At 40.7% G+C, this 65,180-nt stretch overlaps 2 protein-coding genes across 3 annotated transcripts; both read left to right on the top strand.

Annotated features, from left to right (window-relative positions):
• Positions 1-21,178: 21,178 nt before the first annotated feature.
• LOC111693827 lies at positions 21,179-21,759 on the top strand. The gene is made up of 2 exons (XM_023459635.1): positions 21,179-21,267; positions 21,350-21,759. Exon 2 carries the CDS (start codon positions 21,350-21,352, stop codon positions 21,665-21,667), a length of 318 nt encoding a protein of 105 aa, XP_023315403.1. The 5' UTR covers positions 21,179-21,267; the 3' UTR covers positions 21,668-21,759.
• Positions 21,760-27,106: 5,347 nt separating this feature from the next.
• On the top strand, positions 27,107-28,320 carry LOC106652392 (trypsin-1-like). 2 transcript variants are annotated; one of them, XM_023459632.1, is made up of 6 exons: positions 27,107-27,239; positions 27,317-27,417; positions 27,506-27,656; positions 27,740-27,856; positions 27,925-28,077; positions 28,159-28,320. In XM_023459632.1, the coding sequence occupies exons 1-6, from the start codon at positions 27,123-27,125 to the stop codon at positions 28,309-28,311; spliced, it is 792 nt and encodes a 263-aa protein (XP_023315400.1). In that variant the 5' UTR covers positions 27,107-27,122; the 3' UTR covers positions 28,312-28,320. The 2 variants fall into 2 exon arrangements, with proteins under 2 accessions (XP_023315400.1, XP_014226806.1); XM_014371320.2 differs by having other exon boundaries at positions 27,503-27,656.
• The last annotated feature ends 36,860 nt before the right edge of the window (positions 28,321-65,180 follow it).

Raw genomic sequence — 65,180 nt, 5'->3', positions numbered from 1 at the left:
CATTATCAGTGAAAGACTTGCTTTGCTTTGCGCGCGCCTCCGCACGCGAGCACTTCATGCCTAAAATTGCGGCACGCCAAGATTTTTCTCTTAACGAGTGGAGGCTTGTGTAGTGCTGTGCAGCCCATGAGTGTAGCGAGCGAAAAAACCGCAGTACGTAGAGATATCTCTCGTCATTAGCGCCTACACATAGAGTCTCTCCTCGGTGGTATATATACGTTATAGCTGTTGCTCGAGCGCGAGTAGAGTACGACTTTTGAGTGAGAGAGAGAAAAAGAGCCGGACCCACGAAAATAATGCAGTACGCTAGCGAGTACGCGAGGGCCAAGAAAGAGAGAGATTTTCGGAGCTCCAGTTATGTACACGGCGGAATGTATAATTACCTGCCGCTGCTACACCACTACCCAGCAGCGAGCAAAGAGAGAAAAGAGGAGCTCATAAAAACGCAGTCTCCGACGTGTATATTCTTGCGCCGTTGCCTGTATATTGTCAGTGTGTGTTGTGCATGTTTGTATACTTCGCCCACTACTTTCTTTTTCCGCGTAGGTCGTCGCTCCCCGAGCAGCAGCCTGGCTGGCGTTAGTTAAGGCAAAAGCAGCGCATCATCATCATCATCGTCGTCGTCGTCCAAGTCCAAGTCCAAGTCGTTGCAGCAAGCAGCGAAAAAACACATAACCGCAGGTTCCCATCGATCTTCGACGAACGTATATTATTTGGACTGTAGACTCAGCAGATCTCTCTCTACTCTCGGGTCGCGTTTTATGTCTTTTTCAGCCGAAAGCTGCACAAGTGCGCGCAAGTATATTATATATAATATATATAGAGTGCCGATGATGCTGTGTGTGTGTGTGCGTGGATAACGAGACTCCAGCAGCTGTGGGTGGATGCGCCAGCAGAGCCATAAGTACACTGCGCAAAAGTCCTCGCCCTCGTGCCCCCCTCGCCTCATATTGATGGGAACGTTTTCCGTTCTTGCGTCGTCGTCGTCTTCGTACTCGCACTCGTACTCGTTACCTTTTTTTCTTCGTTCTGCTTCTGATGACGCGCGCTGCAACGAGCAAACTCTCCGTGTAATATAGTACGGAGCGAGTCGGTTTTTTTTCTTCTTCTTTTCTTGGGCAAGGAGATACGGTTGTGCAACGTTATATTCCGGCAGTTGCGGCGCGCGGCACCTCGTTACAGGCGCGCGTAATAAGCTTTTATACCGCGCGCGCGCCAGTCTCGGGGTACCGCTACAGCACCCACGATTCCGGTGAGCGTTAAAGCAACGATTTGTTGATTTTCGCCCTCGAAACTCTCACTGCAGGTGCATAAAGGACAAGGACACGACGTTATATTGTACCGAATTTCGAAAATATAAGATCGACCGAATGGAGAGCTCCCTTAAAGCTAATACGAAGAAATCAATAAGACCGACGATTTAACGAAGGCGAGTCGAAGCCAGCACAGGTGTAACGATTTTAACGGCTGATTGGCCCGTATTGCGCTTGATTAGCGATATATGCGTGCCCATGTAATATTGTACACGTGCATTTAGGGATACATGCATAATTCAGACGTACGGCGCGTAATACGTATAGGTGCTGCTGCTGCTGGTCGGCATGCGTATTTAGATCGGCCGCCGAGTCGGAGAGAGACAGAGGCAAAACGCGAATTTAGATAATGCATATCTACATATAATATCGCGCATACCTACAGCTAGCTGTAACCCCCGCATATATACTAACGTAACGCATCCAAATGGAGTGAAACGATCTCTCCAGTACGTAACTGCTATATATACCAGCAGCGCCGCCGCTCCATACCATCTGTCATTTCGGATTGTTAACTCGGTTAACTCACGCATATCAAATCGCGGGGGCTAGTCCGCTGCAGCGGCTTATGTATATCTATCTATCTCCGAGGCTGCTACCGCTACCGCTACTGCTACTGCTGCTGCTTCACCGCCACCACCGCGGCAGAGATATGTATAATAGCTCCGCGAGAAATGGACATAGTGTTAACGCTAATGCGATTTGGATAGCTCGACAGAGTCCTGTGGGACTTTTCGGTGGCGGCTGTGTGTGTGTGCGTGTACGTATGTAACGCATGCGTAAATGCATTACATAAGCTGTGATGCGGTACTACAGGGCCTCTGCGAGCGCACTATATAATATAACGTAGCTAGACTCCCTAATTTGAATGTCACGAGGAGGGAGTGATATGCATATGTAAATATTGCCACATTTGAACTGCGACAAATGGCCCTAAAAATCACGCTACGGCATCTACCCTGCCCGAGATTGTTGTGGGAAAAAATTACGCTCGATTTTGTGGTCTTTTTTGTTCTCCGCCATCGATAAATATATGATTCTGTATGAGTCTTCACATGTAAGTAAATTTTTCAAAGTTGTGTATCGAATAAATGGTTATCATTATGCGAGTGGTCGTGACAAAAAGACTCGGAGCTTCTGTGGTGCTTTTATTAATCAAACCAAACAAGCTTTCCACGTGGAAGTTGCGGTATTTACTCTAGCGATACGAAAAGCAGCGACAAGTGAAGTTCCGACAATGAGATATTCTTTTCACGTCGTGCGATCTTCTTCTTTTTTGTCTACATATACGTGTATTATAATCCCGAACGCGGTCGAGCACGTGTGTATTAGCGCGTCTCGGATGATCCAGTTAACAGGATCAGAGAGCTCATGAGGATAGAAAGAGAGAGCTCGGTCCTGGCTCGAGACCCTAACGCAACTCCCCAGTGGCTGTGAAGAATTTTCGACCGTACACAGTACCGCGTCGTGTGTATACGTATGTATTCTGCCGAACTACACGAAAATGCCTAGGCATCTCACCAACACACGTATACATACATAATACATTCTATTTATTCGACTCGGTCTAATGAACCACACCGCAAGTGCGTTGTGGACGCTTATGGTATATTGTGAGCTGTGCGAAAATTTGGATTTTGACGTAATCGATAAACTTGTGCGTCGCTCCCCCTGCAACCCTTTACTTCGAGTAAAATGGATTTTCCTTCCTCATTCGATTAGACGACTTTATACAATCAGGAAAATTCGATTGATATGTATTGACGATACTTGTTATTTTTCTGTTTAATTAATGACGTAACTATGTTTCCTTTCGAAATTTTGAGATCTTGCATCTTTTCGTCATTTATGATAAAATTACGCAAGTATAATTCTATGCACTACGTACACTGTCAAATAAATTTGTTAAACAAGTTGTATAGAGTATATTTGCAGCAAATTACCCAAAAATTCAGATGAGCTTAAAATAAACAATGTAATTCATTTTTTTCCAAAACTTTATTTTTAATCTTGAATGTTCTTTGTGAATAAAGCGATATAACATAAACATTAAAGAAACTCATGATATCATTGGAAATAAAAATTTATATCATAAGATAATATCAATTATAAATCAAAATATTAGATTACTTTTTTGAGCACATACATTAAGTAGGGGGTAGGGTCTTGCCTGAATTTTCAAAAAAATTTTTTTTTCAACATAGAGTAAATCAAATTAATCTATAAATCATACATATAATTAATAGTTTTTTAAAGAATATTCAGCCCAAAATAAGGAAAACTAAGCTAGCTACAGCAAATTTTCACACGCAATGATAAAAAAATCTGGTGGACACGGTCACTCGAAATCTATTAGACCGATCCACTTCATATTTTATACACTATTTAAATAGATAATATAGAGGTAATGACGTCAAGATTATTTAACTTTTTGTATTTTTAAATGCTTTTTACCAACGTAGGTATCAGATGACTTTTTGCCTTCATCTTTTCAAAAAAGTCATCTTTTTTACTACAAAATGATGCCCAAAAATTCAAAAATCATTTTTAAAAAAATATCTCGACGTCATTACTTCATATTTTATGTACTTAAATAGTGGGTTAAATTATCCGCTGAGTCTCATGGGGAAATTGAAATTTCCCAAAAAATTCACAAAAATTTAAATATAATTAAAGTCAGCCACTACCACTAGATGGCGAATACGTTTATCAGTAAATCTGCAAGTGGCAAAGTTTAAATAATTGTATAAGTCATTGATATTTCTAAACATGAACTAGATTGAAAATATCGAGCATTATTATACCAGAACTTTAGCAAGTCACGATATCGTACATCAAGCGTAAGTTTAAGAATATTTTATTTGATTATATTTACTCGATCAAACACATCAATAATTAGATTGATCGCGATACATTTCATTGGATATTTAATCAGATTTTAATTTTAATCCACCTCAATCCATTGCTTCTGATTCATAATCCTTCGATTTTAAAAGATCAATGTTGGTTTCATCATTTACTATTCGTTATTTAATATAGATTCCAATGCAGTGACGTAAGACATAGATAATCGAATAATCTTAAAATCAAGAAAAACATAAAATGTATGGATGCTTGAAAGCACGTTATATTTAAAATCATAACTACCATTCCAGTTGTTTCGAAATTCAGGTATCCGCTAGTACCTATTTCGATACAAGAACCTTTAGATGCTCTTATCATCATCAGTTGCAACATTTTCCTAGTCTTTATCGAGTATTTGTACCATTCAGTATAGTAACTGCATCGGAAAATGAAAATGAGCATAAAGTAGCGAAACAACCGAGGTTATTCTTACCTTTCGTCACAAAGATCCTCGCTTACATTAAATACTTTTTGAGAGGGATAGCTTACCACAAAAATACATTCCATGCTCAAAAAGTAAACAGAACCCATTTTAATCGCAAAATTCACATCCCCTTGAAGCTCGACTACCATCTGCAATTAATTACATGGAACTATTTTTTCCTCGTGTTAAATTCAATACATATTAGTTATAACGTACCAAACAACCAGAAATACTCAAGCCGATAATTAGACACAATACTCCATTGAAAATTAATGGTCTGGCTAAATAGTTCACTGTTTCGACAAAACTAGAAGCGAAGTATTATTAAAATAAACAAAATAATACCTGATCAATTTTTAAACTCAACTGAAGACAATATTGGTGCTGTTTAACAATCTCGCAGACATAATCGTAAACTATATCTTGTTCTTCTTTTTTCAAACAATTTTTAGTTCGAGAGTATTCTGAAACTTCCTCTAATTTTAATCTAAATTATAAAATAACAGCAAATTACTGTATCGGTATCAAAATCTTTGAATTTGATGATATATTAATATAAAATTACCCCAAAAATTTGAATTTTCCTATTGCAAAATAAAGAAAAGTAGCATACACGCTTCCAATACACGAGGAAAATATTAATAATACAAAAATTAATATTAATAAAAGAGAAAAATAAACGAAAAAGTAATCATCTTCATTGAAGAATAGTTCAATATGAATAGAAAGTTTTTTTTTATGTGTATGATTTCCTGGTAAAATAATATTTGCCGTAATAGGCCATAGTACTGGAAGTACAATAACGTACAAAAAATAAGATCCACTAAAAAAACCTACAAAATGAAGTAGATTATGTATATTTCATTACATCTTTTTTTAAAATTATACCTGCTAGTATGAGAGAAATTTTATTAGCTATATGCATATAATTTTTTAAAAACTTTTTTTCTTCAGAACTGATTTGCATCCAGTTTATTGCCGAAATATCCAACAAATGTTTTAACTTTGTTTTCAAACAATTTTGAATTAATTCAAATGTATAACTATAACATTAATATCAAAAATCTGGAGGTTTTATTACCAATGAAGAGCCTCGTTTATCAAACATAGTCCAATAACTGGAATGTATAACGAAAGCCGCTGCGTACGATTGAAGGCATAGTTCTACTGACGTATTAATGTTTAATGTCTTAGCATAATGATTTTTTACAAAATAAATCATCTGCAAGTAGTAACATTTTAAGTGAAAAAAATTTTATTTGAAATGAGACAAAAATACTTTCATGAGTTTATAAACAAAAAATGTATAATACCGTAGATATACAAAATAGAATATTCAGCAATCCTATAACTATATTTTTCGATCCAGTCGAGTAAGGCCACATAAATGATGATTTTAGCAAAAATGACACCAAAGGATACATTTGAGCAGCATTTTCTTCAATATGTAATATCTCTGAATCTAATAATCGATTAGGTACTTCCTCAGTTACGTTCAACCTGCATTCTGATGATGAGAATTTCGTCATGTTTTCGACTGAATAAAAACTCATTTACTACACAATTTTTAACGAATTATTGTGCTGAACGAAACTGCTAGAGCACCACTTTTCACTTCAACTATATGTGTGATATTTTAAGACTAAAAACTAGTTTTGAAACAGTGAAAAAAATACCAGTAACAATAATGAATACTTTTTTACAACTATTCAAAGACAGTCCAGAATTTCTTGATCACTTATTTAGGTAGAATACATTAGAATAAGAACAATGAAAACTCATCATTTTTATTCTACCAAAAAAAAACAACAGTTATGTACTACATGACATTCCAAGAGTTATTATATTGATCGTTTGTTATAATTAATTAAATAAGAAAACAAGTAAAATATTAAAATAGTTCATTACATAAAGTCTGAAAAATAAAAAGAACAATGTGTGTGTTACTTCAACAATGGCTTTACTTAAGGGGATACACCTGTGCTTATGCCTATAAATGAAAAACATGAAAATTAAGGATTACTATTAAAATTTTTCGTTTTTGATGTTAAAATATGTTTTTGTAGGTTCTTTTACAACAAAAAATATGTCTCTAGTTCCTCGTATTATTTAAAATCATCCAGAATCCATGTTTATTAACTTGTGATCTTTAAGTCATTGACCGCATGATTTTGAATGCAATTTTTCACCAATCCTAATCCTTGGGGTCTCAAAATTTTGTAATAAAATTCTTTATAGCACTGCGTGGCATAAGTTCACATCTATGGCACGCTTTTCGGTGGCATAAGTCGCACATTCTGGCACCGCTGCGTTCGCATCACACTCGCATACGCTCGTGCGCTAACCTCACTTCGCGTTACCAGAAAGTGCGACTCATGGCTCGGAAAAGGGGGCATAAATGTGAACTTTGCACAGTACTATAAAATGTTGTTCGATACTCGGGCCATAGGGGACACTTTTCGGCCCAGCTATTAGGACCCTCGCTGCGCTCGGGCCCTAAACTACGCCGTGCCAAAAAGTGTTACTTATGGCACTTGTATCGAAAATTACTATTTCCACTTAAGTGAAACAGAATTGAAAGAAAAAGCTCGGAAAAATTTTTTCATACAAAAGTACAAAAAAAAGGACAAAAATAGCTATTTTAATAACGCTTATTGCTATATTTGGAGATTAGTAGATTGAGGGCTAACAGGGGGCTTAATTATTTTTCATTTTTTAATAACAGTACTAGGCTGTAAAAATGAAAAAAAATGTTTTTTTCAAGAACACACATGATAACCCTTTTCAAAACCCTATTTGAAAGTATTTTGTCCAGTTAGATACTGAGAAACAATTGAGTACAATAATAATGAGGGTATTGGTCCTCAACGCAAGCTATACGCATATCTAAGCTACCTGTCGTAGAAATCCAAGAGCAAGCATTAATCGATGGTACCCCAATTGATTTCATTTTGTTCGATAGTCAATTGGCTATGGTCGCAACCAAAAGTTAGCCATAAGATAAACTGTAGCTACTTGTACATATAGCAAAGTGAAATTAATTTATGGAAAATAATAAAAAATGAATACTAAATTTTAGAAATTTGTACACACAAGTATTTGAATCCAAAAACATAATACCAAAATAAAATATTTTATCTTTAAGAATACGTGGGGTAAAAATTTTCGATTAAATACGAAGCACGTGATATTTCACGCTCTTGCGTTGGTGAATTTGATTCGCGATATTATAATACGCGGCGGTCGCACCACTGCCCCCATCCTCGTCGTCCTCATCATCGTCACGTCTCGTGAGGTGTCAGTGACAGGTAGAGAGAGAGAGAGAAAGCCAAGCCGAGGGAACACTTTGCAGCAGTGCAGAGGCTAATTCAAAGTTTTTAATCTAGCTGGAATAGACGTCGAGATAATAAACGGTATCTCTCTCGACTGAAGCGCAAGATAGAAGGAGAGAGAGAGAGAACGAAGAACAAGTACAAGTGAGAGAGAACGAGAACAGGTAAGGTACTGTGGCTGGGTATATTCTAGGGCCACGGGAATGATCTTGCTTTGTGGTGCAGCGGTGCGCATGATTGCCGAACTTCGGCTTGTTCTCTCTTGAGCTGATGCTGCTGCCGCTGCTACCGGTATTTCAGATGTACGCGCCGCCGAGCTCTCAGCGGACAAGAGGTCCTATGAACTATGTTACTATACGATGTGTATTATATATATAAGGCAGAGGCGTGCGCTCGGCCTCGCTTCAGCGGACAAAGCCAAATTCGTCTGCATTCAACAGCGCACCCGCAAAGAGCAGCAGCGATCCTGACGCGCTCTTCTATCTCTGTATGTGTGCGTATCCTGCTGGCCTGTACTGCTGCTGCTGCTACTGCTCTTTCCCCAAGCTCGTCATCATTATCATCGTGCCGTTGCTCAAACATCGTACGTAACTTATATGTACTACGATCTTGAGCAGCGACCAACTTCCTCGTTTCCTCCAGTTCGGTGGCTATAGTGTAACGGGTGTAGGTGCGCTGAGCTTCTTTTGCGTTTCGTTTGATGAAATTACATCGGTTATTCACTTTCGAGGCCACGATCGCGTGAGAGATTACAAAAAAAGGGCTGGAGTAGATGTTTATTTATTCTCTTCTTATCGACAAAATTGCAAAACATCAATTAACACTTTCGGATAATACCCGGTATAATTCACGGACTTTTTATCTTATTTCAAAGTTTAACGTGCTTTCAGCATGCAAGGAATGTACATATAAAATCGACAGATGGCTTAGGGATTCTTTTTTCATTTTTTTTTCTTACTATTTTTCTGCTCCTCGTTCTCTCTGTCTCTCTCTCTCTAAAACCTAGCGCATGGGTACACGGAGCTTGTAGGCAACTCTCTCGACGATTTTTAGCCCGCGGCTGAAGCTGGCGCTCGCGCGCGCCGATGGAAAAGTTGCAACCCTGAGTGCTTCACCTTGTTTTTCGGTAGCGTACATGTTTCCCAGGGAAAATTAAAAGAAAAGAAAAAAGTCCATCATACATCGGAGGAAGAAAGAGCAGCAGCATCAGCAGCTACTCACCCGCGCACTTTCCTCTATACACGAGCTGTATATACCAGAGCTGTTTAGGAGCGCGAGCAAACCAAGTATATAGTGCTTCGACGTGAAAAGTACGTAGCAGCTCTCGAGTCTGTCCTATATAAGTTCAAACTGGCGAATTCGAGCACGTTGTAAATTGATTTTTTTTCAAATAAAATTATTCAACGCGAATATCATTGTCACGCGTGATAGCGATTTTATCTACGAAAGAAGATAGATTTCAGCAAGTTTTACCGGGAATAATCGAGTTTTCGCGGACAATAATTATCAAAGAATAACATTATTTCTCATTATCTCTTGCGTTCCTTGGAAAAATCTTGCGAGAAAACGATGAAAATTCACTTTCATCGTCGCAGATTTTTGTACCTTGTTTTATTTATCGTGGGCAAAAAAAGGGCTTTGTAGCGGAATATAGTTAGCTCGAATATCAAAGTTAATTGCATACATAATTGAATCTCTTATACTGGCCAAGTTAAATGTTCAAGAAGAAAAGAGAAAGACTTATTGTTGAATATATAACATAGAGAAAAGTAAGTTGCGAGAAAGAGAGAGAGAGAGAGAGAGAGAGAGAGAGCCGAGATAGAAAGAGAGAAAAAATAGCTTCATACATTCATCTTAGCACTAATTAAAGTAAGTTTTACCGCGGGGAAAAACTCATTTCTTTCTCTATGGCAAGCATTTTTCTTACGCTGTTTCTGCCTTCTCCCGCGCTGCCTGCACCGTTTCCCTTTCCCTCTTTCTCTGAATAGAAAAATAAAAGGGACCCGAGCTGTGGCGTAGTGGAGCGCGCGCGCGGTGGAGTTGGAGAAAGAAGCCAAGGAGAGAGTAAGAGAGAGAGAGAGAGAAAAGTACAAGGCCGGATAACCAGCTTTGAAGTAAGCTCGCCAATTTAGACGCTAAAGCAAACTGTTTTTCCGTTTTCTTCGCAGAAAGCGCACGGCGCCGCTCACAGGTCCAAGTTACAATTACTTTGCAAGATAAAGTTTGCCTTCGTTAGGCGGCTCGCTGCCTTGCTCGCGAAGCTCGACTAGCTCTCTCTCTCTCTCTTTCTCTTCTGCTCGTTCTCTCTTCAACGCTGTATATGCGCCTCTAATGTTCTATATGTATATGTGTATACAATGTATTTCAGCACACGGGGGTGCGTGGATTTTTTTTCTCTGCGCACGCGGTATGCTATACGTGTGCCGAAGAATAGCGATGTTTTCGACGTGAAACTACTTTAGACAAGATGATAAGTTGCGAAAAACTGCGTAGACGAATGTAACATCGTCTTATGTACTGGCAAGGTAGAAGCTTTACCATGCTCGAAAAAGTTTTACTCGTCGACACGAAAAATTTATCACTCGAGCTTGAATTAATTGGTAAATATTATGAAATTGGATATTGATATGATTTTTTTTACTCGAGACATGCTGCATAATTATGTGAGAGAACTTTGAAAATGGAATCAAATTTTATAAATGCAGAGAAATTTTTGATTTTTAAAAAAATTTCGCTCAAAAATGTGTACAAATCTATAGCATATTTCCTCGTGTAATATAACTTGTGCATAATAATACAGGCGAGTCTCGCATATCAAACTTACTGGCGGCTCAAGAAGCCAGATCAGGTCTCATGTAAGATCGCATAAATTTTAGAGCTGCTAATTTGAGCACTTATAAGATATGCATTCGAACGTGTAGTATACTGTTTGCTGTAGTATACTTGCGTTGCTGCTGCACACACACACACACACACTTACACACTCGTGCTTACGCATATGCACAAGTAGTGGCTAGAATAAGAGAGAGAGTCGATAGATGTATGTACATACGTGTGTAGGTGCTGTAACCAGAGAGTAGAGACCAAACGCCATGTGGCATGCAAGCCAAACCGCTAATTTCAATACTCCATTGTTATGATTTATTACAACGTCGCGCATACACTTTCACCCTATATAATAGTGCTACTGCTGCCTCCGGCTTCTTAACTTGTAGCTGATACTGCGGAAGAGAGAGAGAGAGAGAGAGAATGAGGTGCGCACGTACTTTTGAAAAAATAAAAATGTAAGATCGTTGCGATAAGAGATATAGGTTTCATTTGAAAACTCACGCTGTGACAAAAGCAATCTCTGCATTAATTCGATCGTATACAAATCACTCGCTGACACTAACGTGAAGGTATTCGTCATTCTCAATCGTATTTCTTTCACCGCTTTACCACGTAAAATTGTGTCTAAATACATTTTTCCTGGGCCGAGAATCGTGCCTCAAAGCCTTTTAACACCTCGAAGCGTAAAATCATCATAATTGTCGAGCGCGTGATCGGTATACAGGCCCCGGAAACGAGCTCGGCTAACCCCGCAAAAAACCACGTTCCTTACGTATGTGTATGTGTATGCGCAAGCCTCCCACCGGACGCGCGGCAAAATGCAGCACGCCGAGAGATACCACCCGTAGTTTTCAATTGCAAAGTCAGTTAGTTAGGGCAGACAACAACACATATTATTATCGGCAAGTCGCCCAGATAATATAAATGTAAGGGTTAAAGGCACGCGCCTTCGATTTCTCGCTATACGAACGTTTGCAGTTGTGTGCAGACGTGTGTGGTATACACGAATATATCTGGGTTTATTGCGTGTACGTACAGAATCCCAAGTTTCGTGGCTTTCGGGGTGGCTCGTCAATTTGCGTGCCGAGCATGTATAAACACAGAAATAGAGAGAGAGAGAGAGAAAGAGAGAGAGAGAGAGAGAGAGAGAGAGAGAGAGAGAGAGAGAGAGAGAGACTATACAGATAGAGGCGTGTATGTGTGCGATGGTAGCCACTTGGCACGTCCTCGATGGTACCTCGCAATGCTCTCGAAATCGGTCCCCACGCTCCAATTATCAAACGAGGCGGTGGCGGCGGCGAGCGCAATTCTTTCTCGAAGCTACTACGCGGGGGGTCGATTCGCGATCGTTATACATACGTATATATAATACCTATATAGGTGCAGTGCGATGCTGCTCGCACAGCCCCTATTGTTCTCTCTACGCTTTCTCTCCACGGTGCTGATTGCGTACATACACACACACACACACATACACACAGACATGTGCGCGGCGCATATTGTTCTCGCTGCCGTGGTGGTTGCAGCGGTGGACGACGGCTTCTTCATCTTCTCGCATGCGCGTATAGGCCTGACGCTTTATTGTCAGCCTTATCCGCAAAACACGAGATTATGTTCTTATTTTAGCCGAGACTCGAAGCCAAGATTGATGATGCATGTATTATATACGCCGAGGAGCTCGGTATTGCTTTTTGCTCTCGATTGATTCTCAAAGCTTATGCAGCGCGCATAGCCATAAATAATATTATATGCCTACTGACTTGTAATCATCTCTCTATTTGAATCTTATTTTTTTTTACACAGATTCATTATGGAGTACGGGTTCGTGAGTATCCAAAAAAACTCCACTAGATCGAATGCAGTGCTTGAATTTTCAAACCCGAGTATCGTTTGGGTATTTTATTATTTCCGAATTTCATAGCTTTGTTTCTTATTGCCTAATGCAATTAAACATTTTCAAGTGAAATAGTACTTTATACACTACCAGGGCAAGATTTTTGCAATGAGCTGGATGACACTGGATACGATAAATTTTATAAATGGGTTTAAAGCAAGTATTTACATTTTTTAAGTAGCAATGAAAAATGATCCTACCGTGAATTCGAAAATGTTTAAATATTTGAAAAAAGTACTTCCCCTGTTAAGAAACTGCCCTATAAACCGATCGTCTAGCCAAAGTAGTAAAGCGCAACTGCCGTTTCATTGCATATTTTTCGATTTGTAATTTACACCCACCCACACATTTCGTGAGGTGTCGTTGCGTATCATTTGCTCAGCCGACCCCGCACGCGGCTGCAAGTAACCACACATATGGTTTTCAGCGTCGAGCAACGAGTAATTTCTCGGGCGGTCGTGATTGTGCATATGTCGTGTGGCCACCGAAGCTTGCTAAAAAACATCGATCCCTCGGTACTTGGCGCGGCTAATGATACAGTTATTATACGCTGCTGGGTTATTTACTTTTTTTTCCTTTAGGTACCCTCCTTTTTTGCATCTGTCAACTTGTGCGAGGCGCGCGTGTATTCATATTTTTCGAGGTTCGTCGTGTGTGCGCTGAAAAATCTGCCGGGGCACAAGCAGAGCAGTAGCAGCAGCGTCACAAGCGTCGGCGGTGGTGGTGTCGTCGTAGCTTCACTGCTGATATTTCATTTTTTATTTTCCTCAATATCGAAATATAAAATTGATCTCCGCACCCGTAGATACGGTAAACAAGCGCGCATAGCAATCTTTTTTCACAGAATAAACTGCGAGCTTGCATTTTTATTTCCATCCTAGAGATTGTTCGCCTTTTTGCGACGGTAGCCCCACTGCAATGGAATCGTTACACAGAAAAATATCGTTTTTTCATAGGATATACGCACACAACACGAGATCTGTTTCATTTTTTACCTTCTCTCTCGCCCCTGCGCGATACGCGTATACATATATTCGTCAGGAAGCGAGTTTTTCATGCATACACGGGTGGGCTATATATATTTGGCAGCGAGTGCATGACGAACGCGAGTTGATACGATATTTTTCGATTGCGTTTGCGAGAGAGGCAGCGAGAGTTAGCAAGCGTGTATCCATGTATGTGTGTGATGCGTTCGCGTATACGTGTGTACGCGCTTATACTCGCGGGATGACGCGTACGGAAATATCGCTCTTTCTCTCACTCGCGCGCCGAGTCGAGTAAATTTTCAATCAGCCGAGGAATTTTCTGAAAAGCTAGTGTATATCGCTTCTGCCGTTGCAGGTATTATATGAGTCATTTCACGTCAAGTCTCCTAGCGCGGCGCCCGCGCGGCATTATTAATCGAAATTGCTCAATTTGTAACTCGCCAGAAAAGCACCTAAATGCACCCAGGAAAAATATGTGCCATATGATTTTGATAGGAAATTTCCTCAGCTTTCCGATGATGGGGTCAGATTTTCTAAAGTTTTCCATTTTTCCCGGAAAAACTTGACATAAACTTTCAAACTCAAATATCTCAAAAACGGCATTTTTAAGATTTTTTTAAATAGTGCCAATCGAAAGCTGAGGAAATTTCCTATCGATATGCAAGTTTTCAGAGAGTACTTTTGATAATTACTCAATGAAATACAGCGAGGAACGTGTAAAAACGTGACATTTCGGCCCGTGCGGCAGCTGTTCTCGCGCGCAGTACCCCGCGCGGCGCAAAATCTCACGTTTTTACATGTTCGTCGCTGTATTTCATTGAGTAATTATCAAAAGTACTCTCTGAAAACTTGCATATCGATAGGAAATTTCCTCAGCTTTCGATTGGCACTATTTAAAAAAATCTTAAAAATGCCGTTTTTGAGATATTTGAGTTTGAAAGTTTATGTCAAGTTTTTCCGGGGAAAATGGAAAATTTTGGAAAATTTGACCTCATCATCGGAAAGCTGAGGAAATTTCCTATCAAAATCATATGGCACATATTTTTTCTGGGTGCATTTAGGTGCTTTTCTGGCGAGTTACAAATTGAGCAATTTTGATTAATAATGCCGCGTGGGCGCCGCGCTAGGAGACTTGACGTGAAATGACTCATATGTACACGAGCTCGTACGTCAAACGACATACACTCATACACGAGCACGCGTGCGCATGATCCAGGTACTGTATCATCTACTCCCCCACGCACACACATACATCCATGAATCTAAACGAAATCTTCCATCTGCCATGGTCAGCTGTCCTGCGCGCGTCAAAGTATCCATACCTCGTACGGCATAGTGTACACGTACGACGCGTCGAAACGTTTGACGTTTTTTCCATATCAAAAACATATCTAGTGGTGTACGGTGGAAAAAAATTTGCTAACTGAAATACGTTTATACGCGTATCCCACGTAGTCGTGTGCATCGTTCCAATTGCGACAAAAAAAAACGTAACAGCAAAAAAAAGGACGTCACCGGCGTGACATTTTTGGTAGCTTTATGGGTGATACGTCTCAAAGCTCGTGCGCGCGCGCTCGTAGGCGCTGCTGCTGGCCGGTATACGCTCAAGGATAGGCAAATAATTCAATTTGCCGAATGCGAATAAAAAATCACTTTTGCACGGATCGAAACAGTTTTTCTGACGCATAGATCAATCAGAAATAGAAAATCGTAGCGAGATTTCTTGTAATTGAAAAATTTGTTAGACAAAGGTCTATCGCGATGGATTGAGTAAAAGGTATAAATGCTAAAAATCAAAATATCACGTCGAAAGCTTGTGAGAGCTTGCAATAAAAAAATATTCGTCATTCTTGTAGTCGAGCTAGTTAACGTCATTTTTTTTAAGATTATTCCTATTCTTCCAAAATATTCCCTCTCTAACGTTCTCGATCTGTATTCATGTACTTACAGGGCAGTATTTTTGTTTAGCCCGAAGGCTTCGGGTGGCATATTACACGGCCTCGTGGCATAAAGATCCTTTGACAAAATTGTCTCTTGGGAAATGCTTTGTAAGAATAACGGACACAGTATACGTATATGCAATGACGAAATTTCGTTAGAATTTACGCATATGGATCCCGTAAGAAAAAATGTCCTCCACGCGCGATTTTCTTTTTTATGGGCTGTTTTATTTGAATGACTAAGGGATCAATATAAGCTTAGCGTTCATTTGGTGTAAACTCCGATATATAATCAATTTGAAACTCAACTTTTAGTGTTTAAAAAGTATCATATAAAAAGTACAAAACTCAAAGTAAGTATACAAGGTGTAAAAGTTGATATTAATTTTATTTGCACGATACTCGAGCTCATCCTTATAAGCCGAGCACATAATGTCCGATTAAGATGCACGCGGACACGCGAGTGCAGCGCATCAGCTCCCGCGGATGTGTCAGCGTGCATAATTTAAAGAATCTTAGAGGCAAAGGCTCGGTTGGTGGCACGACGTGCGGAGAATCGGCGTACGCGCCACCTGTGGCTCGCGAGACTCGTCGGCTGGCTCGCATAGCTCGCGCGACGTGTGCAACCTGCAGCGCGAGCCTCGTAATATACAGTGTGCAAGCTCCTTATACTCGCGCTTATATAGGACTCGGCTCGCTGCGTGCGTCCTTCTTAGCGTGAGTGGCCTTTTTCAATTTAACTTGTTTATAAATACCCTCGGTGCTTCTTTCAATTCAGGAGTCCGAGGCAAGTTCAACGCTCTCGACACCTGCTGTTGTTGCGATAAATCATCGACTAAAACTCCTGCTGTATGCCATTCATTCGCAATGAAAATTCAAGTATCTTGCGTCTCTTAATAAAGATATTTTTATAAAACTGTGTAAAAATACTCATTAACATAAACTATACACTAATAAGTACTTAAGTTGTATATATACTTATAAGAATTTGTTTCGCCACTTGCGATTTTACTATACTCCATCTGTTGATGGAATCAAAAAGCTAATAATCAGAATGTAATAATTTTGCTTATGATACCAATAGCTTGTTATTGTACAATACGAATTTTGAATTTTTAATGCTCAACACTCCTGTAGTAGCTTTTTTTTTATTTATATGAGCCCAAATTTAAATACCAACTCTAAGTCAGCAAGTATCAGTAGTCAGAAATTCAATGATACATTAGCCCTTTTGGTTGTCAACTTGAAAGGATAATGTTTTTTATAGTATGACTAAACTTTTGCATGCAGAATTTTTCTTCACTTCTGTAATTATTTACTTACTACAATTCAGTTATTAACAATGCAAATTATTAACTTTTATTTAAGCATAAGCTATTCTTCTTTAAAATTATACTTTCACTTTTAAATCAAACAAATATTTTAAACATTGAAGTATTTGTTATTTATGTAAGTGCAAGTGATAATATGAAATTAGATTCGAGCGTGTATGAGCTTAGTCTATCATACAAGTACCAATTATCAACTTAAAACCTACTATACTTGTTCTGTAATGGAAGGTAATTACTATATTACTGTATCAAATTCTAACTAGAAAGGTGACAAGTAAGAATACTTCCAAGTATTCGCTGACGTAAAATTATAAGTAAAATGGAAATAAACAATAAAAAATGATTAGTTTAATCGATCAGCATATTTTCATGTCATGATAGAGGTAGACGTTTTTATTAAAAATTGTCCAAACTTCCTCTTTTATTCCCTGATCGTTAGCGCATGAATAGTTACGTGATTTCGGATAAACATGTGTGTGATCCGAGCAAACCAACATAATATGAAATGTTATTTAAAAATATTTTAATGGGCGCATAACACTGCGCATGAATGTGTGTTTTTATGCAAAGTATCGAGCATACATAATTGCATACTCTTGAAATTTACCTGCTTTCTTACACATAGTGTTCAGGCGACATTGGTATGTAAGTATTTATTTGCATGTATGCACGTTGTTTCAAATGTGTGAGTAAGCGTGTATCTGCAAGAACTATATATACGCTCACATATAGACGATCGCACGCGCGACCAGATTCGTAAGCCTGAAGAGAGGAGAGAGCTGTAAACCCCGCCTTAGGCTGTTTTCTCTCTTTCTCTACTCCAAATCCCCTCCTCTAAAATACGTACACACATATATATATATACTACATACGTAGACACGGGAGTATATATACACGCAGAAAGAAAGAAAGAATATGTACATACCTTCTCTGCATTTACCCCACCTTCTCCTTTTATCTCTTTCATTTTTCCATCGTTGACGCTGCTATATATATACTACTGTATGTGTGTATGCCATCTACTATCCACTCTATCTTTTCTCTTTGTCGCTTTACTACATAGAATATGCATGTATTTCTTGTTATTCATTCTCATGTCCCTCTTTTACTTTTCTAATCTTTCTCTATTTCTCTCTTACACATACTCGGTATACATAGTGCACATTGCACTGATCAGGAATTTCGAATTTCACGGTTTATACCAGTTTTGAATTCATCTCTATCGACGAAGTTGAGTTCTCGAGGAAAAGTATGCTTTTGTGCTTCTTTTTTTCAAAATACATGCCGAAGATATTACCGATTGATGTTATCATAACTTTCACTGTGCTGATAGCCTTTCGACACTCACCCTTTTGAAATTTTTAGAGTATACAAATTAGATGTTCGAACTTTTTTTATAAGAGTGCCCACTGTTTTCATTTCCGGACCAAGCACACAGAAGCTATAGGCGAAATTTCATTTGCTGCGAGAGTGAGAACGATGCATATTTGGTGACTGTGATGGCGTGACTTAACGTATTGGAAATGTTTAAAAAAAAGGCTATCTATGCGTATGGGGCAAGCCCCAGAGAAAGAAAGGAAAAAAGAGATCGTCTCAGCATCGTCATCAGCATCACCCACTGCGGTTCCCTGCGTTGATCTGTGGGTGCGAGTGCTGGTTGTTCACGCGTTGATTCGCTGCCTGCGGCTCTACTCACGTCTCTCTTGTCTCCCTTCGGAAAAAGCTTCAAACTTTTGGCTCGATTTAGTACGGTTCCTATGTATATTTTTTTTCTTTTTACACTAATGTATATATTTAAGACAATATTTACACAAATATGATTATGTTTCATTTAAACATGTAAGGGATAAAATAGGAGAAAAAACACTATTTTTAGGATGCGAAGAATAATTTTTATGACACCTACGATCTCGATTCTGGTAATTTAAAAAATATATTTTCCACTTCGTGTGTTAATAATGAATATTGTTGCAAATACGTTATTCATATCTAATTATTTCATCACCTACAATTTTTCAATCCAATTTTCAATTGTATTTGCTCACGTGACAATTTATCGACAGAAGAAAAGACGACGCATATGCGCAATCAATATCTAAGATGATTATGCATGATAAAATTTTAATTTTCCTGATTGTTGATATACGAAATCATTCTGATTCACGGAATTGAATATAAATAGCTTGTGAAAAAATACAACATTTTGAACATGATTTCATGTACTACGGACCACCGTTAAGTAAGAATAAAAAATGCAGGTGTTTGGTAACTGTACATCCTAGTATTTTTTAGCTTTAAGCTATTTTATTTAAATACGTACTTTTAATGTAGAAAAAAATATTATATTATTTTTTATTTTTATACGATAAGCTAAAAATTGTATCTAATAAATTACTTTGAAAGTGTTCAATTGTTTTGATTTTTAACACAATATTTAGATGATTACAGATAAGAACTCTTTAAAAATGTTTCATATCAAAATCAATAATTAATTAATTTTATTATATGAATTAGAAATAAATTTTTTCACATATTGATTCCTAATCAATGAGTGTCTATCATCAAAGCTTGCTAAACGTTTTTCAAAGCCAAATGCGTACTCTCATATTTCGATAAAATCTGTCATATCAAAAATATTTATATTTATATCTGAGTGTTGATTGATAAGGATATTCATTCATTCTCCATTTATTTATGGACATTTATAAAATGTATAGTTAAAAAACGTTCATTCAATGAATTCAATAAAATACATGATTTGATGAGCGTACTGAATTAGAGAAAAATCAGTACAATATTTTCCCGGAAAATCAGTTGAGTGCACATATAATAAAATCACATATCGGCCTGTGAAATGGCCTCGCGAATATATATGAACAAATATTTCTCTCGACGATCCAACCAAGCATCTAAATACGTTATTCATAGATGATCGGTGCATAGATAAATATTCTCTCTCCTCTCACTGGCAGCGCAGCAGCAGCAGCAGCAGCACTATATGGACCCTCTCTAGCTGCTACCAGCGCTGCCGCTGCCAGGGCTATTTTGTGTTTATGCACAATGTGCATTGCAGCACGTATACTCGCAAGATCGAATATGCAGTCGGTGTGCGAGATGCACTTGCATGAATGTGCGTGTGTGTGTGTGTGTGTGTGTGTGCGCGTGTATGTGATACCGACTCGCCACAAATTAAACTTACGCTGCATATATATGTAGCGGTGGTGCAGCATTCGTTGCCTCGGGCCGAATACCGACTAATGAGAGACTCTCTCTCTCGTCCGCTCTCTTGAGCTAGCTCATACCGAGTTGAGGGTTGCCGAGAGGGTGGATGCTACGTACATGCACATGCGAAAAGTAAAAGAGAGAGAGAGAGAGAAAGAGAAAGAAAACGACGCGATAGTTACGAACGCCTTAGTAGTATTGTGCTTCATTTCGCTCAAGACACGCTAACTTCTTTTCTGTCGTACGACGACACGTTAAGTACGTCTGCATTCAACGATTTCGCACTGCAGTCAAATAATTTTACTCGACTATTAAACTGTTAGCTGTTTCCGGTTAAATCGTCTATTATTATAAATATATTATATGACTTATATTTGCAGATCTATCGATGAACATACAAAAGGATGACTCTACAAATCTGAAAAAACTCATGATGGAACACTTCAACGAGGCAAAAAATCTTGAATTTTTTCAGATTATTCGGATCACTGCAGCTTTCTAAAAAAATTATTAGATTTTAAAATAATTTTATTTCCGGCTAAGCGATTCGAAATTTCAGATTGGAATAGTTTTGACCTTTTTTATATAAAAAGAAATGTACTTAATATTTTCAGAATACGGTTTTTATGTTTTAATGTATATTCTTTAAGAATACATAGTTTATTTTAATTTCATTTTGTGATCTATCATAATATGACCGAAATATATATTTGTAAAATATTCAAATATTCATCAGAATTCTTTAAAAAAAATAGTAATAATTTTTTTCCATAACTCCAAATTTTAACAATTTTTCATAAGGAAAAAAACGAATCAAAAATATTTCTTCAACTAATAAAATGCACATTATACTATTTTCATATTAATGGATTTCAATAAAAATTTCGTTAAGAACCATGTCGTGAGTGAATAATGAAATTTTACAATCGGACGTGGTTCACGTACAATGTTTTATTAAAAACTAGTCGACTCTTAGCTATATTTAGGGAAAATCCAGCATTCACTCAACGTTTCAGCTGCCGTTGAATACATCGTTTGGAAGCTCGTTGCAGATAAACTTGGGCAGCTAGATATCCCCCTAGACTAACCAAAGTAATTAATCCTCATCAGTGTCAATATAATAATTAGCGGAGGAAGAAAAGGTATAAATGATCAAACGGTCGTTACATTTCAGATGAGATTTTGGACTTTACTAGCGATACTGTGCATCGCGTTTATCGTGAGCGCAAACGCCTTGAGGTCTACGAGAAGGCGTCCCACTAGAACTCCAACTCGTCCCAGCAACCGACATCCAGTAGACCTGCCGCCATCCTACAATTCCGTCATCAACGAAAAACCGCCGCCGTACGAGCATCCACCGTCATACGAGCAATGCTATCCCAAGAAGTGTAAGAGCTGCGGCCTCAACCGCAACGTATGCGGTCATCCCCAATCGCGTCTTAGCAAAATTTGCATAGGTATTCTTGAATGTTGCTGCAAACTTTTGGATTGAGCGGAAAAGAGGCCAGTAACTCAGTTTAAAAGCTGCATCGTCACCTTTACCATACCGGCTTTTCCAGTTAATAAATAATTATGGTAACTTAATTGGCTTGCCTGTTTTTTTATTTATTGGTTCATTCCCAAAGTTGATGACAATATTGTCAAATTACGATCGTCATGAAGATGCTTGAATTTACTTACTCACCAATACATAATATTGTGTCAACAAACAAAGAAATCACATTTCTAAGCATCGTTCCTATCAATACTTTTTTTATACAATAACCTTGCATTGCATAAATGAAGGCTAGGATTACGATGAATATTAGTGGTTCGATCAAGTATTTATATGCTAAACTTACCTACTTCTTTTAAGGGAATTATAATTTTAGTTCTGCACCATCTAGCGTCAACGCGACTATCTTCAATATATCAATGTATACAATCATATTCGATTTTTTAATTGTTTTTTGTAGGTATGGTTTATTAGGATTATAATAAATAGTTCGATCTATTAATTATTTTGATTGCAGCAATATTCGTAAAATTATTGCGTTAAAAATTTTCAGGTTAGATCAAAGAATAAATGATATTTCTTCTTCGTAAACAATTTTATTCTGGCATTTTTTGTAAGGAATTTTTTATTGGCCGAAAAAAATTTGAGCTATAAATAATACGAAATCACCTCAAATCAGATGGTCAATATGATTTTGTCAAATTTTACCAAAATTACTATTGTATCGAATAAAAATTGTTCTATATTGTAGTAAGTGAAAAAATATTCTTAAAATCGAATTTCATTTTAATATCTTTCAACCTCTAATAGAACCTAGTAGTACTTAAGAAATTCACTTTATCTTTCTTATAATATGTTTTTTTATCCGACGTATTATAAAATAATATACCTGTGCAACGCAGTCAAGAAAATACGCACGCATATATAGCAGTAATTTCCTATAATAAGGCTACAGTAATATCTTAACATGAATATATTACAGATATTTTAAGCACGGCACATTCAATACGTAAATGTAAACCTCGCACTTGAAAAAAACTGCAATCGATGAGACGACATCGCGTAAATCTTGAATTTTGAAAAAATACCATAAGTCAAACGTGCACGTAGGACATATATTGCGATTTTTAGTAAGCCTCGGGCAATCGAAATAATTAAACAAGCCTTAAGACAAATCTTTCACCACGAATTAAGAGTTTCAAAGCCAATCAGCTTTTTTTCATTAGTGGACATTTTTTTGACTTAAGTATGAGTGAAAGTAAAACTACGTGTTGCATTTACGCCAGTTAATCGTTTTTGCGAATTATCTGCGATAATTTTAATGAGCTTGAGTCATTTGAAGCTTATCACTGAATCGATATTGGATTCGTCATCGAAACGTTTTTCAATCACAAAATCAATGCACTTTTAAAGATAAAAAAGTATCATAGCGTATTCTCAAACTCAGTTGTATCACGTTTAATCTCGACTATTTCAAAATGATTCGGTTTAAAGTTCCGGGTTAGATACCCGAGCTCATCCTTTTTATAATACTTGAATGGAATAATAAATTGATTAAATAGTATTTTCAATCATAAAAAGTCCTAATGAGCCTTAGAATTAATAATAAGAATAGAATATTTAATCTTATAATTATGACATTAATAATTGACACCTAGTCGCGTCGAATCAATATTAATTTTCTTTAAAATTTAATTCCAACATATTTTTCACGGATCTGCTCACTTGCTCTTTCGATTAAACTTTGATTTTCAATTTGAATTAGGTATTATTACTTTTAAAATCCAATTTAAAAAGTAGATACGCGAGGACTAAAAACTAATGACAATAATATTTTTATAATACAAAAAGGCAAACATATAAAATTTTTTATATGACTTTTATCCAAAATTAAACATTATTTATTAAACTAACATATATTTTTCTTGAAATTTTTGTACTGAGAAAAGAAACCTGTTAATAATACTTATTTTAGTAAAATTGAATACATAATGTAGTGAGTGATAAACCTTGAATTTGCTACCAATTTCTGTTAAAAAATTTTTATCAAAAAATTAAGCAGATGCAGCATGGACTTTCACCGAACTTGATTAACTAGAAAAATTTACTCTGTGAGTTTCAGTTTCTTTGCGTACACTCTATTGGAAACTAAACGATACTGCAGCACCTCTATATTCCCAATGTATTTTCTTAAAAGAACTTTGGTAGATGAGTGAATTGGCATTTTACTAATCTGCCTAGGTTCTTACGGACAAGCACACAAGCATAGAGGCGCTGCGATAGCATTTAGATATCTATAGTTTCCCCTGATACTTTGGTGTTTAACTAGTCCATTAGATTCTAATCTTAACGCAGTCAAGAAATAGGCAGGTGCTAGGATTTTAGTATTTTTGGGCCGAGATGCGTTCACTGATAATGATTTTTATAACAACAAACGTGTGATAAATGCGGAAGGAGATTTGTACATGGTCGAGTTTACCGGTATATATGGACCAAACTTCATTTTTTCACGTTTGGAATCGATAATGACATCTAGTGGTTAAATCCGAAGCTCGCCGCCTAATGAATTTTTTTAATAAAACTGAAACTCAAGAGGAAACTTCCTATTAATTTGTGTGACCTTTAAGAAGTAATAATACTTTTTTATTGTAAGAACTCTTCTGCATGATATGCCTCATGCAAAAATAAAGCTCGCTCAAAGTATCACAAAAGCTCCTCGAGCTTAATTTGTCCCTATGCCTCTTTCTCTGTTCTCTATTAATTGTCCAATGGTAATTTTAATGAATTTCGAAAGCTGAAATCTCGACCACAGTGTAATTCTGAAGCACAGCTACATACATGACGGGCGCGGGCACACGCGAGACGTATTCGCTCAATTAACAAGCAATCTAACTAAAAGCCAAAGTGCGCGTAGGAATATGCGCCAGGGCTCGGAGCCCGAGACACATATTCTCGGGAAATTTCCTAAAGACAATCGAAGCATCGTCTTACAGGTCATGTGATGCTTCGTCTAGGCAGCGGGTAGCACTGCATACGTACTCATACGATATACACACACTTGCATATTGAAGGAAAGAGAGAGAGAGACAAGAAGCCGGAAGCTATAATCCATTTTGTTAAGATAGAACACGTCGCTCGCTAACTCGTACCATGCATAATGCAATTAAACTGCCACGCCATTACACTCTGATGTGCACGTTCTCTCTCTCTCACTTGCCAAGGTTCCAAGAAGAGAGAGAGAGAGAGTTGCAATAGTGCAGAGGCTGTAAGTTTGGAATTACTAGTTTAATTGCACGGGCCCACGAGCAAGATATCCCCTGAGCGTCTCCTCCTCATCTCGGCACTCACTCGAGTGCAATCTCTCGGCGCGCTCAGGCCGCAGCAGCAGCAGCATGCGTATGTGTATACGTATAACATCTATACATAGGCACATACGTGCGCAGTCTAGCCGTAGGTATAGCATGTATGTGTGTTTATTCGACCGGTAACTCGACTGTACTATAACGCCGCATGCACGTATGCCCTGCGCAGCTCGACATGCTCGAGCTTCTCCAGCTCTCGCCGACGAGCCAATCCAGGCTCCGCTTCTCGCCGTTGACTGTCTTATCCTAATTACCTAATTATCTTAGAAGATGACCTAACTTGGCGACGAATAGCGAGCATGCACGTGTACGCGTTGGCTCGTATATGCGCAGTGGCTTACGTTGTAGTATATATCGACTCGTCTTGCCCCGTGATATCAAGTTTCTGAGATGTACAATACGTGTATTTCTCTTGCGCTACACATTGGATGCAAACTTTTCAGCTACCGTAGTTAATACCAAGCGACACATTGGATAAAGTGAAAAACAAAATAAATAAAATAGGCCTGGAAAGCATGTGAAAAAATGTACTTGATTTTTCGATGGGCTTTATTGGCTGCAGATAAATATAGCAACTCGCGATGAAGCCTTCGGCCAATTTTTGTCGATCGATTGGTTACGTTTGCTTGCATTACACGTATCCTCTTGAAAGATCCCTATACTACAGCATACATACATTTTCAGGTAAAAAAAGAAGAAGACACAGAAGATGGAGCAGAAAAGACGAAGAAGAGAATCCAATATTGTCCTACAGACAACTTAATCTAACGCGATCGGTGCATTCCATTGACAGCGAGCACTAAGCGCGTTCATTGTCCAGGCGATCGATCCGTCTATAATATGGATCACCTCTCGTTCTCTCCGAGAATCGGGATGTGTACGTCCAAGGACCGCAAATCCTTTCATTCTATCAAAAAGTCTCCCACGTGTATTGCCCCGAAAAAAAAACTACACACGCACATACGCGCTTACATACAGCCAAAGGGAAAAATCGTCAATGCACAATCGCTGCTGTATCAATTAATGCTTGGAAAAATATCCTGCCGCACATACATAGAGTCCTGCGGGCATCGCTTGGGTAAGGGCTACAGATACGCTCACGTGCGTTGTTTCGTTCAAGAGGCCGCGCACGCTGTCTGTATTTCTGCTGCCTGTTGACTTAAGCGCGTGGCGAATCCATCTCTCAAAACATCTTTTACCGCAGGATTACGCGCGCCAGGGCTGCTGCTGCTGCTGCTGATGCACATTTTGGAGACCACCGCGCGCTATACCGCGCGAGGCAGCAGCGCAGGACAGCCCAAAAAAGAAGAGCTCGAGAGAGGGAATTGTTCACGCTGCACGCTCAGTTAGTTACGCACCGTGGGTAGGCTGGCTCGCTATACCACGCACGTCCCGCATACATCTAGACATTTTTTTTGTGTTCACTACGCGCAAGCACAATGTCTATCTTAATAATAGATAATAGATACTGCACGTACTATACTCACCGTACAGATTTCAGAGCGAAAGTTGCAGCGAGTACGTCTTACGATGCTACAATTGATTAATCTCTGCCAGCAAATTTTGCCTCTCTATTTTTGTAAGCAATGATTTGCATAAAATGTTGTCCATTTTTAAACTCGTCGATGATACGTAAAAGGGTCACAGCTTGATGATAACACTGATTTATTTATACACAATCAATTTCAACAATTGTGCCACATTTCAATTATTACTTTTTACGTAACTGTTTAGAATTGTTTGATTTACAATATTTCGATAATGAAATTTATTTTTGGAAGACTGCTTACGAAAAGTAATTCGAACGTGTTTTATGATTCCAAAGGCGCCAAATATTGCAGAATAATGTTTTCATTTTGCTTGCATTGTTTTGGGTGACGAGATAAACAAGCATCAATCAAATTGATAATAGTGATTCTCGAGATCCTTAATCTTTCATCGTTTGTATCGAATATGCGTCCGGTTGTACATCACTATCTAATCTCGAGCTCGATCGAAATGTGGCTTTTGCATTGGAACTAAATAAATACTACTTCGAGACGACGAGCCTACCGAGCAGCCAGTTTGCAAAAGAGTTTCGTCGCGTAAATATGAAGTGGCTTCTCGTGTGCGCTTTGTGTCTGTTGACCGTTTCGCAGGTCAGAAGTTTTTATGTAACCAGAGTCGTCAACGGGACCGATGCGAAGCTCGGCGAAATTCCATTCCAGGTAAGAAACACACTAACGCGAGATCCATGAAAATATCATTTCGGTCGTAAAATTGCAATAATTTTTTTTCATAAAAGGTGTCGTTGAGGGACTTGAGTTCGGGTCAATCGAGGCATTTTTGTGGTGGATCAGTTTTGAATGAAAATTATGTGGTCACAGCAGCACATTGCGTCTATGGGTAGGCGGCTTGAACGAAAGTTTTAACTACCAATTTTCATTATTACATTATCTTTTTCATTGAGCTTGTATATAATACATTTCAGTAGACAAGACGAAGAAGATTCAAAAAAGATGAGAGTAGAGGTTGGAAGTATTTATTTGGATAAACCTTACCAAACGCACAAAGTTCAGAAAGTTATAGTTCATAAAGGATTTAATCCCTCTAAAAGTCTGAAAAATGACGTTGCACTAATTAAGGTTAGTGACGAGATCAAATATGATTTAAAAAATTTTTGATTGTTTTTTTCTCAATAATATACACGAACTAATTGACCATACAGGTAACAGAGCCTTTCGTGTTCTCTGATCGCGTGCAACCCGTGCCCTTACCTGAACTGCATACGAAAATTCTGGCCAACTCAAAAGCAACCGTATCAGGATGGGGAGGACGCGGAGGCGTAAGTATTGCCTAAATATTTTAACTACGATTGATATAAAATCGTAAGCGATACTCTTTCTACCAAAGGAAATTCAAGGCCTTCCGAATACACTACAAAAAGCCACTATTCGCATCGCCGACCAAGAGTACTGTAAAAAAGTAATGATACAAGAGAACGAGGAAATATTCCCGACCCAGATCTGTGCCAACGATCCTACCATGAGGAAAGGACAGTGCAACGTGAGTAATTTATTCGAGAGATTTTTTTCGCAAAAGTCTTCAAAAAACCATGTGTTATAATTTGCGCAACGATTTGCACAGGGTGACTCCGGCGGTCCACTCATGGTCAGTGGAAAACTAACCGGTATCGTGTCCTGGTCCGTCAAAGATCCCTACTGCGCCAGCACCATCTATCCGGGAGTTTACACTCGCGTTCCCGAGTTCGTCGACTGGATTTTGGAACACGCGAAATAAGTTGGATATAGCAAAAAAAATAATTTATAATCACGTATCATAATTTTAAAATTAAATGTAAACCTATTTTTCTTAAATTTTGCGAGTCTTAATTTTTCACTTTTTTTTATCCAAAATAAATTTGAAAAAAATGTGCTCGTGGTCTCAAATCACTTTGGTGTCATAAAAAAGCCACGACATTGGAAATAAATAACATCATTGACGGCGGAGTTTGGAGATTTAGGGTGACATTAATTACAGCATACATCAGCTGAAAATCGGATACAAGTCACGGGGATTCTCTCTCGGCGAGGCGAGGCGGTAACCAACGCAACTGCGACAAGCTGCGAGCACGCAAAAAGAGGGGCATTGTGATACCCTCGCGGGCATCTTCGTGTGCCGAGACTATACAGGTACCGGGCTCTTATACACGCGCAATAGAGCTATATGCTCGGCAGTGTTCATCCGTATAACTGAGAGTAAGAGAGAGAGAGAGAGAGAGAGAGAGACTGGAATTTGCGATCTCTCAGTCCGATAAGAGCTGCGAAAACGTGAAGAGCAAAGTAGCCCTTCCTTCCCTCCTCTCTCTCTCTCTCTCTCTCTCCCTCTCAACATCTAAATTTTTTATGCGCGATCAAGTTTTGAAGCGCATAATTTTATCACTTTCCTTCAAAACGAATCAGATTAAAGAGAGAATGTTTAAATCAAGTCCGAGCATGGCGTGCATTTCGCCGTTTTGACGTTCGGGGTCAGAAGCTTTGTTATACAAAGTACTTAACAATGCTCATAGAGCTAGAGATATGAAAGCCCACGTAACGGTTGTGTGTGTTTGTTGTGTGATGAATTGTGCTAAAAATTGCACGACTCGATCGAGCGCCAAGGCGTTCGACGATGAGAAACGATAACAAACACATCTCATCGAGATTAGCTTCGTGAGAAATGTGTCTGTGCAATGCATGTGTACTCTGTGTGTAGTACCGGACCATCTCAGAATCATTATAATCGCATTCATCGCTACTTACACGATGCTTTTTCACGTCCGAGCATTTAGTATAACGAGACGATGGTCCGTGCTGGCTATCGCTGCTGCCGTTTTTCTCTCGCTACACTTGGATCGCTGGCAAATCCGATCCGATGATTCCGCATCACGTAAGGCGTGGCGCGCAGACCGCAAACTTTATGTTATGGACTTTCTATAACTGCCCTGCGTCTATATATTGCGAGAGCGAGAGAAAGACTTAGAGAACGTGAATGAGGATGCTTTGACCTCGGCTCGTAGCTTATGAGCTCAATATTTCACGCATCGAGAGCCTCGCGCTTAATTCGATAGAAAAATATTGCCGCAGCTCTCCGTGTAGTGTCAGATTTTCTTGAGATTGTTTGCTCGCAATTTTATTTCCTTCGCTACGCACTTGACGGTAGCCGAATCATCAGATATATTTTTTATAAGAAATCTGAGAATTTTTTCCTCAAATATATGGGAAGAGCGATCGATGATTTTTGTTGAGAATCAACTATGTTGATTTCGTTTTTTTTTTAATCTATGACTTGAATTGATCTTTGATATTTTTATCGTTACTATAGTAACTTTCAGGCGCGCTTAGCGCGCGTACATTTTTCAGTCAGTTTCGAAAAAGTTGCTATTTTGACCGTAGATGTCACATTATTATGTTCCGACTGGAGTCACAAGTCCGTCGACCAATTAGAAGCCGAATAGATTGGCTTCACTTTTAGGGTCATCATTATTTTAAGAGAGGATACTTTTAATTGTTGCGAATTTTTATTTGAAAAACGAAAAAAATGTAAAGAAACAAAACAAATTAAAAATAAAAAGAGTAGAGAGATAAAGAGAAAAATTTTTGAATTGTGAAAATAGGTTTTTCAGAATAAGGTAGGACGACTAATTTTAACTCGTCGAATTGATTCTAGTACAAACCAAGATTCGCAAAGGAAAGCCTTTTTTGTGAATTTTAGGTTTTTTACTTTATTTTTCTATAGATTCGATTTAACTTTTTGAGGGGTGAAAGCGAGGATCCAAGAAGTATGAAAAATTTACAGCCCCTGAGACGTCGGCCAGCCTCGCTAAAAAATAGATTTATTAATTCATCAATAGATGTCGCATTCGAAACGCGTGGTTCAATTAGTGAAGGTGTATTATGAAGAAAGCTGTAATCGTGTATCAGCTGTAGTTAGTAGTTCTATTAAGTGTTCGGGTTTATTTTCAACAGTAGTTTAGAACTTTGAAAACTGAAACGCTATTTCGAAAATACAAGTAAATTTGAGAAAATCAAGCATACAAACATTCTGTAATTTTACTCTTGAAATAAGTATTAATTCAAGTTGAGGCTGTTATGCGTATTAGAAAGACCAATAAACGAATTAAACAAAAACTAATAAAAACAATCGGAGATTATTTATTTAAGCTATCTGTTTTAGGATCCCAAGTGAAAGTGTGACGGAATATAGTTATGCGTGGTCTCATTTTGTTTGAAAATCATATTATCAGGTAAACGGTTGATGTTTCTTTTAATTTTGGTAATTTTCTTATCTATAAAATTTATTTGCTTCTATAAAGTGAGTACAAGATATAAAATCTTCAGTGGCAGTGATCAAGTAGTATTATCGAAAAATACTTGCAATTACACACGGAAGCTGGAAAATGCGTGATACAGAACTCAAAACAATCGATTGCTCGCGATATCATGAACTTTCTAGTTGGTTAATCGCGGAAGCCATAGAGCATGGCGCTCGCCGAAAGTCGAGCACGTAGTTGCACAAAAATAACTGGTAATCGAATGAAAATGTTAAATTTGTGCAAAAAATTCAAGCCTTTGGCAATATAATGCTGTGAGCTTCTCTGAGTTTCATACTTGACACTACGCGAGCTCGATTGAGGAGAAAGAAGCGAAGGGGTTCGCCGAGTGAGAGAGAGAGAGAGAGCAGAAAGTCACCCTCGTCGCGTCCGGCAAAATGCACGGAGGGGTTTGTGGGATAGTAGGGGTAGACGGGTCGGTGGTGGGAGTCGATCAAAGGAAGCCGAGGGTGGTAGGAAGCGAGGCTCGTCGCAGGGCGGAAAGGGGAATCAAGGGGTGTAGTATAGAAGCAGCAGCAGCAGCAGCGCGAGGCAGTCAGGGTGGCGGCTGGTAAGGGAGCATCGATTGCCGGCTGCGCGTGCGCCCTCGAGGGGTGTCGTGGGTCGCCGCCGCCGCGCGCGGAGCAGAGCAGAGTATAGTGGCGTTCGTAGGGGGCCGGTCGCGCGTCAGAGGAGGCGGTCCGCTGCCGGCAAGAGCGAGATAGCTAGCCTCGATGCTTCAGGGGGGAGTAGTCCCTTTCTCTCTCTTACTCACTCGCTGGTGCGCGCGCGCGCGCGCCGTCCGACGCTGATCGTCTCTAGCCCCGAGCGTCAGTGTGACGTTGCCGAGCGCCACGTGCGGTCTTCAAAGTATCCTTGCGCTCGCCGAGCTGCCATCGTATATATAATACGGTCCTTTTCTTCTCTCTGCCTGCGCATTACACATCTTACATTGTTGCTTTATAATAGCTACTGCCGCGCACAGAGAAAGAGAAAGAGAGATTCCAAAGCTGCACGTGAGACGTCAATTCTCTCTTTAAACCGGCCGTTTATATATCCCCGCATATAGTCACAGATCGGAGCGTTGATTCCTTCCTGACCTCCTCCGTTTCCTTTCGTTCTTCCTTCCTTCCGAGCGACGTGAGCTTTCTTCTCTCTCTCTTCGCTTGACCCCTGCTCGTGTGTCTTCGAGACCCCGCCAGCACAGCTCCTTTATACCTGGCTAGTTTCTCACTTTGAGCCCTTTTCCTTATTGACTCATCGAGAAAGATGGATAGATAAATGGATAGCTTATATTATACGAGTAAACGCGTGCGGAGAAAGAGAGAGAGAAAGAAAGCAAAATCGAGTGAAAGAGAGCGAGAGAGTGAGGCAGAGAGCGGCTACACGTTTGGAGCCTCAAGGGCTATTTTGCATAAATGCCAAGGCACAAGTGTGCTCTCTGCCGCATATACACATCGATGAACAGGCGATTTTGCGTCGCTTTAATTCTTTTTTTAGCTCCTCTTCTTTTTTTCGTCTTTTTCTCGCTGCCTCGTTGACGAGCTGCATAATAATAATAAAAGCTGCGCGCGCCTCACGGATCGCGAGCAATGTGTTATATTTGCCCAAAACTGCTCGTGCGAGATTAGTATATATTTAACATTTTTTGATACAGTGCCGCATCTCAAATGGCTAATTACATAGGGCGGCTCGATCATGACATCGCGGCAATTTTCACTCGCAGATCGGCTCTCGCGCAGGCCCGGTCATTACGCGACACGATTGCATCTGCGCGCGGGCCGGGGACAAAAATATCGGAGCTCAAAGATCAGCCGCGTCGCATCGATATGCATTTAAAAAAAAGAAGGACGTCTCGAGGGTAGAAATTCTAAAAGTCCGAACGCATTCGAATTGCAACGTATACGCGCGTTGGTCGAACGAATGAAAGTGTCGCGCGAGCGAATTTGCGCGCCACGCGAAACAATCGAAGGCGCATCGAGAAGGATTATAAACTCGTTTTAGGATATGTATGTGTAAGGGCACACGAGACTCGACGGTGGCATCGACGGGTTGCGCTGCCGCTGCCGCCGCCGACCTTGCCGCCCACGCGCGCGCGCCACAGAGTATATATACGTAGTACATACCCCCTTTTCCGCCATCGCTCCTATATGTACTCTCTCTCTCCACGCTTACTGTTGCCGCTGCTGCTGCTGCTGCTGCCGATACGACTGGCCGTGTGCTTTTCTCTCCGTGTGTATGTGCATGCCTGCTGCTGCCGATGAGCGACGTTCTCGCTCTCTCTCACTCGTGCGCACATCGCACATCTCGTATTCACGCACACATACACGCAGAAAAGCGAGTGAGAGTCTGCACACGCCGCCCGTCGCGCGTTCGTCGCTCTGAAGCTCACCTTCGTGCGCCAGAGCAGCTCTTCGTCGTCGTGATCGTCGTCGGCTCGCTCTCGCAAAGCAAAGTATCGCCTCGCGTCTGTTATATAGTTTCGTGTCTGATAACTCGACTCTTCTGTCTCTCTTTCTCTGTCTCTTTCTCTTGCTCGGGCCTGTGTGTATACATGAGTGCTTTTTTACCCCATCCTGTAACTATACGCGAGTGCTCCGCTCCGACATCGACTCGTACCAATAACTTCTTCTTACTTTTTATAGCGAAATCTTCCGATTGCAGTTCAACAGTGCGCATGTAATAGTAGTTGGCAGTGATTGTTGTTGAGCCTCGTTTTGCCTCTGTATCGTTCTTCACTGTGTGAAAGATTTAAACAAGTGACTGTGGATACGTTATAATAAAGCGTGATACATGACAGCGTGAACGAAATCAACACTGACTTCGTGCGGAAGAAAAACTAATCGCCTGTGCAGGCTCGTTCTTCGTGACATTGCTGTTATACATAACGGTGTGTGCGTGCCCTTCGTCACGGGGATGTTTGGCAAATCTGTACCCGTCGATTCGATGCAACATAACCTAGCAAATTAGCAAGCTCCCACTGCACCACCGTATAAACCCTCTATCGATTGGTAAGTATCAATCGTAATAAACTGTTTTGTAAGCGGTCGAGGATTATGATTTCGACTTTTCGCGGAAACATAACAGAGTAATGTCAGAGATGCCTATCAACACACGGACACGAATGAAAGTTTGAGCCAGCGGCCTCGAACGCATTTGCGCCTTTTTTTCAGTGCTCACTGTTCGTCGCTAATACACGAAAAACCCTTTTTTCCTGAATATCTCTCTTTTTTCTCTCTGCTTCTGTCTCTCTCTCACTCTCCAGGGGGAGGTGTGTATAGGTGTAGACGTATAGAGAGAGAGAGAGAGCGCCGTACACAGGCAGTATATTTAACTTTGCTTAACTAACTTCGTTCGCGCCGTTGCGTTAACGGAACGCCCCAGGGATCGTCGACGACGACGGAGACGACGCGCCGCGTCGCGTATTCATCTTCTTCGTCGCTCTTCTCGCGCAACGATTTTTTTTCATTATTTTGCTCGCAATTTCTTCCTTTTTTTCGTCCCTGTCTCTTTTCGCCGTTGACGTTTAACACCTTCGTCGTGTATTGTCGAATCGGAGGTTCGAAATTTTTTGTGTCGCTGCAAAAGCTTGTATGAAATCAGACGTAACTGAATTGTTCACAATTTCCTATAGTTTACGGTGTTGTGTTCGATCAATGTAACTGTCACGCACGGGGGTGGTTGTATTTATAAATATTAAGGTTAGAAGATGTACAAAGTAAGAAATAGCCGTTTATTTTATTTTGTTAATTATCACGCAAAGGGTAGTTCGATCATTGAGGTTAGAAGAAGTTTAAATTAGTAAATGACCGTTTATTTTTCTTGATACTATACATTTCGTGAACTTGAATAATCACAAACGTAAGTTATTGAAACATTGTTATTTAGTCAACAATAGTAAAGTACTGCGATTGAATTTGTTTACAAAACAATTACAATAAAATAAAGTACAGACTAGACTCATATTCTCGTTTATTCTGTTTCATAAAAACGTTCTAGTTTACGTCAGTTGAATGACGAGCGCAAAATGTTTTCTCTTTGCAGATTGCGCAAATCAGAGCACCGAAAGTGAAAATATCCGCATGAAGTCGACGATCCAGCGTGAATCGTCGCTGTAATCGAGGCGACGTAAAAGAAAAAATCCCCCGAGAGCCGTTTCTGCGGCTTCTTCGAGCTCTCCTCTAGCGAAAGCCAAACACCAAGTCGAAAGTCATCATCGAGGTGGCATGTCCTACCTCGCACTCGACTCCAACGCCTGGCAGGTTAGTGTAAACGCCGCATGCATAAAATGATTTAAGCATTAGCCGCTGACCCATTATACACGACAATTGAGTCGTAAAATGTTGAAACGATCTATTAAAAATGTGTGTGTTTATATATAAGATGTGTGTTAATGATCGCAGAGCCAGTGGGCCCTCGTGGAATGAAATATATGCATTACGTATATAGTTGTATCGCTGCAGGATACAAAAAAGTGTAAATTTTCAGCTGATCGTGGCTCTTTTCTATGTAGTCCTTAACGGCTCCGCGCACACACGCCGAGCATTATTTTTGTTGAAAAACACTTCCACGGCGGTAAATTTAATATTCGTCGTAAAACTGATCCGTGGATGCTCTGTGCGTTAAGCGATCCACGCGCGAATGAATATACTGTTACATCTATGTGATGGTGTGTAAGTGTGTGTGTGTGTGGTGTCGAGAAAATTGCCTAAATTACAAGGATTGTCGGTGCGTTTTGTCGTAGTGGAGTCTGTGCGGAATTTCTCACGGATCTAGGGTCTCGCGGAAATCGTGCCGAGCTCGCGATATCGCGTTTCCCTCTCGCGATAAGCACTCGAAGTAATTCACTCGTTCGACGATGACGATATTTCTGCGCGTTAACTTTCAGGTGAAAAAGCTCACTTGAAAATTTCGTGAATTTTTAGAAGGAAAGAAGCGATTGAAAGTATATGAACCTGATTGTAAAGACGGTAGTTTCCAAAACAGTTACCGAGTCGAAATTCGCAATTGTACGTGTAAATGAAAAAACCAATTTTGGCCATTATAGTTTCGGATCGCAATGGCTCGCTAGGCTCCAACGTGTTCGACGTCGTCGTATCAACGATAGACGCGGAATGATACAAAAGTGCAACGTGAAAACGTTCTCGCACGGAAAACGGGCGTATGCCTCGAAGCCCTAGGTTATTCAGTTAGCGGGCCGCTTCTTCTCCGCACTGCCGTGGTAATGCCGCCGTTGCTGCTGCTTCAGTATACAGGCACAGGTGCGCCCCTGACAAATTATACACGTATACATTTATTCAGTGTATGTGTGTGTGTATGTGTGTGGCATGTTTATATACAGATGCATGTAGCTGTTTCTGCTGCTGTTGCTGCGTCGGTGTGTGCGGCACCTCGCAGACGACGACGACGACGACGTTTACTCGATTAGCGCTCAAAAGCGCGCGCTTGGGCTGCTGCTGCTGCTGTTGCTGCTGCCGTTGAAGCCACCGCTGATGCTTCTGTTGCTATTTCGACACGCGAACTTGTAAGGCCTATATATCCGCATGAATATTTATGAATGCTCGGAGAAATTCTTGGCTGACGTTCGATAAGCCCTGGCGTTTACCGGGCTAATTCGATAATTTTTTGGGCCATATAGGAGAACTGACTCTTGACTGGCGTACCGCGTGAATACCTTCGCATGTATACATATTGACGCTCGTGAGATCGAGCGCGACGATATTATGGGAGCTCTGCACACGCGCGTTCAAAATGTTCCATATCATATGCACGTCCATTGCAGCGGTGGCGGCTCGGTCGACGAGCAGCACGAGTCGAGGCTGTTGTTGCCTCTTTTTTCGACTTTGCACGGACGCAACGCTTTGATTCGTTCGAAACGAAATTCCGACCTATAAGCACTCGAGGTAAAAATCCCTGCGTATATATATGAGCGCAGCGGAAACGTTAAACGCGCGCACTCGGAATAATGAGCGTAACCAATCGTGACGCGCTTTCATACACGCTTTGATCAAGATATAGACAATGCGATACATAAATGTGCACGTACGTATTATGATCGGGCGCGCGTGCACGGGGCAAATCACTGTCCGACTATTAGCGTATAACAAATGTACTGCTCTCGACTCAAATGGCCATTGCCCGACCGAGTCTATTATATCTAATGGCCAATTTCAATCACTCGCGCCTATGATACAGGTATATAATTATATCCACAAGTGCAGTGCGGCACGGGCACACACGCACACGGTACGCACAGCGAGTCGACTAATTATTGTCTTGCATTCTATATCGGAGCAGTTACAAAAGTTTGATTAAATATCAATGCTGACTTGACTTTCTCCCTCGCTCTTATATATATGCATTTCACACTTTGTCGCTTTATGGCAAACATTGTACGTGAAGTATTATATACTTCTTGGCTCTATACGCGAGTACATTCTCTGCGTTGCCAAAGTCGTTGGTGCGCAGCGGCATCATCAGTCATGGCAAATTAGCAGTACGCGCCGGCGCTTGATTTATTCCCTTGTAATGTACGTATGTGTGTAGCTACGTACTTGCACAGACATCGGATGAATTGCGTTGTTGCACTGACAAATTTATACGCTCGATTGGTGTACATATCTCGAGTACGAGCGTATGCCAGCGAGATAATGGTCAATGCGAGCCCGAGCCCGTAATGTACGAGCTTGCATAGCTAGTTTAACCCTTTCTGTTATCTGTATAACGAGCTACGCCTAATGTAATGTCTAAACGGTGTACGTACGCGAACGTAACGTAAGTTGATCGAGTCGAGCGCAGGCCAGATTCAGATGGACGCGCGTTATGTATATAATCGAATTCGGATCAAACTCTCCCCAATTCGGAGCTCCGATGCGAAATTAGTTCGAAACATAGTAACGACGCAATTGCCCAAAAAAACTGTTCGTCAGCATTTATAATTTACTTCGAGGTGGTAAGATTTGACCACAACCAAAAAACAAAGAAAAAACAAGTCGTGGGTGATTCTCAAGCCCGGCAGCTGCACTAGACCGTTAAAATGCGTACCCGTACCTATACGAACGCGGCTAGCGCGCGATCAATCACTTCGCTAACGCAGAGAATTGCCCTCGCACCGGCAGAGACTAAGTACGAAAATAAACGACCTAATTGAGGGTAAGACGAGAGCGTAAAAAAGTATCCTTTAAACGCAACAACTGCTCTCGCGCGCGTTTATATATAATCAGTCGAGAATTATTATTCTAATGGAGGATGGTTTTCGTATTTTATACGTATACGTGCGCGTACGTACGTACGTGTGTGTGGGGGGTATTCATGGGGTGCGCTTATAAAGTACGTCGATCGAGCCTAGGGCAACAAGGTGCTAGCTCCAGCAGGCAGCCTACGTAGGAAATCGCGCTACATTATATACTCAAATGCCGCCGCACAGCCGGAAACGTATGCGAGAGCCGGACTTCTGAACTCGCTCGTAACTCCCCGCTTAGGCCGACGCTTCTTGCACGCTTACTTTCAATCGAATTGAAGAACTGATTTAGCTTTGGCTGCGCTTTTACCAGTGGCGGCCTCCTCCTCGCGTCTATGTACCGAGGTACCTTCTCCAAAAGCTCCGGCCAAGTGGAAGTTTCCGTTTGTCGGCGGTGCGAGCTGAAAGCTGTTTGGAATTTCAAATTTTACCTGCGATTACCGCGCATTAGATAATGGCTTCTCTGCATGCATTTCGTAATTAATTATAATGAATGATTGATAAAAAAACGTAATAAAATTAACGCAATAAAATTCGTCGGTCGAAATCAGCTGAATAATCGATGAAATTGCACCAAGTTGCGCTACATTAACGTAGTCTCGTGTACGCGTTGATTGGCCCGTACGAGAGCAGCGTGAAATGCACAATCGAGCGAATCTCACGGGACTCTCGAAGAATTAGCCGGGGCACAAACCACAGGAGCTTATATAATGACTAATTTGAAACGAGAGCCCTCGACTCCTGTGCGTCGTATATGTATACGCGCGTGTGTGTGCGCGGGCCCGCACGGTCCAAGCCAGGCGTGCTTAACATTTCACGATTATTATACCGAGAGCCGAGAGAGGGCCGAGAAAGCAGCGGAGCAGAGCGTATATTTGCACATTTTCCAATAAAGCTGCGGCCGGAGAATCGAGTGGCCGGTCGCGTGTGCCTGTGCTATGCCGCTTTGTGTCGTGTGTCCCTGCTTAAGACAACACGGACACGCGTCGGCACTCGCATTGTGTGTGCTCCCACGCTGCTGCTGCTGCTGCTACTGCCCGTTGCAGGATCACGCTCGACGAGAGGTGAGACACGCACCGAGGTTGCGACGACTGCGACATTATACGCCGTAGCCACTTGACTGTATGGTAGAATCAAGTGTTGATTTGTTGACATACGCGCCACGAGACCATCGCCTGTACAATAATACAGTTCACGAAAAGAGAGAGAGAAGAAAATCGCGTGTTTTATATTAGGACCCGTCGTCGCAATAACGTTGCCACTTTCACGGGGATTTTTCGCGCGAATTCATTCGAATGCGATGTCCCGTGTACAAAAACGCATGTATATTTATTTATTGATGCACGGATATGAGCTTTTCCCCTTCATAATGTATATACGCGCAGCTAAACTAAACCCGGATTGCGTGAAAACATCGTGAAACGAAAAAATAATCGACGAAGTAGCCCTACCCGCTGTGCATCGCCCATTCGTGTGCTTTAACCCTTGTCGTCGTCGAGAAGAAATGAGCTTTAGTGAATTTTCAATTTGCTATCGTTTCTCGTCCGCTCGCGCGCCCGAGCTACATGATTCACTACTTTGCATGTCACCGTATTATGTTATTTCGAGCGAACAGTTGGTCGATACATCAAAAACTCTCGAGCGCGCCCACGCGAGAGCCCACTTCAAAGTTGCTGCTGCTGCTGCTGCTGTTGTGCTACGCGCGGAGAAACTCGGGGGCCGAAGGGGGCGCGAGCAACTACATCGCCTTCGTTTGCTCAGGAGTAATGGGGAGGAAGAGAGAGAGAAGTAGTTGTGTATAATGGCCTATGTACCGTATTACGAATACATGAAGGGATTATTAAAGAGACGAGAAGATAAATTATAAGCCAAATTGCGTATGCATAATTTCCTGTATACACGTGATCTTATGAGCTTTTCGTTGGAGCAACAAAATACAATGCAGTTTTCGTGTTGTCGAAAGCGCGAAAACAATGAGAAGTATTTATGATTATGCGATCGCAACATCACGCATGGGAATGAATCATTCTTGAATCGAAATCAATCGAGATCGAGTCAATCGAGCCCATAACTAAAGTATCGCGCGAGCAATAATTAGGTATAGCACGATAATTGTGACTGGCAATATCAATCCGATAAAAGTAGTCGTTGGAACCGAACCAGGATAGCTTTTATAATGCTGCGCGCGGCATTATTCTGGAGGGCTCTTACAAGTAGTAGTAGTTCATTACAGGCGCACACAATCAGATGTAAATAAATAATGTTCAGCCAGCACATTTCCGTATGAGCATGCCTTTAACTGAGCAGAATTACGATAGAGATCTCGCGCACAACTCTCATACATACGTATACGTACCGGGAGCTTGGAAATTGAAAAATTCCCCGCTACTATTCTCCGCGCGTTGAAAGTTGCGTTGGTGCGCGTGTATAATATCGCTCTGTCTGCACGAAAAAAAGACTTGCCAAGATTATCTGCGCGTATCGCGCGCCTTATGCAAGAACAGCTCGAGAGTCGAATCGAACTCGTGCATTAAAAATCCATTTTAATCTTGCAGCTTCGGCTTATGGATGTGCTCGACATATTCTATATGTACAACATAAGTGAACACACGGCAAATAGGTTGTCGCGCACGAATGTGATACGCCCGCTAAAGCGATACAGAGAAAGAGAGACCCGCTTTGCGTTGAATAAGTAAAGCCACGAGCTCGAGCTGTTTCTATACGCATACAGGCGTAAACTTGCGCCTCGACACTTTTCTCCTTCTCTCTCTCTGCTTACACGGACTCGAGCCATTCGACGTCGTTGTCCTCGTCGTTTTCGTGTGGCCAAGCCGGCCATGTGTGTGTGTGTGTGTCCATGTAAACCAGAGGACCCGTTGTTTAATTCAAAGACAATGGGCTAGGTATACAGCGCAGCTATACATGCATTCATTGAAGCTACCAACCGCGTACAGGTCGGGGTCCGCGCGGCTGGACATGCGTAAACACACCCGCGCACATACACACGCTGACGCCCGCACAATGGAGCCACTTTTCGCGCTCGCGCATGCATTATGCAGACGGACACACAGAGAGCGCGAGCAAATATGCATCGGCTGCCGCGCCGCGACCCTTTAGTTACACTTGCCTACCTCCTGCGATTATTGTTATATCCTACGCGCCGTATACGAGACGGGCCTTTTCATCGAAGTTTCGATTAGTCCGACCTTACGCAACCGAGCTCGTGGCGATTCGCATTGCACGCTGCATAATAATAACGTAATCACAAGTTTGTGTACTTCTTTTCGGGTTGCGCGGTGCGCGTCTTGCGTGCCAGCTCGACGAGTTGCTGCTTGCTGCGCGCGCAAAGCTCGTTCCCCGAAGTTCAGCGAGTTGATTGCATTGTTTGACTTTGCAATTATGTAAACGCAGGCGCTTGCAGACATTACCCGAGTTTACCTCATTTTGGATATAGCTACTATTCTGATGCAGAGTCGGAGACAAGCCTAGCATGAGAGACCTGGAGAGAGAAGCATAAATACTAATCAGATCTTTTTTTGCCACTTGCGAGTTTACAGTACTCCATCTGTTGTTGAAACCATAAAGCACACAATCAAATAAGATATTGGTGGATGTTTTATCGATTTCAATCGAAATGAAAGTTAGCCAAATTAGCTTATCGTTGTTAACGAGTATCTATAGTTGATGAAATAAAAACGCTCTATCCGACAGTCCAAGTACAATTACAACGAACGAAACGTCACACCCTGTGCGGAAAGTCTGTTGTATCTGAATCATTGACTGAATAAATGCTTCTGTATATTAGCCGAGATTGTTTCAAAACGAACAAAAGTTAATAAAGGTAAAAGAGAAAAACTTGGCTGAGTGTACACCGGCGACGACAGAGCTACGCAGAGCACAAAGCTCGCTCGCGCGTCGTAGTCGCCGTAGTCGTAGTCGTCGTCGGCGCGCTCGCGTTGGGCAAACAAAATTTTCATCTGTATATACTACTACGTAGATGTGTGTACGACTTGTGCCATGCGCGCATACACACACACACACATACCCACACATCTGGATAAACGAAGAGTAAAAACGAGCAAAGCACACGTCAGTGCAGCGCAGCTCGACAACGCCGACAACGACGGCGACGATCCGACGACTCGACGGGCAGACTCGGGCGCAAGCATTACACGTATATATGTACGTAGTAGCATATAGCACGCGCGGGCAAAAGACTCGAGAGGAAAAGAGACGAGCGATGACACCCTCATCTTTGTGCGCCCGCCCTTTTTGCTCGAGACAGGTAGTATACACATAGTCGAGTGTAGTCGCGCACATACTACGTGTACCAAAGACCATCTCTCTCTCTCTCTCTTTCTGTCCCCGTTTCTCTCCCTCTGTTCTTCTGAATACTGTTCGTGAAAGCTCGCTCGAGTTTTTCAGGTGCGCGCGTGAGCATATACAGAGAGAAAGAGAGCAGAGGCAGAGCACGAAATAATGACTAGTAGTCCAGTATTCAACTAATATTTACCAGAGATTTTCTCTCTCTCTCTCTTTCTCTCGTTGCAGAGAGTCGTTCGTCTTTGCGTCCGAGCTCAAAAAGGGAATGCCAGAGTGTGCATGTGTGTGCGCTCTACCTTTACAGCTGTAGTCGTAAGCCCGTGTGCTTTGTTTACAGTTGCTCTATATATAATATGTATATATCCGAGTAAGCGTCATCGCCGTCATCGTCCCACTGCAGATTGTTTAATATGCATGAAAAAGCTAGATCAGCCCGACTACGACGACGATGAGGGGGAATAGTGAGAGAGGGAGAGAGAGAGGCTTGAAAAATCTTGAGTAACTCGGCTCTGTGCACGCTGCACTGCACACTGCAACAACTCGTTGAGATGACCCTGTCGCTCTCTGTCTTCTTCTAAGCTGCATGCGTTCATGTATACATAACACTCGCGCGTTGCATATTTTATATTTTTCGGTTCGCTATTTTAACCAGATCTACTTCTTCAGTTTTACTGCTTTCTTTCCAGCAAACAGTAAATAACAGTAAATAAGTAAGTTGCTTTTCGTAATTTGTTTTATCAGCAGATTGAGATTGATCTCTTTTTTCATCGAGGGACGATTCTAACTAATAACCTGAATGAATTTCGGAAAGAAGTAAGAGTAAGAATAGTTGTGATTTATGAGACATGCACTTAATACCATTACATCGAATTTTATCTTGTTAAACAGCCTCCAATTTAATGCAGATTCAATGTAAAATTAAATGATAAAAGTATCAGTTCTGATTTACTTTTTTACATTAACTGTAAAAAAGTGCAGGAAAATTTATTCATATATACTTTTCAAAGCAAAAATGAACAAAAAAAATATTTAATTCTCTACATAAATAAAAACATCTTCATTTATAATTAATGTTTTAATACTGGTCTATTTTTCCAAAACATGTATAAAAATTCAATCGTAATTAATGTCAGCCTCCATACCACTAGGTGGCGAGTACCTTTATTTGTAACTCTGCAAGTGGCAAACTAACACTAACCGTACAAGTCAAATTACGGTTTTAGTTTATGTAATAATTGCTTAATGAAAATTTGATATAAGGAATTATACGTGAGATTTAAATCATCTTTTCGCATAAAAAAAAAATCATGTTCCACTTCGACTTTAAGTCGAATAAAAATATTATTAACATTGCAAAAAACAATTTTTCGTAATAAAAGAAAAATAATTAAAGTTCAATCGCGTCAGTCTCGAGTCGACGTGCAGTAGTAGGGGCACAACGATTCGGGGGTGCCTGGCAAACGCACATTTGATGAACTTGGGCTCAACCGAGCGATTGTCGGCAAAGGGGCGCAATGGGCATATAGGGAAAGGGGGGATGATGCTTAAACGTGCGTGCACGACCGGCAAAGACAACTCTATCGTCGAGCAGCATCTCTCTCTCTCTCTAGCGAGGGGAAAACCGTGTCGTTACGCATAGCTCGTCTTTTCTCTTTACTGGAGCAATAGCAGTAACAGCAGCAGCAGCAGCAGCAGCAGCAGCAGAAGCAGTGGTATACGCGTTGGTGTGGCGGCAATGCAATCCGGTTAGCCAAATTAACCATGAAATAGACTCTCACTCCCTTAGCGGCGTGTACATATATTTTATCTGGGCGTGTGTGGGTGGCGTCGCGGTTGTTTGTTCTAGCATATGTACGTGCGCATACAGACACTCGAATCGACAGAGAGATAGATTGCACTTTTCGCCGCGCTGATGCAAATCCCGCGTCGGTCGTAGTCGACCATCGCCGTAGAGCCTGATCGAAAACCAACGTTGGGTCGTACAGCCGACCAATGTTTATCCCGAAATTTTGGGAGAGACAATCGCGGACGAGACAATGGGAAGCTCAGCAGCGTCCATGTGTCTTTATCGTTCCGGTATGAAATATCTGTAGTAGTTACGGCCGAGCCATCAACGCTGCATAATAGTGTCGAGTGCCGAACAAAATAATGATTCATGGTCGATCAAGGTACGAGGCTTCTTGGCGCGCTCGCACTTGGTGAATTGACAAACGAAGAGCGCGCAATGGAAGCGAGGACTCGGACTACGGAGGCTCGAGCCGAGCCAGAGAGAGAGAGAGCCTCCTCTCATTAGCGGTGCTCTCTCGCGCTTTGAACTAAACCGCCCACGTCATGACAAACTAGATTAATTTCTCCGGCTGCCTTGATCGTTTATAACGAAATTGCAACTGTCAGAAAATCTGCTATAACGCGCGCAGCCATGAATAGCGCTGCACTTCTTTCTTTGTTTTCACTTTTGCTGCTGCTGCTGCTGCTCATCATATTATCGTCCATTCGTGTGTGTGCGCGTCCTGCGCGATGCAATATAATGCATCCCAACGCGGCGGCCGAGCTCGACTTTTTTGATTAGTTTATTACGGCCGGGTCGGGATTATTCAAGACTCGAATCTTCTACTAACGACGCGCGAGCCAACTTTTCGCTCTTCAAGTTTCTTCTGCGGCCCGAGCTATTGGCCGCATTTACGACGAGCAATATAATATCGTTATCCAGCGCGCTCTCGTATATATAGAAACGAATCGAAAATTAAATCGAGAGCGCGTCTCGGGCCTTTGTTTGCGCGAGTGTGTGTGTATGCCTTGGCTCGATTTTAAAATGCATAATGGCTAATTTGCGACTGTGCAGCGTGCGAAATTAGAAAGATTTTTCCATTTTAATCTTTGCCAATATCGATCCTCTCTCTCTCTTCCCGACAATTTACGCGTCAAGTAAAAACTAATTGTTGGTCGTTTTCAGCCGAGGTCATATAATAGCCAATGAGCGCCGGGGATGCTTGGCAGTTGAAGGAGGAAAAGAGACTCGAAAGTGCAAAAGAAATAATATATCGCGATGATCGACGACGCAGACGTAGAAAATACAAGCTGCACTTATCCGCTCGAACGCATATCACAAACACACACGCGCGCACACACATGTTGCAGTATTATTGTATACATACATAAGCGCGTGCAAGTATATCTCGTCGTGTATGCGTATTATAATACGGCATGCACAGGCAGACAGAACAGGAAATGGTTGATTTACTGAAAATAATCAGGAGCTCTCGTGTGGCTCGAGCAGACTCGAGCGAGTCGTGTGCCTGTGTATGTTATACGCGTGTGTGTGTGTGTGTGTGCAAAATCGAGCATAAAGACGATCAAAAAATGATGCATCTGCGCGCGCGCGGCCCGAACGCAAGCGATATTGCGCGGGCGAACGTTACAAAAAGGAGAAACGACTCGGTCTCTCTCTCGCTCTCGTGCGAGTATATTGGTGCACATTCACGACAAAACAAAAGACGAGAAGGAAACGAGAGCGCGAAGAATAATACGAAGGGAGCAAAAGGAGCCCAGGAATACGCACAGGTGGGGGTTTATAACTCACATCAGGCAGGTAATTAGCTGAGGCCTTTTGCATCTCCGAGGAGTGTAACGTGTGCAACGTGTATATATATACGAACGCGTACAGTTGTAATGGACCCTCTCTGCCTTCGACACGCGTGCGGATCGCTGCTCGAGAAATAGACCCTTAACTTATTCAAATGAACCTGCGCGCCCGCTGCTGCATCCTATATATGCATGTATACTTGGTGGCAAAGCCAATATAGAAAAACCATTTATATAGCGAAGAGAGCGAGGAAAGAGAGAGAGAGAAAACGGCAGAGCTGCATACTATTTTGGCAGACTTTGCCAGTGTTTCGTTTCGCCTCGTGTTATGTTATATCCTATATCCTATATCCTGAGACTGTGTATATATAAACACTCGGACATCATTCAAAAGTTTCGCTCTCTCTCTTTCTACCTCTCTCGACTTGCTGAATGAAATTAAACGATTTTTACTTTTTTCGGGTCAATGTTCCTTGAAATGCGTATAAACGATATTCGTTTTACTACAAATACGCGCGTTTTGTTTTTTCGTTCACGGTCTCTGGGCAGCACACGAAAACGCTTCATTCAAAAAGCTCTCGAAATAAATTTTAAAAAGTAACGGAAAAAAAACAGAGCCCCGTTGATGCTCTTTTTCTATTTCACTTTCATGAAGTGTGCTCCATACGTATGCACGCTGGATGAAAGCGAAAAATCGACGATACACACACGCGCTCGCTCGCAGGTTGAAAGATTGCGTGAGTGATTCAATTTCGATGGAATTCAGGGCCACGAATCGCTTATAGATACATAAAAGGGCACATCTTTGTCGTCGAGCATGCACATACACACACGCGCGCGAACGTATACTGAGAAGAGAGCTTACTCTCTATACACGTATATAGGTATTGATTTTATGTTGAGCTTCAAAAGTGTGATTTGAATTTTGATTGCGGCAGCAGCAGCGAAAGATCGCGTAACAGGATAGTGCACGCTCTGACGGGCGCACAAGGGCGCACTCGAGAGCAGCAGCAGCGGCAGCAGCCAAGCTTGCTCGACTAGAAAATTGAAGGAATACGCGCGCCAAGCGCTTTAAAAGGCACTAAATCGGACATCGACCATACTTTGCGCGCGGAATAAAGTGACTGTGTGTTGTACGTGTGCGCGTATGCGTGCTGCACCGCTGGGCCCTCTTTTTTTCATTTTGCACGCTGAATAACCTACGCCTGTGCATACTTGAAAGGGCAGTGCCGTAACTGTTTTCAAATTTATAAATTGTTGGTATTATCATTTATAGGGTGTCTTCTTTACGGCAATATTCGACATTACGATTTTTTAAATAGATGAACCAGCGATCGATAAAATATTTATCGAAATTTCATGAATGTTAATCAGAGTCATTTGCTCCGATACGTGATGGAAATCCTTCCATTTCTGTACGGACCACTTAGATAAAATTATAGATTTTATAACGAGAATAATATAAGGTTTAAGCAATTCTGCAATGCAGTATAAAAAAAAAGCGATTCACATTTATCGTTATACGCGTACATCTCACCCCATTCTTTTTCATCAGATGAACATCGTCGTATCTGTTGCGCGCGTTCGAAGCACTATATTGCCTGTCCCTAAAAAAAAATCTTAATAATATGCATTTTCGTGCGTTATATTATAATATACGTAGCCCACAAGAACTGTCTATTAAAAATTAAACGCGTCCTCGGGACTTTCTCTCGTTTTGCGCTCGCATAAAGCACACATCGAAAGAATTTGGCATTTTTGAGAGCAAAATGAAACGAGAGCAATGCGATGGGCATTGTGCGCGACGACGACGAAGACGACGGCGATGGAGAAACAGACTCGAGAGCTCACCGCGCGCACGAAAGATTACAATCTTCAACGGCGCATAATTTGATAATGATATGCGACTATATAGATTTTATTAAGAGTAAGATGCTAATTTACCGTTATGCGGTTGGAGCGCGAGCGAGAAAACGAAGGAGAGTCGCCGCCGTGTCTTCGTCGCAAGAATCAGTATGCTAAGATGACTATAATCAGGTGGTGGTCGCTTGTGCGCGAAGGATACCGGAGAATGGCTATTAAAACATCAGAGTTCAGTAAAAGAGAGAGAGAGAGAGAGAGAGAGAGAGGACCTTTTGTGTCCATTGGGAATCGGCCGGTGCTTTTGTGACAAGATCGACTGGTGTGATACTTGTGTTGCTCGAATATTTTTTTTCTCCTTTTCGTACATCGTGTAATTATTAGGAGAATGCCAAACCTTGCGTGACGCGTCGCTCTCTGCTTTAAACTTTGTTTTAACCTTTTATTTTCCTCTTTGAAACCTAATTTTTGTTGATACACTTTTGTTCAATTTGTATACCAAAATTTTTTTAATATTTTCTTATTATAAACTATAATTTAGTCTTGAAGAATTTTACTGGAATTATTCTCTCTTCAGAAAGTGATGAGTAGTTTTGCCAATTTTTATCATTTAGCATTTCGTTAAAGTCAGCGAAGTGATCGTATTTAATTATAACTACAAACTATTTATCATGTCAAGTAATTAGTAACGTGGTGGACATGATCTGGATATTCTTGAACTCATACGTACATTATAATAAATGCATATATTTCAAAAATCACCGAGTTGATACATCGTTCGGGCGGTAAACGTATTCGCACTGTTTGAGAAATGATTCGTTTGTATTTTTGCTTTCAATGTTTTCTCAAAAAATGTACATTTCGCCTTGACATGTTTGCATCTAAGAAAATTAATCCTTTCCAAACCGTTCGATCTTATATCCATTTTAAATTACGGAACAGATTGGTCGCTCATGAATATCTCATGTACCCGTGTTCCTCGCATATGCGCGCATATTTTTTTTGTACGTGTATCATCTCATCAGCCGGTATAGAACATAAATTCGCTAATACATCTTGCGCGCGTAGCACCAATTAGTTTGCAAGTTGCATTGCTCCCCCGCATCATCGCTTCGCGCATACTGGACTCTTGGTCCTTGTTTTTTTTTTCGGGACCGCTAAATGTGTATATCCATAATACTTGCGCAGCTTCATTAAGAAACGGTATAGCGTTTTGTTTTTCTTCGTCTCGTTTCTTCGTTTATAAGCGTCCGATACGCTCCTGCTGTCTCTCCTCTTTTACTTTTATATTTTATATACGTATATATATACGTGGTTGGGTCTGAGTGTGCAGGATGAGTGCAAAGAAGGGAGAGAGAGAGAGAGAAAGAGACAGAGAGGAACCTTTCTTCGAGTCAAGAAACTCTTTTAATAATCTCGCCCGGGCAAGCTCGCTCTCTTGCTCTCCCCGAGATTTATTATTTTCGAAGTCGAGGATAAGTCAGTCGCGAGGCAAGCGCGAGCTGTTGCCCCTGTTGCCGTCGCCGTAGCCGCCGCGTTGAGAGCTGCATTGCACCGACTTAACTGTATATCGTTTTGTTCATTTTTATCTTATTGTCTATTTCAACCCTTGGTTTTTTTACTTTATGCCCTCACTGTTTCTCTTTCCGCGCGCGTGTCTTGTCTTTTTTTCTATTTTGCTTATATACTTCGAGTCTATATTTTTTGTTTTACTTTCTTTGAAGAGAGAGAAAGAGAAAAGACGAGCTGCAAGGAACGTCTTCACCCTTTTTTCAAAGCCTTCTGTTAACGAAGCTGCTGCTGCCGCTACTCTCTTTTTCTCTATCTTAGTCCGGTGTCTTATTGCGGATTTCATTTTTACGTTGGCTAGAAGTTTTTATTGTGTCCTCTAAGCGTATAGATATATATTATACGTATAGGGACTGCAGACATTGCAAGTCGTTTTAGTGCGAATAGATTGTTCTGCTTCCCGCTTTACTCGACTCACTCGTTCTGTGGCTGGCTGGCTTTTTTCGTCCTTTTGATTGATGCCTGAAAAGTCTTGTGGTCGTTCTTTTATCTGTTAATTCTCTCTAAAAATAATCTCGGGGATAATAACGAACTACTATTGGATATCGAAAAATAACTTCACTCAATGAAAAATATTTTTAAAAAAAGGAAAAAAGGACGTAAGGATCGATTTTTTTCATTGGGAGAGTTCATAAAATTTAACCAATGCCTCGCTGCCAGAGTGGAAAAAGCACGCGTAAAGTATCCCAAATTGGGCATGTCAACTTGTTGAGATTTTACGAGGTATCGTGGTGTTGGCGATGCCATAAACGACTGCGTACAAACAGCTAACACACACTCGTATTCACGTATCGAGGATATATACCCCGATGAAGGAGAAGCGAGCCAGTTGGTAAATTAGAATATCGTTCAGCAGCTTCTCTGACTGGCCCCTTAAAAATACAATTAACTGCCGTATACAGGTACTTTCACCAATTCAAACAAAGCATTATTAGATACATACGAATATCTTGCCAAAAAAGGTTGAAACATTTTTGGTATTTTCTAATTGATTAATAGCTTTGGATGCAAATGTAAATATGTGAAAAATATTTTACATATAGTAGCATCGAAGTAAAACAAATAAATGTCGCTGATCACAATCGTGCCATTCTATTATTGCCATCGCATAAGGGACGGCATGAATGCAGCCTCGGATGTATGTACACAAAAAGCTATTTTATTAATATATAGAGCCTCTCGAGATGTTTGAATGCAAAAGCCGCATCTTAATACAATTCGCGATAAATCATCTCCGAAATCTCAAGTTTAATGAGTTTTTAGTGGACCAGTCTCGGTCCTTTTTTTCTTTCTTCTCTTCTCTCCCAGTCGACCGCTTTATTTCACTTTTTTAATCAAATCATTAACGCTCGTTCTCGCTTTCGAGCGCATATCCGACTTCGTCTCTCTCTCTCTTTTCTCTTGGGCCTTCAACTCGCTCACTCGCGCGTCTGCTTTAATCAAGTCCGTATTTATAGCAATGGCGCGAGCGCACCTTTATAATACCACTCACATTGTAAAAACAATTTTTCTTTTGTGCGCCGAGTTACCGATTCTGCGCGGCCGACGCATGCGAGCTTCGAATGAAAAGACGACGCTTGATGAATATTGCCACGCGGCTATGTATAGGACTTGCGCATGTTTATAACACAGGACGTTGACGCAATTAATTGAGTGGAGCTTCGCGACCGATGAAATATCCAATGTATATACGGCAGTTTCGATCTAGGGAGCACAATTAAATTGCTTATATTTAACCTTCGGTTAATTAAGTGAAAATATCGATCGTTTCGGTCAATTAGTACTAGAAATAGAAGTTATGACAATCGAAGCTGCGGGGAGCGAAAAATCTTGGAAAAAAATCTCGAGTTAAGGGCGCGCGCGTGGATTAGTAAATCAATGGACGCGAGCAAATTCTCCATTTCCGAAAGCAATTAATTATTCGTCGTTCTCTCTATCGTTGAGAGGCTCGTCAGCTCTGCGAAAAAGAAAAAAAAGAGGAACACAAGAAAGAAGATTTCCGAACGGAGGCCTCTGCTGCTTTGCTGCAGCAGTAGTAGTATATACAGGAGTCGCGCACACGCCGCAGGGGTCGTCCCGTATCCCGCGGGGCTTACCCGACACCTTCTTCAACGCTGCTGCTGCTGCTGCTGCCGCTGCCGACACTGCTGTGGCTCCGATCGAGCGCAATCCCTTTAAAATCACATCTGTCATCGCCTGTACTACTACTACTCTACCACTGCTCAACGAAACGGTCATCGGACTCGAGCAAAAGTTCGACTCTCGTTGCCGTAAAAATTTGCCTATTACATTATGATGCATAATATTTCTTTGATCTAGGCGCGCGGATCATTTTGCCTTATCTCGAACGACTATCGAGTTTTGCTTATCCATAGGTCGAGTCGAAGCTCATTTATCGTACGAGTGAGCGTTTTGATCCGGACGTTAAAGGCATGGCTAATTATATTCCCATGTGTGCATTCACCGATAATAGTTGCTGTATGAAGATCGAGCAACGACAAGGACAAATCGTTGCATTACATTGTTGTTGTTTTTTTCCTCGTAGCATCAAATCGTTTTTTCAAGCCAATTATAGAGGGTAAAATTAATTTAGATGGATAAAATTTTAATCAGCTACATTGTAAAGCGTTTCGCAGCGATGAAAAATAATTTAAAATTCATATCAAATAGCCCTCTATTAAACATTATATCCTCTCGGATGGGTTTATAATTTACTACTTGCTTGAAATTTATTATCATTTTATTACCTGCAGGCAACATTTTTCACTTATTAGTTTGATACATTGATGTACTTTTGGTGGTGGCGGACAATACGACACGCGTTTATGCGACGATACTGCGCATACAACGTTTTGAATTTATGTTTATATAATCGCCTTTTTCCCTGGAAACCTCGTATTTCGCTCTGGCGATCGTAATTTATATTTATTCGAAATTTATCGCGTCTCTGGTATTTGGCTCCATATAAAATTCAACAAATATTTCGGGGTACGGATTGTTAAAGGCACAGACGTCATCTGCAGCAGCTATACGAGCTACGCGCTGCGCTCTCGTAGGAGAGCAGAGAGAGATTTTTGGGCTTGTAATTGCATTCGGGCGAGAGAAAGAGCGAGAGTTGGCAACCGCTTATTCAATCCACCGATCTCTGTAATCAAAGGTGCCAAACGACTGGCCCATAGCGATGCAATTCCGATGCAAGAGATCAATCTTTTCTGCACTATATAGTTTGCGACGCGCGTGGAAACATCCAAATCCATCGGGACGTGTATACACACATAGCACGTGTGCCGTTTGACCGATTTTTATTTTATTACTCAATACTTATCGCATCGTCTCCTTGTACTCTACGTACACCTCGTTCGAGTTTCTCCTCGTTTTTTTTTCTCCCTCCCGCGAGTCAATTGATCTATTAAAAGAGTTGCTCGATGTTACTACCCTGCAATTAACCGGTAGCTCGTTTTTCAAATCACGTGGAGTGAGGAAGAGAGGAAGCTAGTCAGCAGCGGTGGTGGCGGCAACGCAACGCAACGCAACTCGCCCGAGAGTATACCTTTCATTGGTCGTTCATTGGTTATTTTTGGTAAGCCCCGCGGGCCGGCTTTAAAGCGCACGGCGCGCAGAGGAAGCCACTTTGTGTGCCATTGCTGTAAGAGCTGAGTATATGACACAGAGCCCAAGGCATTTAAAATCCTATGGATGAGCCGCTGCCTCGGTATTATGAAATTTCGTATTTTAGCCACGACGATTATAGAAGCTAAGTAATATCAATTTTGATTTTCAAAGAAGCGTCGCAAACGCAAAGGCAAATTATTCAATTTTTATTTATCGTTTCTGAAAATCTCTCAATTAGATCATCTCTATGCTGCCCGATATTTTTACCACGCGTATACTTTTGCCAGAGTATTTGGTTTAATAGATTGAAAAAAAACTCGAACGATACTAAAAGAAAACGCGCCTCGCTGCCATAGAACACTCCAAAAGCAACTACAACAGCGTCAGCAACAACAATAAGAAGAAAAAAGGCTCTAACGAGGTGTGCAGCGTATTCGCGCAAAAGATGCAAGTGCACTTGGAGTTGATTGATTTAACGAGGTCGATGATTACGCGGCACGCGTGCGGACGCGTGTGCACGGGTTTGCTCTCTCTCTCTCTCTCTCTCTCTCTTGATGGTGCGGCCACTCGTGCGTGTATAGTATACACTATATATTACTCGCTCAAGAGTATCGATGTACCCATCCGTTTATTGGGTATAAAAATTTCATACCTCGGCCCTGTTTTTTGTTGGCAAGGCAGCTCGACTGCGCGCGCGAATATATAAACTCATAATTTAGATGCTCCACATTACTCTGATGTAGGAAAAAAGTAATGGCGGGGCGTATCATGATTTTAGTTTTGCACGTGTCCGTCGTTCAGTTATAGCCACGTTGCGCGTATAAGTGAAGGACTGTTGGAAGCTTTTACAAGTACTTTGTTTATTCGGAAACTAAAAGCGCACACCCGCGTTTTCCCATTGATCGACACGCAGATTAATCCACTTGTAATAAATAGTATCATATATAATAAATATTATTATTATTATTATTATTATTATTATTATTATTATTATTATTATTATTATTATTATTATTATTAACATTATTATTCACATCATAGCAAAATGGAGGAATTTATTTTCTCTAATTTAATGTGAAATTCTGTAAATTAAATCTAAATCATATTAATTTTAATAATCTGTCATTGTTAATTAATTAACATGAAAAATAAAACTTCTTCTACTTTTAAATAAGTTTTTATGCAGTGGTTTTTGATTTGTTACATTTGAAAAGTATATTCGATCGAATTCGTTATTTTGAATTTAGTAACATTAATGTTTAAAATTAGAGATATAGAAGTCTACCGAAACTGCGTATACGTTGATACAAGTACCAAATATATATATACAATTACTTTCATTTTGACGTATACAATTATTTTTATCTTGCCACTTGCAGATTTATACATAAAGGTACTCGCCATCTAGCGTTAGAGGTTGACTTTCATTTTGATGAAATTTTCGTCATTTTTTGTAAAATTAACGCAAATACAAAATCATTATTGAAACATTCATTTTTAATCAATACGTTCAAATTTGACCACCGAATTAAACCTTTAATTTTTTTTTTTTTTTCAATTGAAAAGAATGAATATTTCTGAATTTTCCTGCACTTTTTGAACAGTTAATGTAAAAAAATGAATCAGGGTTTATATGTTATCATGAACGTTAGCGTCTGATTTTACATTAAATCCGCATTAAATTTTAGGTTCTTTTTTAACAATGTATTCAATACCAATAAACAAACCTGTAAAATCGCGTTGAAAAATTCCTAAACAGATCTCGAACATGAAGGTTGCAAGCGAATGGTGTTTTCAGTGACCCGTGAAAATGTTTGCACATCGCACATTACTCATCTTAACGCGAATCGCACGATCCGCGATGATCAATTTTTCCCTCTTGCAAACCCTGTTTATGCAGGCAATATAGACACAGCGCGTACACGCAGCATATAATCTTGGCAAGTTTAAAATTTCATCTTCGCTCTTGAATTTTGGCTGAGATCGCTGCAGATCTACGTGCGTGCTCGCGCGTAAAGTAGCGTCCGACGTATAAGTTGCCGTATTATGGTTTAGTTCATGCTACATTATACTGCAGATCGAAACCTAAAACTGATGGTTAATTATACTCTGCGGTTGCGAGTATGCACACAGGGTCACGGATACGTGCATGAATGCGCGTGCTATAATACGCGAGCTTGTCTGTGCTGCAGTGTGTAGACGCCGCTGCCCCGTGTCGAGTACGTGAGCGAGCCGGGCTTTTTTTACTTTTCGGGCCACGCGCCGCCACGTGCTGCACGTTTCTTCTCTTCGCGCGAGCGATGAAGCAGATCGCACCGCTGATGCTGCAACGCGAGCTAGCGCCAACTCCCGAGTTACTGCGTTATAACGCACGCTTACAAAAAAGAAAAAGAAAACAAGAGCGAACGCGACTAACTGCCGAAATCGAGATTTTCTCGCTACATAGGCTCGCCCTTGTGCTCGCTCGACTCGTCGGATGGAGTATTGAGTAATTGCCGGGCTCGTTGCTGCTGCTGCTGCCGTTCTATAGCTGCTCGCGTTTCAAGCCTTCTCGTCTCGGCTTTCATTATACCGATCCTATGTGCGCGATGTTTACTGCACTTATAGGCTCGAGTGTTCGGCGCGTGTCCGCGTGTAGTCTTTTTAACGTGTGAAGATATGCCGTAAATCCAATTTTACGCCGGCAAAAGCGCCGATCGATGAATGGCGAGCGCTATTATATGATTTGCACATACAATGATCGCTTATAAAAGATGGGCATTGATAAAGGGACAGAACCAAAGTTCCTCATGGGAAAATTTTGAATTATTAAAATAAAACTAACGATTTAATTTTAATGCACGTATATTTATTATCTCGTTTACCGATATATATAATGTAATAAATAAATGCAGTATTTTGATTAGAAATCATTACGATAGATATCTTCGCGATTGCGAATCATCATTGCGAAAATGACTATATATACTGGTTCGATTGATAGCTGAAGGTATCCATGCGCGGAACCTGAAATCAATCAATTCGACGATCACCGCCTCGGTTATTCGTTCGACGAGAGAGAAAAAGAGAGAGAAGCGAACGATAGGTATTAGGATAACGTATACGCATTTAGGATCAGCGCGCTGAAACTCCATATCTCATTGTCCGATCACTGCTATTACAATCTCTCACATGTAAATTTTTCGAAATTTCATGCATCCACTCGCGAGCGAGCCCTGTAATGTAAGCCTCTCTGGCTGGCTGGCTCGGTGGAGAGATAAAAGCTCGGCCTCCCTTCGCCACGCTCCTTCAATCTCCGCTGCTCGATCTCATTTTCATAAACATAACAATATCCGCGCGAGTATGTGTGTACGTGTGCGCGTATACTTGTGTGGTTGCGCATAACACACGTCGAAGAGATCTCGCTCTGTGATATATATACAAAACCATAAGATATCCACAAGATATTCCTATTTTCACGACAGCCCAGGAGCAGCAGCAGCAGCAGCCATACGCGGCAGCAGCGAGTTAACGCTCGAGAGTAGTATAACGCGTCTTTCGCTTTAGTCTTTTGATCAGTCGTTGCTGCGGGCTAAAAGGTGCGCATACACACCTCGGCTCGTCGTCGTCGTCGTCCATTTCTTCGCGCTCGTTTTCTATATGAGAAAACTGATATGTAATATATATTCCACGTTAAAGCTCGGAACGAGATGCAATATGAATATGTAGCCGGCTTCGTGGCCTTACTTTATAGGCAGGCGGGAGAGCGATTTGAAAAATATTCGCTCCACGTTATAATGCACGTGCCACGCACCATGTCCGCGAGCTCGAAATGAGAGTGAACTCGATGCAGGTGTCAGTCACCAAGACTTCAATTCGAATAATTGAGTTTTGAGCTATGAGTCCTTTTCATTATAAATATAAAATGCACTCAACGATATAATATTTTTACAAAAAGATATTCAACGCCGCTGTTAATTGATCGTTTATTTTTTATTGCTGTTTAGCTATTTATAGTTATGAAAATCTATTTTAATGATGCACCTTGACACATCAATTACGATCTTGCTAGATGCCAGCGTCACTAGTGTTTAATTGTTATAAATTGCAATTTAATTGCTTATTTAAATTACTGAATTTTCATTAGTTTTAAAGTTATCGACGATGAAATGAGAAATTGTCCATTCGAACGCGCAATCATTAGACACTATATATTAATCCTCTCACTCAAGTGCTCGAGAGCTCGCTCTAAATATAAATCTTTTTTAGTTTAAACTTGCTTGCAATTTTCTTTATTTTGCACCTGCTCGGGTATGCCGCGCGCGTTGACGACGATAAATGCTCTTTCTTTGTATGTTAAACGCTAATAGACACCCAACGAAAATAAAACAAAAAGTAAAAACAGATTGGCTTTGGACAGAAGATATTCTTCCTGGTTTTGACGCCCGATGCCCGCGGCTTTTCGCAGTTTGGATAATATATACCAACGTGTATATAATGTAGCCGTTCGATGCTCATAACAAAATGAAAAGAAAGAGAACGCAAAAAAGAAAGAAAGAGAGGCCAGAGGAGGATTCGCTGCTCGAAATTTTTTGGCCCGTTCGTCGCGAAAGACAAAAGAAAAAGTCTCGAAAGAGCAGGTGTTACACATTTGTTGCAATGTTCATAATTCTCGTTACATATTTCACCAAGTAATTGAAGCCTAGGAAATGTAATAATTAATGTATATAATTTTTGCATTAAATCTCGCGAGATATTTCATTTACGTGCCATGAAAAAGCCATCCCTGGGCGCAATTGCAGGTGTGTGTATATGGTTACGATTGTATGCTCAGTTGTTATTAATAAAGCACGTTTAGACTGGCGTTAATCAATGTCACGTGATGAATATTCGCGATCGTAAAATTAAGTCATCAATAGCCTCGTGCGTGCTCCTCACACCTCTCACCAAACGAGAGCCACTGCAACGACCCAAACGTATCCATATACGATCCCGAGCCACGCGTTATTCATTTCTTTTTTAAGCGTCATTTATAATCAGGATTATAGATTATCATTGGCGCTTTGCCTCGACTATTAATGGGCTTCGTTCAATTTTCCTCTTGTCCTTTTCGCAATCGACCGCCTGCGCGCTCACAAGCGATAGCAAGAAAAAGATGCGTGCTATAATTACCACGACATTACAAGAGCCCCGAGCAATGCGAATATCGCCGCTGCAAGTGGGTATATCCGTCGCTTTGACATGTTGTTTTTATAGATTATAGCAAGTGCATGTGCAGCATAGCGGGCGAGGCTGCGCTTCACAAACAAGTACGTATAAACGCCACGAACGTTCATCATTGATTGTAGAAACGAGAAATTAAGCGTCGCATTTTTTTTAAACGCACCAAATTACGATGATTTACGATCGATTCACTTCAGGCTCGCTTCGTTATACTCTTCAAAAAGGCGACGCGCGCAAAAATTCCGTAGAATATTTGAATTTTTGACTTGAATTCACGAACGAAAGCGTGTTGTTTTGCAAGCTCCGGCGCAACACGACGAAAAAGCTTTCAAGTGCAAACCGTTGGTGTATAATACATCTAGCGAGAAAGAGAGAGAGAGAGAACGAGAGTAGAGCAAAGCAGAATGTGTTTCCTTGATGTGCAGAGTGTGTGCCTACACATATATAAAAGCCGTCGATAGCTTGGGGCTGATAGATGTTGGCTAATTACGTATAGCCGAGTGTACAGCAGTACCGAAGTACATCGCATACATACACACGCATACATACATACGTGTAGGACATATTCGTATGTGTACGCTATACGCAGCCGATGGGTCCTTCTTAGCCCTCAGCTATGCGAGTGCAGTCCGCGACCTGCTGCATCGAATGAGATATAGCGCTCATACCATTGCTGCGGCGGCGGCAGCGGCATTGCTCGAATTATATTTAAGCGAGAGTCTCTTTGCTCCTTTTTATTTTTGCAGTTTTATACCATTACGCCGCGGCGCTGATCGCTTTGGCGCGTGCGCGTCTTGAACCAACTTTTTTTAAATGTAATTTTCGTGTAATTGACGCGCTAAATTACGCGTCTATGCCTCGCCTCGTCCCGCGCGTCGTTGTTCTGCCTTCAGCGATTCGTGCTCGCGAGCGAGCGGGCCTCGCCTTTTGATATATAAAGCGCGTCCGCGATGAAATATTGCTAGCTGCTTTTGATTGATAATATGTGTATATATATAGATACGGAATAAGCTGTTAAGGTATTTCGTATCTGAATTTTCTTCGCGCGCGACGGCGGTGGCTTGGCAAAGGATACGGAGCGTTTATTAGCGGAAAGTCCGAGGGTATCACGGTAAAACATTCGAATTATAGCGCGTGGTTGAAACGAGTTGGTGTTGAATGTAATTAAAAAGCGCAGGTTCGAACAGATAAGATCCTTTTTAACCCCTATAAAGTTGTTGCAGCTTGTAAAAATGACTATACTTGTTGCAGTCGTTGTACGGACAATGTTATACTTATAAAATACAAATTATTTTAAAAAATGGATGATGGTGCAAAACTTATTTTTCATAATCTCGTGGAAACTGTGGCAATATAATCTTGCCTAGTAGCTTATTTTTCTGATAAAATTGACATGCGTAACGAGGCACTTAAAAATTCATTAAGATTTTAGCCTAGGGGTCATGAAAGAATTACATCGTTGATTGATAATTCAGCCTTTACGTAATATTAGTTTTTATATCGCGGTGGTAAATAGTTTGATTGGTACGCTATTAAAAGTTGATGGCGAGCGGCAGTCTATGGGTATTCACTGATCAAGTTGCTGCTACAGGTCGCGCAAACTAAAGTGATAATAACGAGCGAGACAGTATCGATTGATTACTTCTCAACACCGCTCGATTGTACAACCTTTTTTTGAATTGCAATTCCTCTATCTTTACGTATGTTTATACAACTATTTTGACTTTTCCACTTGTAGATTTACAAATACAGGTACACATCATCTAGTGTCGAAGACAGGCTCTAATTATTATGGAACTTTCATAAGATTATGGAGCCAAAATAAATCAATATTAAGAAATTAATTTTCTATCAAAATGTTTGAATTTTAATTTTAGAATTAAAATTTTTTTATAAGTTAAGCACAATGTGAAATAGTAATTTTCGATACAAGTGCCATAAGTAACACTTTTTGGCACGGCGTAGTTTAGGGCCCGAGCGCAGCGAGGGTCCTAATAGCTGGGCCGAAAAGTGTCCCCTATGGCCCGAGTATCGAACAACGTTTTATAGTACTGTGCAAAGTTCACATTTATGCCCCCTTTTCCGATGCATAAGTCGCACTTTCTGGTAGCGCGAAGTGAGGTTAGCGCACGAGCGTATGCGAGTGTGATGCGAACGCAGCGGTGCCAGAATGTGCGACTTATGCCACCGAAAAGCGTGCCATAGATGTGAACTTATGCCACGCAGTGCTATAAACATATTTTATGGCACGCTAACCTAAAAATCGCAACTTCGCCGCTACTTTTAGGCTTTTGTACCATAAAATATTGTATGCAACTGATACGTATATGCTTTTCCAACGAAACTCGTTACAGCCCTCGCCTTCGGCTCGTGCTGCAACCCCTCGTTTCGCTGAAAAAGTATATCCGTACCCGTTGCATAAAGTACTATTATGCAACAAGTGCCCAGAAGACGTTTTTGGGCACGAGTTTGCGGTACAATGGACCGCACCGGACATTATTTCCGGACATGAAAATTGTAAATAACTCTCCCCTCGATCAGTTGGGTTATCTGGGTTACTTAGGTTATTTAAGTTACTTGGGTTACTTGGATTATATGGGTTACTTGGGTTATATGGGTTACTTGGGTTATCTGGGTTACTTGGGTTATTAGGGTTACTTGGGTTATATGGGTTACTTGGGTTATCTGGGTTACTTGGGTTATATGGGTTACTTGGGTTATCTGGGTTACTTGGGTTACTTGGGTTATATGGGTTACTTGGGTTACTTGGGTTACTTGGGTTACTTGGGTTACTTGGGTTATATGGGTTACTTGGGTTATCTGGGTTACTTGGGTTATATGGGTTACTTGGGTTACTTGGGTTACTTGGGTTATTAGGGTTACTTGGGTTATATGGGTTACTTGGGTTATCTGGGTTACTTGGGTTATATGGGTTACTTGGGTTATCTGGGTTACTTGGGTTATCTGGGTTACTTGGGTTATATGGGTTACTTGGGTTACTTGGGTTACTTGGGTTATATGGGTTACTTGGGTTACTTGGGTTATCTGGGTTACTGGGGTTATCTGGGTTATTTGGGTTATATGGGTTACTTGGGTTATCTGGGTTACTTGGGTTATATGGGTTATATGGGTTACTTGGGTTACTTGGGTTACTTGGGTTACTTGGGTTACTTGAGTTACTTGGGTTATCTGGGTTACTTTGGTTATTTGGGTTATTTGGGTTACTTGGGTTACTTGGGTTATCTTGGTTACTTGGGTTATCTGGGTTACTTGCGTTATATGGGTTACTTGGGTTATATGGGTTACTCGGGTTATATGGGTTACTTGGGTTACTTGGGTTATATGGGTTACTTGGGTTATATGGGTTACTCGGGTTATATGGGTTACTTGAGTTACTTGGGTTATCTGGGTTACTTGGGTTATTAGGGTTACTTGGGTTACTTTGGTTATTTGGGTTACTTGGGTTATCTAGGTTACTTGGGTTATCTAGGTTACTTGGGTTACTTGGGTTAATTGGGTTACTTGGGTTATCTGGGTTATATGGGTTACTTGGGTTATATGGGTTACTCGGGTTACTCGGGTTATCTGCGTATTATGGGTTATATGGGTTACTTGGGTTACATGGGTTACTTTGGTTATTTGGGTTACTTAGCCGAAAATGCTCCCTTCAACTGGTAAAAGTCTAAGAAACATGGAACATCATGGTGTAAAAAATTAATTTGATATAACTCTCTCCTCGATCAGTTGGGTTACTTTGGTTATCTGGGTTATATGGGTTGCTTGGGTTACTTGGGTTACCTTGGTTTCTTCGGTTACTTGGGTTACACGGTCGCAAATGCCTATTTTAACAGATGCATGTCAAACCTGTCCTCTCAATATCATTTCTTGAAGAGATATGGCATTTAAGACTTTGCCTGGATGTTGACCAAATTTTGGTATACGAAAATTTTTTAGAAAACTTTGTCGATGAACATACCGTAAAGTCCAAATTTTAGTGTACGAAAATTGTCGAATCCAATAGTTTTTTTAAAATTTTCCTGAATAGCCAGACCCAAAATTCAATGCCCTTCAGAATACTGACTTGAATTGAAAATTCAATGATGCGATAAAAAGTCATGATTGTTTAAACAAAAAGTAAAAGTAAAAAATCGTGCGAAAAAACGACTTTAAGAGTTTATTTCAAACTGTTGCAGTAAGTAACGCAAGATTTATTAACATGATCAGAGGTGAGTGATTATTGTTGTCGAAGTATCTTAGGAAATTTTAACAGATCTTTTCAATCTTTTTTTGTATAACAAAATGACGTCTATGAAGTAAAATGTTGATAAAAATTCTAATAAAAATCAATTTTTGTATATATGATTAATATTACTTATATTTTACAAAAACCACTAAACCTTTGTAACAGTCTCTAATTCCGTTTTCGAAAAATGAAAAAATAAACATTTTCGTTCTCACAATGTAATATTTTCAGCCGCTCACACGGCAGGGTCGTAATGTGAACTGGTTATATTCACATACACTACAATCTATATTCTATTATTGAAAGTAAAAAATACGTGGATGCTGCTACAACAGATACAAGTTGCTCGAATTATGTACAGTAAAAATTAGAAAGATTAAAATTTTCAATGAACATGATTCTATTTTATTCTATCATGTCTTATCATCTTATATTGTTTAAAATTTAAATCTTTCATCAATATGCCTTATAATATTCTTACTCCTCTAACATTTCTTACAATTTCTTTTAAACAATCTTAAATCGAGCCAGCGTGAGCGAGAGAGGTATGACGTTAGTAAATATTACTACTTGTATGAGTTGATTCGTTTCAATCTAAAACGAACCAAGTGATATTCGAGACACAATTAGAGTAAACATATATGTTTCCTAGTTCGAAAGCTCTTCTTTCCAATGTTGGTATTAAAATTTCGCTAAATTGCTATTAACATTGAGAAAAATTAGTTAGAAAAAACATTTCTTTGTGCCGAATTTGCAATTTGTTTCAGATTAGAAACACCAAAAACAGTGAAATGAATGATTAGTAAACTTCAAAATGAAATTTTCAAATTATCGGATGTTTTTCAGGAAGTTCACAAAAAAACATCGAAACTAATTTTTTTTTTTTTTATATAGTCGTGAATTTTTTTTCAAAAAATAACAGCTGTAAGAAAAAATCATTGCCTCCAAGAGTTATGTTATTCAGGTCGTTTTTGGTTGAAAGAGTAAACTTTGAAAGAGTAAACTTTGGGCTTCAAAAAATAATGAGTGCTATTAATGATAAATATTTTCGTTTATTAACATACTCATTTTAAAAGGTACATTTTAACAGCAAAGACGCATACGAGTTGAGACATAACTGCAGAGTAAAATCACAAGTTCATCGCGAGCGTTTTTAAGTGCAGCGCGGCGCGGAAAATTACCAAAATTTTGAATGGCATGGGCATATTACACGTACCCTTTGTTAGGCAAAAGTTGACCTTGAGCCTGGCGATACATAGCCAAAGGGGGTGGAGGTATGTAAACTGCGCATATACAACGCGGAGCCAGTCGAGCGCGCGTGTGCATATCTGGCGGCCGCGAGGCGCGCGCGTAACCTTCTGGCGCGCACTTGCCACGAGCAGCTCGCTCGGCTCTTCCATGTATCTACGTAGCGGAGCTTCATATACATAAACTGCGAGAGAGAGAGAGAGAGAGAGAGAGAGAGAGACAACAACAATAACATCGCGAACATGGCTCGCGGGTAGAAGCGGCACGGCAAATCGTGATGTTACACACACACATACATACAGCGTACGTACATTTAAGCAGTCAGGCAGGCATGCGAGACATGCATGCGCGAAAAGCATCGGGGTGAAATAGAGGCGTTGGCATACGAATATACATAAGCGTACGTTTGTGTGTATACACGTGTATACATGTGCGTATGCCTGGGCCCGGAGAGTCGAGCAGTGCAGCTCGCGAGCTGGCCCTATAATTGGGGCCCGAACTCTCGAGAGGGCCCCGTCCGCAGTGCAGATTATACACCCGCGCGTGTCCTGCGGCGTCTACTCTTGATATATTGTGTATATGGGTTTATATAATAGCTCGGATTATGTGTGTGCATGTATGTATCTCTCTCTCTCTCTCTCTCTCTCTCTCTCTCTCGTGCGTATGCATAACATATATGCAACCGAGATAGAGAACAAATTCGCTCTCTGATCCATGCGCACTGGCGCATATCTGATTCAAGAGAGTTTTCGAATATTAACGCGGAGGGCCAAGTTTGCTTAGATGGCCTTATCGCTCCGTCAGATTTATCCCTCGTAATTATATGTCTTGGGTAAAAAATTGAAAGAAAAAAAATTTGGGTCAAAATATAACGTCCACGTAGTTTATGCAAAAAAAGTTTGTCTCAATTTTAATTTGTCATAGAGCACTCGATTTTCATTATTATTTAATACATAAAAAATAAAATAAAAGAGACGAGATGCCAAACATTCTTTAAAAGAGTACTTTTGAAAAAGATGAAAAAATACGATAACGCGAGCCAGTAGGTATACGCAGTCCAAGAAGAAGCGAAAAAGAAAGAAAAAAGAAAAAGAAAAGACGATCATCGTCGAAGAAGATCGCAAAAGAGGATGATGCGGTCGTGCAGATGCGAGTATAAGCGAGAGAGAGAGAGAGATTACGAGGAGGGGGCGAAGTACTCCGTACGTATAAACGTACTTACGTACTGCAGGACAGTACTCTCGAACGTAAGTAAACTGAGCGCACACACTACGTAAGGACGAGCGTATGTAGCCTATAACGCATTATATACGTGCTATATATCTATAGGATGTGGGGTGGCCACGCCCGTGGCGGATTCTTGATACGTAACTCGTGCAGTGGCTCGACCTACCCGCAGCAGCAACTTCGCCTCCTTCTTTACCTCCACCTCCTCCTCC

This window comes from Trichogramma pretiosum, unplaced genomic scaffold (assembly GCF_000599845.2).
Source record: "Trichogramma pretiosum strain Unisexual culture from Peru unplaced genomic scaffold, Tpre_2.0 scaffold26, whole genome shotgun sequence".
In the NCBI taxonomy this organism is placed as follows: Eukaryota; Metazoa; Arthropoda; class Insecta; order Hymenoptera; family Trichogrammatidae; genus Trichogramma; species Trichogramma pretiosum.
Note: the sequence above shows the minus strand (reverse complement) of the source record. Positions and strands in the feature narration are given on the sequence as shown.

What these genes read in the sequence shown, in the direction of transcription:
- LOC111693827 (XM_023459635.1), top strand. Translation starts at nt 21,350, where the DNA reads ATGAGATTTTGGACTTTACTAGCGATACTGTGCATCGCGTTTATCGTG.
- LOC106652392 (XM_014371320.2), top strand. Translation starts at nt 27,123, where the DNA reads ATGAAGTGGCTTCTCGTGTGCGCTTTGTGTCTGTTGACCGTTTCGCAG. An exon ending in TCGGCGAAATTCCATTCCAG is followed by an intron (nt 27,240 to 27,316) that starts GTAAGAAACACA and finishes TTTTCATAAAAG; the next exon opens with GTGTCGTTGAGGGACTTGAG. An exon ending in GCAGCACATTGCGTCTATGG is followed by an intron (nt 27,418 to 27,502) that starts GTAGGCGGCTTG and finishes AATACATTTCAG; the next exon opens with TAGACAAGACGAAGAAGATT.